This window comes from Neofelis nebulosa, chromosome 1 (assembly GCF_028018385.1).
Source record: "Neofelis nebulosa isolate mNeoNeb1 chromosome 1, mNeoNeb1.pri, whole genome shotgun sequence".
Classification (NCBI taxonomy): Eukaryota; Metazoa; Chordata; class Mammalia; order Carnivora; family Felidae; genus Neofelis; species Neofelis nebulosa.
In genome coordinates this window covers 4,706,341-4,762,695 of record NC_080782.1, presented here as the reverse complement: position 1 = coordinate 4,762,695, position 56,355 = coordinate 4,706,341, and the positions used below count along the sequence as shown (strand labels likewise).

The window sequence follows — 56,355 nt, the reverse complement described above, 5'->3', positions numbered from 1 at the left end:
CATGTGAGGCCCTGTGCTCAGCAGATCCCAGGGCATTCTTATTCCTCTGTCAGAACCAGCTGTAGGGACTGTAAGGCCATCTGTGTGCCCTGCCTCTCTCTCGGGTAGCATGCCAGTCAGGGCGTCTGGTTTCTTCATTCTTGCCATGTCTTTCTTGTTTGTGACTTGTTGATGTTCCTAGGCTCTGGTGCCAGGTTCTACCCCTGGACAGTGTGGCTCTTTGTGTCTATTTCATGGACAGTGGAGTAGATGTGGTATCATCACAGCCTTCTCCTACTCAGCGCCTGGAACCACTGTCACCTTCTAGCCTCTAGGATCTGAGCATGATAGGATCTGAGCATGATGCTCTTGGGGCCTTTGAAAATGATTTGCAGATTTCAACTCCTTTAATCCTCAGATTAAACTCATTCTGGAGTGAGTGTTTGCATCCTCCCGAAATTCGTAAGTTGGGACCCTATCCCCAGTGTGATGGTTTTTGGAAGTGAGGATTTGGGGAGGAAGTAACAATTAGATTGGGTCATGAGGGTGGAGCCCCCATGATGGGATTAGAGCCCCCGTAAGGAGCTGGAGGGATCAGAGCTTTCTTTCTCAGCCAGGATACAGCCAGAGGCAGCCTTCTGCAGGCCAGGAAGTAGGTGCTCAGCAGACACCATATCTATAGGCTTCTTGACCTTGGACTGAGCCTTCAGAAGTGTGACAAATAAAGCTTGCTGTTTAAGCCCCCCAGTCTATGGTAGTTTGTTCCACCAGACCAGACTGAGACGAGAATCTAACAAGGAAAGTCACTGTGATACCCATTTTTACAAACAGGAGATTGAGGCCCAGAGAGGCTAAGTAACTTACCCAAACTACCCAGCTGGTAAGTGATAGAGCCCAGTCCAACCTGGTTTCAAACCACCAGGCATCTGATGCCCTTCGATGGCTCCCTTTCTTCCCAGAGGACGCCCCAGCCCAGGTGGCATTTTCCATCTCTGGAGCTCTGCCCCTGTCATTCTCATGCCCTCTCTTCTCCCCGCCTCTCCCCCATGCAGCACTATGCCATGCCCCCAGCCCCTCTGGGCATGACGCCTTACCTCTTCTTGCGAGCTACCTTCTCCTAAGACCACGTATCGAACAGGTTGTGAGCTTAGAAAGGCAGGGCGCTTGGATGTGGTCATTTATAATTTGTGTTCACAATTCCTCAGTCTACCAATCACAGTGCTCTGTAGATGGGAATAGTACAGTATGCGTGGATTGTCTGGGGGAAAAGCTTGCTTCCTGCTGACTCTGCCAGAGGAGGGGTGAAGGCATAGTTACATGAGCAAAATGAAGTGGAAAATGAAGGCAATTATATAGATAATTCAAAAAGAAAAAAAAAGATATTTTGGGGGGAAGGAGGGGGGCTTAATTATGTGGATTTATCAGATGTGAGTTAAAAAATGTGTAATTACCCACACAATGGGCTGAGTGTTCCATTTCACTTTGAGTGGGTCAGAGGGAGGCTGAGTCTTTGTGTGTGGGACTCGGCTCGGAGGCGAACTCATCGTCAGGTCCTGGGAAGCCCAAGTAGCTTCTCTGGGCTCTGGTTTTCCTCTGTGACAGAGCTGGACCCAGCGATTAGCACAGCTGGTCTGAGTTACATCGTCTCCTCCTGTTAAATGTCCGTCTTAGTCCCTAATCCTCTGCGCCCGACACTTGGGCATTCGTCGTATACCCTGTTTACTCTAATGGATTCTTAGGAGTTTTGTCTCTGTGATGAGGTTACAAAGTCTATTAAGCCCATCTCCTTCTGCAGAGCCTCTGATATAGTGGATCTGAGTTTGGCCCCAGAAGCAGTATTTCATGGAGGGCCTCAGGTGATTCAGTGGGGGTCCTGAGCCTTTGCAGTGGTTACAAATACACCTCTGCCGTGGGCTGTGGACACCTGGCTTTTCATCTTACCAAGGCAGTGATAGCTCGTCATTGACGACGGTGAAGTTGACTCATCACAACATCTTCCTCCAGGCCCAGGGACCTTGGCCATGGCCACAAAGGAAGCAGTATGGTGATCAGGTCTTCCTGTACTTAATAAGACAGCTCTTTGAGTTGGTCCGTGCTCTAAAGGAGAGATTTATAATAAAGCTCCAGCATATACTGACTTTAAGTGTTATGGCCAAAAATAGAATATTGATTTTTTTGAATCAACCTTTAAAAAGATTCCTTTTTTTAAAGCAGCAGTTCACAAGATGAGCACAGTCCTGTGAGAGACTGGAAAGTTGGAAGAAAAGTACAGAGTGTCAGTGTACCCACATGGGCTATTTTAGGCGTGAACTGCTCTCAGAGATGCTATCAAAATATGGCATTGGCGCTCGTCCAATACTAGCACTTCCATTTGGCTATTAATCAGAAGCCCCAGGGGTGGGCAGGGCTTCAAACAGGCAAAAACTTGCAAGGTTGGAGATTCTGTTCGAACTTCCCCCGGCCAGCCAGCCTTGGAAACATCATGCGTCAGTCTGGCGAATCCCTGTTGGAAGATGGATCCAGGCTTGATTTGGAGATTTTGACACGGCCATCAGTGAAATTCAGCGGTTTCCCCTGAAGCTTTCAGTGACCTTTGGCTTCATTCAAGCTGAGACACCAAAGGCCAAGGGAGAGGGGGTGGATCTGCAAACTCCTGAGTGGAGATTCCACAACGGAGATTCTGAGATCAGTCCATCCACCGCAGAACTGAACGGCGTCTCCTTTGCCTCTGCATCTTTCTTTCTCATAACGGAGGGGTGACGGTGGAGGTGGGGAACAGAGGCCCACAGACAAGGGTCAGGGAGAAGCCAGGAGGCACAGGCAGACCCCGTCAAACCCACCCAGAGCTCCACAGAGCCCCGAAGGAGCCCCGAGCCCGTGTCTGCCGCCACGTTCCCGTAAATCTCCCGTTGAGATTTGGAGCTAGTGCTAAGCTGACACTAAGTGCTTTCTGCTCTGAGCACAATTATGTACTTTGAATAACACTTTTGAATGTGAAAATGGGTTAGATCAAAACGTCAGAGTGTACCTGCGTCCCCGATGATCCTTTTTAACGTATCTGTGGTTTCTGACATTAAGGGGAAATGTGAATTTTGCTGCGTGCTTTTCTGTCTCTAGTCCGCAGCTTGCTTCTTCAGGCTGTAGATACGCATCAACAGGGAAACAACAGAAGAGCATCAAATATTAATTCTGAATCTGTATTAAAGTATAATAAGCAGCAGTAAGCATGTGTTAAGCTGTCAGGAGGCATGCTGGATTGAACAGCGTAAGCTGGGGCCGGATTCTTCATTATCCCGTGGACCAGGAGCCTCGCTAAGGATGTAATTTATTCTCTTCAAGGCCTTTGCTTTGGCGTCAAGATGTTTTCCTCAGGCTTTCCCGTGTGAATGATTTCCTCTTCTGGTTCTTCTCGGTAAAATATCTTTATTGCTGTTGTTTTTCGTTACGAAAAGTCCGTGTGTTTATCTTTAAGGATTTAAGTGATACAGAAATGAGTTGTAGGCGTAGCACTAAAACTGGAACGATACAGGGTGGATGAGCATGGCCTCAACACAAAGACGCTGCGCCAACTCGTGACGCCTTCCGTATTCGAAAAGAAAAAAAAAAGAAATGAATAATAACAAATAGAAATTTCCAGAGGTTTACTTCTTGTTTGTAATTTAACAGTAATCTGTCCAGATATCTTAATGTATATAGTATACACACTATTTTTATACATGTATATACTATTTGTTATTGACTTTAATTTTAATTGTATCATACTGAAGATATTATAGCTCTGTCTTTTTTTACTTAATAGTACGTATTTAACAACTTTCTGTGAATGTATATTATTTTTTATAGAAAAATATTATTATAAAAGATTAGCTAAAAATACGTTGTGATATTTCTTGGGAAACCATTAAAATGTGAATTGTCCCACATAGACCAATGGAATAGAATAGAGAACCCAGAATTGGACCCACAAATGTACGGCCAACTAACCTTTGACAAAGCAGGAAAGAGGATCCAGTGGGAAAAAGACAGTCTCTTTAGCAAAGGGTGCTGGGATAGCTGGACAGCAACATGCAGAAGAATGAAACTAGACCACTTTCTCACACCAGACACAAAAATAAACTCAAAATGGATAAAAGACCTAAATGTGAGACAGGAAACCATCAAAACCCTAGAGGAGAAGACAGGCAACAACCTCTTTGACCTCAGCCGCAGCAATCTCTTGCTCCACATATCTCCGAAGGCAAAGGAAATAAAGGCAAAAATTAACTATTGGGACCCCATCAAGATAAAAAAGCTTTTGTACAGCAAAGGAAACAATCAATAAAAGGCAACTGACAGAATGGGAGAAGATATTTGCAAATGACATATCGGATAAAGGGTTAGTATCCGAAATGTATAAAGAACTTATCAGACTCAACACCCGAAAAACAAATAATCCAGTGAAGGAATGAGCAGAAGACATGAATAGACACTTTTCCAAAGAAGACATCCAGATGGCCAACAGACATGTGAAAAGATGCTCAACGTCACTCATCTTCAGGGAGATGAGAATCAAAACAATGAGATATCACCTCATGCCGTGAGAATGACTAAAATCAACAGAAGAACCACCAAGTATGAGAATGTGGAGAAAAAGGAACCCTCCTGCTCTGTTGGTGGGAATGCAAACTGGTGCAGCTACTCTGGAAAACAGTATGGAGGTTCCTCGAAAAATTAAAAATAGAATTAGCGTATGATCAAGTCATTTCACTGGTGGGTATTTACCCAAAGAATAGGAAAATAGTAATTTGAAAAGATACATGCACCCCTATGTTTATTGCAGCGTTATTTACAATACTCAAATTATGGAAGCAGTCCATGTGTCCATCAATAAATGGATAAAGAAGATATATTACACACACACACGCAATGGAATATTACTTAGACATAAAAAAGCATGGATTTTTGGCATTTGCAACAACATGGTTGGATGGAGCTAGAGGGTATTATGCTACATGAAATAAGTCAGTCAGAGAAAGACATATACCGTATGATTTCACTCAAATGTGGAATTTAGGAAGCAAAACAAATGAACAAAGGAAAAAAAGAAATAAGAAACCAGAATGTTCACTATAGAGAACACACTGATGGTTACCAGAGGGGATGTAGGTGGGGGATGGATGAAACAGGTGATGGGGATTAAGAGCACACTTACCTTAGTGAACACTGGGTAATGTATAGAATTATTGAATCACTATGTTGTACACCTGAAACTAATATAACACTGTATGTTAACTATGATGGAATTAAAAATTTTAAGCCTGAATTGGCAAGATTATATGATTACGTGGAGATACGATTGTCAATAAATGAAACACGAATACAATTATTCACAAACCAAATATCCAAACAAAATACGTTCCTTGTCTTGTTTAAGATGGATTTGTCTTGAAATTGCTTTGCTGGGAAAGATTCCCTTGGCTGTCTTCACAATGGGCTATCCATGTGGATTTTATTACTTACAATGACCCGGATGTGATTTTTTTTTTTTAATTTTTTTTTTTTTAACGTTTATTTATTTTTGAGACAGAGAGAGACAGAGCATGAACAGGGGAGGAGCAGAGAGAGAGGGAGACACAGAATCCGAAACAGGCTCCAGGCTCTGAGTTGTCAGCACAGAGCCCAACGCGGGGCTTGAACTCACGTGAGATCATGACCTGAGCCGAAGTCAGACGCTCAACCGACCAAGCCACCCAGGCGCCCCCCGGATGTGATTTTTAAGGGCAGTCCCTTCCCCACCTTGATCTCAGCAGGCTCGCTCCCTGGAAATGTCACCCAGCTGAATGACAGTGTGATGGGCAGTGGGTTTCCTCCTTTTGTGACCCTGTTTCTATCTTTCATCTCGTTAGAACCTCTTGGGGGAAACTAGATTTAACTCGAAATGCACTTTCTTTTTGGAAAGAAGTGAAATAAACAGTTCCGGGGAGTAAAATGTTTGACAGTGAACAGATCGCATATAAGGGGATCTAGAAATTTATTTGGGATGTTAAATTCCAAACGGAAACAATGTGATCCTCCTACAGATGCAAGGAGTGTGTCTTCCCTAAAATAGCTGGTATTCCTGTTTGTTAAATGTGTCCTAAAATGAAATCTCAATTCCCACCTTCTATCCCACTTGTCAACCCCCAAATTGGTAAACAGAACCACTATGTACACTGTGGGTTAAGCCAAAGATCTAGGTGATAGTCTTGTAGAGAAGTTACTATGTACTTCTGTCATAGTAACAAATAACCTTGGAATCTCTGTAGCTCACAGTGATCAACATTTACTCCTCACTCATGGGTCTGTTGGTGTTAGATGGCCTCACCTGGGCCTGGGTGGGGTCTACAGGTCTTCCCATTCAGGACCCAGGCTGGCAGAGCAGTTACTCCCTGGGATGTGCCCGGTTTACAGTGTAGAGGACAAACTCAGGAAGGACGGCAGAAGTAAGTGGTTCCTTCTACACCCTCTGCTATGTCTGATACACTGGCTCTCCCGTGTGGCTCTTATTGGCCAAAGGAAGTCATGTAGCCAAGTCCAAAATAAATGAGGAGAGATTGTACTCTGCCTGCAGGGCCGCCATGCTCTGCGGGGATAGATTCCCTGTAGACAAATGGTTCACTTGACCACAGCCATGGTTCGGTTCAAGTCCTGTTGCCTGTCTGTCCAGAGCATAGCCCCCACCTCTCTCTTCTCTCCCCTTCCACCACCACCCTCCAGAGAAGCCACCATACTCTCTCTCTCTCTCTCTCTCTCTGCTTCCACTGTTCACCGGACCTCCCACAGTCCATTCTGCATACGGCAGCTGGAGTGCTCTAAAAACAACCCAACAAAATGCAAAACAGGCTATGATACTCCCTTGCTCGATGCCACCCTTGGCTTCTCACAAAAACTCACGTTCCTGCTCCTTGACCATAAAGCCCGATGAGCTCTGGTTCTGCCCCTCTCCCGACATCGTCTTGGGCGGCTCTCCTCTCTTACGCTCCCCAGTAAGCATACTCAGTCTTGCCTTAGGGGCCTCACACCAGCTGTTTCCTCTACCGGGAGCATATTCCTGTTGGTCCCACCTGTATAGAGAAGGTTTTTGGTTTTTGTTTTTTGGTTTTTTTTTTTTAACGTTTATTTTTGAGACAGAGAGAGACAGAGCATGAACAGGGGAGGGGCAGAGAGAGAGGGAGACACAGAATCCGAAACAGGCTCCAGGCTCCGAGCTGCCAGCACAGAGCCCGACGCGGGGCTCGAACTCACAGACCGTGAGATCGTGACCTGAGCCGAAGTCGGACGCTTAACCGACCGAGCCACTCAGGCGCCCCGAGAAGGTTTTATTGGACATTGGTCTAGGGCATTCTCTGGGTGGCGCTCACCCACAGCTTGATAGCCCCTCTTTTTCCCTTCTTGGTTGCTCATTGTCTATTTCCTGTGCTCTCCACTCTTAGGCGGGGAATTGAGAACGCCGAGCCTTTGGCATCCCAGGTTCCCAAGAGTTCCCGCAAACTACCAGGACTTGGTGAATATTCTCAATGAATTTTAAAGTTTCCTAATGGGATCCATGACACAATATTTTCTCTAACCGTTAATGTACTTTTGTTTTTTTTTTAAAGTGCGCTATTGTAGGTGAATGTGGGAGTGGGGAGTTTGCCACACTGTGAAATCAAAAGCCAGGTCCAATGGTAGGATGAGGAATAAACTCACAGGGAGGAAAGACCTAGCACCTTCCATAAGGAGGGGCCATGCAATGTGGTAGGGCCAACAAAGTGCATGGGGTGACAACCAGGGAGAGTGGGGGTGACTCCAGTCCTATTTCTTCCCAGATGTGTGTCCCTGGCTACGTTATTCTATTTAGCTTAATCCTTGATATCCTTCAGAAGTAGATATTTTATATATGTGTATATATTTACAATGATATAAATAATTATATATTATATTAATAATATAATTAATATATACAATTAATATATAATATGTAGTGTATTTATATAATTTTATATTTGTACAATTATTAATATAAGGTTCTATAAATATAAAGTTATATATATGTAACTTTATACATAGATAAATAAGCTTTATATATATAGATAAATAAGCTTTATATGTATATAAATATATACATCTATTAATGTATATATACAAATATTTCATAAGGGAAGGAGTTGAGTGTGAGGGATTATACGGAACTGGTGTGGTGTTTAGCCTAACAGAGATGTTCAGTAAATGCTGGCTCCCTACGTAAACAATTCCGGGTTCTGCTGTGTGGTGCCTGTATAAACACGTGATGCATTACAATTCTAAGACGCGACTACGGTAAGTGAAAGCCAGGTGATTTATGGAATTATAAAAATGCTTCTCCATAGAGGAATTCACCCCCGGAAATCTAACGGTAACACCACCTATCCCATTATAATGTGACCCCAATAACAGAAAGCTCGAAAGCAGCTTTCAGTTGCTGCGTGGCAGGTGAGTGCAGAGCATATGTTTCCCACCCTGTCACTTACCGGGTGGCCCTGTGTTCCGTGTGAGCTGGGCCGGTGGGGCAGTTCCTGTCCTGTGATCTGTGTTCCAGTCCTGGAGCACGGATGAGTCGGGGTCCTGACGTGGTGCTGCCTCACGCTGGGGTTCTTCCTGGCTTGCAGAAGTCCTTCCCAAGGGCGCTCATTATATTGATTTAAAGCCATATACGTGATTATTGAAAAGCAAAGTAAATGTTTACAGATATTCAAGCAATTTCTGTGGGTAACAATTAGCGACTTCTGTCTCGGGTTCAAAAAAATGTTAATTCCCCGCCCGCCTCGGGCCCCTGGCAAATCGATGAAAGCACCCCTACTTTTCTTGTTGACAGTTAATTAGCCTGACTTCTCTGGCAGCACTAACAGCAATCCTGGAGGCCTGATTGCACATTTTAGAAATGGGAAACCAGACCCAGAGAGGTTGACATAGCTGCTCAGGGGACACAGCTTCCAAGGGGCTGTAAGTGCAGGTCCCCGGACCTCAGACCGCAGTGTTTCTGACCCCCACGATGACTTGCCAGCCACGTGTTCGTGTCCTGTGGCCGCTGTCACCAACTGCCACAGTTCGATTATCTCACCGCCCTCGAGGCCAGCAGGGCCATACCCTTCTGCAGGCTCCAGGGCAGAATCGGTCTCTTGCCTTTTCCCCGTCTGTAGTCCGTCTAGAGCTCCTGGGTTCTTCCTCCGGCTTCGCTGCCAGCTCCGTGGTCCGCTGTGCCTTTTTCCACGGTCACTCCCCCGCCCCCCGGCTCGGCTTCTGCCTGCCGCACCTTGGGGGACCCTGGTGTTACACTGAGGCCTCCCAGGTGGTCCAAGATGTCCTCGCTAACTCAAGGCCAGCTTATCAGCAGCATTAATTCCATCCGTGACCTCAGTTCCCCTTTGCTGGACAGCCTGCCATACTCACAGCCTCCAGAGATTAGGACGCGAGTCAGCATTTGGGGGGTACCTTCTGCCCACGACTCTGTCTGGGGCATTGTTGGTGGGTGCTGAGTCGGAGAGGTGGGACGAGGACACCTGGGTTGCCCAGCAGCACTCACCCACCAGCGCGGGAAGGCTGTTTCCAGTGCGCTAGAGGAGGAGCAGAGGGGCACCTGGAGTCCAGGAGCCAGCTGGCTGGGCCCCCCATCCTGGGGCCACTTCTCCTGAGCTCTGTGCGTGTGCGCGTGAGGGGCCCTCTCTGGGCCTCCCTCCCCCGTCTGTGAAATGGGGTCAGCAGTCCTGCCTTCTTGCCTCAGCGAGGCTGCTGTGCCCGTGAGGACCTGGGCGGGGGTGGGGGTCGGTATGGAATTGCCACATACACCTGGCTGTCCTCTCCTTCTGGTATCAGGGTCCTGGACCCTTTGTCCTTTGCTGGGGCCACAGGATTTATTCTAGAAGGTGACATCTCAGGGCAGAACGTTAATTGTTTTCCCCTGCTTGAGCCCTGCTCTACAGATAGGGGCATCTCCCAAGGAGCTCCGGGCAGATGGCTCCATCAGACCGACTTCATCTTTCCTGGCCTAGATGCATAAGGCTCTCCTTGGGGGCGGAGGAAGGAGAAGGCTTGGCTGGCAGAGGTGGGGGCTGGGAAGGTGGTAAGGGGCTGGGTGAGGGGTGGGCTTCCCCACTGGGAACGACATGTGTCTTTTCTCCTCTCTGTCTCCACTCCTAGCACCCCCTCTCCTGAGGTGGTTCCCTGCCCCCCTGGGCTTTGTTCTAAACCTTCATAGGACTTCTGACACAGGCGGGGTCACCGCTGAACTTGGCTTCACACACAGCCCCATGCGGAGGCCCAGAGCGCCAGCTAACACAGCAGATTTGGTCCTTGTCCGCTTACTTGATGTTTCTGTGAACATGGGAAGTCCTCAACAACCCAGTGCAAAACACCACGCACGCGGGCCTGAGCCTTCGCATATCGCTGTTGAGAAACAGAGACCCGGAGTGCTTATGCTGTGTAGCCAGAATTCTAGGGCTGATGGCTGGCCCAGCCATGATTTGAACTCGGGATTTTTGCCTCCATGTGGAAGGTGTGTGCATTCACCAGGATTTTGGTATAAAGAAGAGAATGTTTCTTCCTGACTAGTTTTAGCCAGAATGGGTCTTCAGTCATTAGCAGAATCCACGAACGGGGTTGCAGGGCCCCAAACAGGAGCATTGTCCCCTGGCCTCCTGCAGAAGTGGTCTGAGGGACCAGCCGAAGCCGGGTCCCGGTTCCTGACAGCCCCAGCTCCTGGGCCCCTGGGAACTGAGCGTGGGGGCACCACCACGCTGGCTGGATTGCCTCCTGCCAAGCCTGCTTCCCAGTGACAGACACAAGGTTTCAACGCAGAGCCCAACATGACTCTGCCTCCTGCTGGGGCCGGAGCCTGGGATCTGGCTTCTCACGAGGGGCTGAGTGTGCTTCCATTCTAACTCCTGAAATGGGGGTGCTCAAGGTTGCCACCCCCCCCCCCCATCCAACCTCACCCCACGAAACAGGAGTCACCTGGTGCATTTAGTCCTGGCCTATGCGGGCTGAATCCCAGGCAGGGTGCCTCCTGACGGACTCCTGGTCTCCCCTCCTACCTCTGCGAACAAAAGGTTTGAAGAAAACTTCCATTTGCTGCGCGTGGGGGACAAGCACTCAGTGCCTGTCGCTCACATCGTATTTGAATTTCACAAAAACAGGGAAAGTACATGTGTGAGACATTTTCTATTCAGTTTCCAAGTACTTTCTTAAGAGTGACTTCTGACAACTGTCATTAAAAGGAAATAGACACAGTATGAAAAAACCCCTGAAATCTCATAATATAAAAATTACTCGATTTCCTCTGCTTTGCAGCTGGTTTAGAAGGAAAAAAAAAAAAAAACAAAACCACAGGCTCTTTTTCCTATTTCCAGGTAGTGTGGTCCTTGAATTCATATTACTTAGGTTGCGGGTGGTTTTAATGCTCAGTATGTCTAAGTGCCTAATGGAGACAATGATGAAGCAAAGAAAAAACCTCCAGAGTCCACAGATTTCATTTGAAAACATTGTTGCTGCAGTAGGAACAATTATTTACCAGCTATAATTAAGGGCAGCTATTTCTTGTGCTGTGTCCATGAGAACAGTTCCCTCTCTCTTTCTCTCTCCCCCTCTCTCTCCATGTGCACCCAAGCTCTGCAAACCATAAATCATGATTCAGATCTTTCTGTATGAACAGCAGCCGCAGCCTCTCAGGAATCCCTGGTGAGCGTGCCTTTTGTTTCAGACTCCCTTGTCCTACATTTTCTCCCTCCCTCGTGGCACCCCCTCTGCATCCCATCACCTCGAGGGTGCTTCCCACGGGGGGGGGGGCAGGGGAAGAGGTATGGGGGGGATGGACTCCAGGGCAGAGCCCGTGGACGCATGGTGCTGGGGTGAGGCTCCCCTGCTCAAGTGCACGCAGCCATCTGATTTTCAGTATCACTGGGTCCTTTGTAATCTGAGTGTTTTGTTTTATGCCTTTTAGAACAACGTTCTGCACAGGGTTAATAGCTTCACCAGGCTGCTGGAGGGAGCACTGTTGGACAGAAGGGTGGGAAGCCTTGATGGAGAGGAGGCAGGGCTGCCCTCTGCCCATGCCAGGACCCTGCGGTGGCAGCACTGGGGCTCAGTGGGCAGCTGGGCTTGCCCTCTTCTCTGGTCCAGGCGCTCCTTACCCTTCCCAGTTCGGTAGACTTTGAGCACATCCCTACTGCAGTGCTTTCTGCTGGGGACCTGAGAGAGAGAGCCAAGCTGTAAAATGCACTGTGGCTTCTCCCCAGGGACCGGACGCTATGGAGGGCAGCTGCACAGAGAGCAGGAGAGAGAGAGAGCGAGAGCGAGAGAGCACGCACAACTTCTGTGCGGAAGACAGAGATGAACATCACAGTAGCGATCCAAATTGTTCTGTAAAAGGGGACCTAGGAGTAAGAGAGGAGGAAGGGTTGCATCCCAATGTGGGAGGAGGCCGTCCCGAGGGAGGTGGGGGTCTCGCCTTTGTGGAGGTCGATCTGTTTCATGGTAGGAGGGGAGGGCATTTCATATACAGGGGGATATGTAGGTTTAAAGGAGGAGCTGGTGTGTGCATGCACGTGTGTGTGTGGCAAAAAAGCCAATTGGTGGGAGATAAAGTGTGAAGACAGGTTAGGGGAAAGGCTGGGAGGGCAGGTTTCTGCTGCAGGAGGGGAAGACTGGAAGGTTGGAGGGCGGGGGTGCTCTAGGACACGGATGGGGCTGACAAAAGAGGGGGCTGCCTGCCCTGCAGAGCTGAGCTAACATGTCAAGTGCCCCCGGAGACGAGGGCTGAGACAGAGGAGGGTCTGAATGGCGCGGCCCTGTCCCTGGAGATGGCTCGGTGGCTGCCCGTTTTTTCACTCAGCGAACACCTGTCAAGTCCCTGCTAGGTGTCCGAAGTGCTCAGCGTGGGAGGTACTGAACCCCTTGCGGCCATGGTGCCCAGATGCCGTGGCATGAGGCATCCAGAAAGCTTTAAGATCAGCGCCCTCCAGAGACACTCATGAGCACGTGCACGTGGACGCAGTGCCGGACTGTGCTCACAGGCTGTGCTGCGCATGTGCGGCCAAGCAGAAAGGCCTGGTGTCAGGAGGCATTAAGGAGGGAGTTTCCAGATGCCTCCTTAGCTTCTCAGCTCTGTCCTCTTGAGTTGTCCCTACAGCTCCCAGCCTCCCTGCATTTCGCAGAGTCCCAACCTGACAAGAGGGTAAGGACAGGGGCACCCGTGGCCCCCAGTTGCTGTGTCCCCAGGCGATGGGACCCTAGTGCGCGTGGGCACACATGTGCACAGACTCCTCCATGACGGGGCTGCAGCAGCACTGGAACACTTGAGGCTCCGACTGGGAGACTGTGAAGACCTCCCTTGGGGCGGGGGTGGGGAAGCGCTATGGAAAATGCTCAGGACTGACTCCAAGGTTCAGCCTAGAGGGTTCCCTGGGCTCCCTCTAGCCCACATGTGCATAATTACCCTGTGTTCCTGTGATAATCACACCTGCTTGTTTGTAAATGTTATCGTTGCAAAGTGACAGCTGGATGGAAAGGCCTGTAATTCTCAACAATAGTATTGAATGTTTGCCCATTCAGGGCAGTTAGCCTTTTGAGTGGATGGGTGTGGGAGGGGGGTTCTACTGCCCCTCTCAGGGGGTGCCTGCTCTTCCCGCACGCAGCTCACAGAATTCCAGCTCACTTAGTATGTGTTAATAGATACCTATTTTAAGAAGAGGTAGAAAGGCCAAGCTGGTGTCAGTGACAAGGAAACAGGGAAGGACTGTTAATGAAACATCAGATGGGAGGTTGAGTACACCGGGAGGCTGAAACTCCCCTGAGCCTGAAGAGGATAGAGAAAGCGGAGAAAACAGCACAGAGAGTGACGACATGGAGGTTCGGGCTGCAACCAATCAGTTGAGTGGAAACGAGGAGGAGCCTGTTGTGAGGAATGTGTCTCAGCTGTGAGCTCCACCACCACCACCACTGACACAGACACCACACAGGGCATTCTCTCCTCAGTTTTCAGAAAGAGAAGCTACTTTCTCCAGCTTTGGTCTCCTCTTTGTCACCACCACCAAGCCACGGGGACAGGCTTTTGGGAGGATTTGCATCTGTCTCCCGATACAAACTCGGGGCTGCTCTGGTTAACATTTGATCATGGTTTAATGAAATGGGGTACCTGAGCTGAATGACAGTTTTAATTATGTTCAAAGTAGCTTTTAAAGAATAAATAAATGAACGCATAAAAGATACAACAAATAAACAATTGTGGAGGCTTGGAAACATTTTTCCAAAATTCCTTGACATGCTTTCAACAGAGGGATGGAGTTGCTGTCCCCACCTCTTGAATCTGGGTCTGTTCTGCTTGGCCAAGCAGTGGGGATGATGGCTGTCTCATTTCTCAGGCTTCAAGAAACTGGTAACTTCTGCTTTCCACCTCTTGGGACACAGAGTGTGGGACCCCAGCTGCCTTTCTGTGAGGCAGCTCAAGCCACCTTGTGTAGACACCCACCGGGAGAGTATCCAGCAGCCAGCCCCGACTTGCCAGTTCTGTGATGCACCACCTTAGAAGCAGGTACAGATGAATTGTTCCAACTGATGCCATGTGGAGCACAGCCAAGCTTCCCGGCTAAGCCCCTGCTCAGCAAAAGAGTGAACAAAAGAAATAGGTGTTAAGACACTAAGCCTCGGCGTAATTCGTTCTGCATCAAGAAATCACTAAATCTGATTTATGAATAGATTTTATGCTATGGAATGGACTGTATGTAATAGTCTAGAACTGTGGCTTGACTGTTTATTCACAGACACTATTCCTGAAGCACTGGCTGCATGGCCTTGGTGGACAGATGCAATCAGAGCTTAGAACGTCAGGCTCCTTACCTGTAGAGGGAACAGGTTCCATCTGCTGCTTATATCGGGAGCATGGGTTTCCATATGCAGAGTGGCAGTGCCCTTGACAGAGAGCACTCCTCGACAAAGGGTGGCTCCTTGTTTTCCTCCAACCCCATTCCCCACCCCTAGGGGATCGGTGGTTAATTTTTTGGCTTGTTTTCAGAACTGACCTAGACAGGTAACTTGGTGAGAGTCATTGTCTCAGAGAGGAAGGGAGTGCTCAGATTCAGGGGTGGCAGAGAACTACAGTCTTTTGTAGTTTGGACTTTTTTCTTTAAACAATTTGCACAAACCACCTTTCAACAAGAAGATACAAGAATAAAAATATTTTTGGAGAAGTGGTCCAAAGGTCAAATAAAAAATGCATTTTCTGAAGCTAAGTGAATTTCCAAGAAGGGCAGGTCCCATGGCCAAACGTAGGTCTCAGGTTGTTTTTTTTTCCCCACATTTGCTTGTTGAAGGGAGGGGCTTTCATAAACAGGAACACTGGCTCTGAGGTGGGAAATGCGCAGTGTTCCCCTCCTCCCCCCACCTCCCAGGGCCTCTGTGGAGCTCATTCCGTGCTTGGCTGTGCATGGTCTGAACTGGGAGCATGCTTGTCCCTGTCAGCCTGTGGCCCAAACCTCACCTGTGGTGGGTGGGGCAGACACACCAGGAGTCAGACGCCTGTGGAAGCTTCTTGGAGCCAGCCTCCTGACCGGAGGGGCCACTTAGCTCCTTCTTCTGCAGAAAGCAGATAAAGACCTTAGTGACCATCCACTCTCAGCTCGCTCTCTCCTTCTGTGTCAGTCAATGCCAAGGTTCACACTGGGTCAGTGTTTTAGAACTGGATGGGGTCCTAGGTGGCAGGAGTAGCTTTCTGCCATTATCGTAGCTTGGATGGTTAATATTTCCTAAACCTTCTGGTTCACCGTCTTCTAGAGAGGACATTTTGAGCACCAAGTGCACTGCAGTCCTTTCTTCTGTGGGAGGGACTCATCATTGTGCATCAGTGCTGGCTTCTAACTCTCCCCCATCCCACTGATGGGCATCTGCTGGTCCATGAATGGCTTTGTGGTGTGAACACTGGGGGTCATACAAGGTGTGGAGGGAGTTGTCTGATCTGTAAAGGTTGGAGCTGGGCTGGAATACATCGTTCCCCAAAGGATAATCTCAGGAATACCAGTGCCAGAGTATAGACAGAAGTTCTCAGGTGGACAGGCCCTGTCCTTTTGCTGCGGGACTTTTTAGAGCCTTTAAAGTACAGTGGCCTGTGATGTTCATGTTGTCCCGAACATCCATGATCTGTGCCTGAGTCTGATGTGAAAGACTGGGGGCCTCATGGGTATCAGTTGGAAAGCCCTAATCTCCAGGGTCTGAGGATGTTATTAAATTAAAAAAATTACAGAGAAGGACAGGTTTATATTTATCTTCTGTGTCCCTCCTCGTGGCTCTCCTATAAATGGTCTCTGGAGGTTCCTGCTCCTCACTTTCCATGCTACCCAGGCCTGGACTCTGCTTCCTACTGGCTTAGGGTTTCTTCTCTGCTAGAAGGACCCTAATCCTACTGACCTGTCCCTCCACCAGCCTCTTCATCGAACATTTTCCCCTAGTGTCTCATTGTCTCAGAGCCTGGCTCTGCCTGCTGATTTCTCCCTAAGACTTCAAAGATGTCCGTCACCATTGTGCTGGAGGGACTTTGATATCTCTGTGCCTGCTCTGGTGTTCATGGGGCCTACCCATGTGGACCCACTGAAGATCTGCAACTAGAGGCTTCAGCTTTTCTCTCCTTGGACCCAAGCATTTGGGAATTTAGGAGTCTTCTTCGGTAAAGGGCCAGATAGTCAATATTTTCATCTTTGCTGGCCATCTGGTTTCTGTTGTAACTAGTCAGCTGCTACCACACTGTGGAGTGACAACAGGCAGTAGGTAAATGAGAGGGTGTGGCCACATGTGGCCTGAGTGCCATAGTTTGCCAATCCTTGCTCTAGAATATATCATGGGTGCCCTTGGAGCGCTCCACTGTTCACCAAATTATTATCTTTCCTCTCAGCCACAGCCTGGATAACAAGCTATAGAACTTGATTTCCATTTTATTTCACCCAAGGATTGGAGCCTATGCCCGAACTCGAACCCCAAGGCCTAGGGCCTTGATTCCTGGCTGGCTGTTGAGGGCCCGTGAGTGGAATTAGACAGGGAGGAGATTTGAGTGCGGTATTCTGACTGTTAGGACTGTCCGTCAGTGGAAGCTCATTTGAGAGACCGTGAGTTGAGGGGTCAGTACCCTGACATGGAGGGTGGGAACACCCAGCAATGCTTTCAGGTTACTTTGTTCTGGAAATCAGAGGTGGGTTTTGATGACCTCGAAGGCAATTCCAGCGCCTGACCTTCTGACGCGGAGTCAGAGCCTGGCTTCTCTCCTCCCCACCCCTACGTCCTCCTGAGTGGATCCCTCCCTAGGCTGCAGCTGGGTGTGTGGCCGCTGTGGCTTCCCTTGCCCAGTGCTAACTTGCCTTACTTAATTCCCCCTGCCCAGATCAAATAGAAACAGATGCCTGTTAGAAAAATGAATTGAAGCTGGGAATATAATATTGAGTTATTGAGTTATTTTGATGGACTCCAAAGCCTGATGCAGTCACACCTGGCAGCCACAGCCTCCGCTTTGTCTGGCTGCTTATTAGCTTTGGAGTGAGCTATAGCAGAATCCCTTCTTGCTCCAGGGACTGCTTCTTGGCTCTGAGAGCTTGTCACCCTCTGCATCCCTAGCAAATGTTACATGTGAAGCAGGGTGGAGGCATACTGGGCACAAAGCTCTTTTGTTGCCCCTGCTGACACTTCATGGACGCTGTTTGTTCTGAAGTTGCTCTTCTGGTGCATCTAAGCATCCCAGCTGGTGGACATCAACAGATTGGATCTGAAGCACAACCGTTGTCCCTGGAAGGGTGTCAGGACTGTGAAGGGTCTGAGTTTTTATCCTACTGGCAAGAGCACAAGTTAGCCTGGCACAGTTTTCTGGAGGCTGGAATAAGATACAACACTCCTGGCCTAGAGACAAAGGAGTTTATTAAACATGGCGGAGAAGTTGCCCTTGACTGCAAGCGCCATGGGCACGAGGCAAGTAAGTCTGGATGGATGATGGATGCCTGTTCACACAGTAGGTGTTTTATACCTGAAGAACTTGAGCTTAGGGGGCCAGAATCTTTTAGTAATGGCAGTAAGCGTGCCTGCTCTTTGGTACGGAGGGAGAGACTACTTCTGTAGAGAGTTTCTCAACCTAGGCTTCATGAACATTGTGGGCTGGGTGATTCTCTGTTGGTGAGGACTTTCTTGTGCACTGTAAGACGTCTGCTTGGCGGCATTTCTGGCATCTACATGCCACATGCCATTAACATCCTTATCCCAATTGTGACAAGCAAACATACGTCCAGACATGGCCAAGTGTCCGCTGAGGGGCAACATTGCCCCTGATTGGGAATCACTGCTCTGTGGCATGTAAACCATGTTCTCACTATTTAAATATCCTTGAGAAGAATGGGCATTCTTAGAACAAAGGGAAGTCGGTGTCTCTGATCACAAAGCAAGTAGAAACATGAGAGACCCATAAAGCACTGTCTCTCAACGACAGGCAGGTGCATGTCATGTTACCTGGATGGGACTGGATGGCAGTGATCGTCAGCATCCGGTCTGTGGCCCAGAGGTGGACTGTAAGACACAGTTATGAGCTGTATACCCATCCTGAATGCAAGACATTTCTTTGCTCTTATGGATGAACGGAAAGGAATTCGGTAGACTTTCATTTTTACGTGTGATTAAGGCCTACTTATTAGTACCCTACTAAGTTATCAAGGGCCAATAAAATGTGGTGTTTCAATCAGAGAGGCATCGAATGACAACACTCCGAGTGTTGAAACCCAGCCATCTGCTGAGTATTACTATCACAGAGGAAATGTCTAGGATATAAGAATAAGTCTGAATTTTGTTCACAGTATGATCATTGTTGTTTTTTGGTGGTCGGGTTTTAAGCTTGATAGATTGCTTTTGTGGTCATCCTACTGTGCACGTTCGTGATGTGAAGTGTTCAATTGCTTTCTGCTGACAATGGTATAGTGTAAGTGTGATCAGTGTGAGGTGTTGCTGACCATAGCCACTGCCATGAAGGTGGTTTGGTGGCCCTGATGCTGAGGGTAGTGCCGCCTGCACTGTGTTTTATGATTCGAAATATAAATTTACACTTCAATTGAGTGACAGACTTTTAACATGAGGAAACCATTGGGGGATTTTAACTCCCAGCTTTATCTGTTATACTTGATTTTGAAAGTTGATCTTCAGATACTGACAATACATCTAAATAATGTGATTTGTCCACATTGCTGGCATTTTTGTGCTGACTGGATGTGATGGTAACCTGTGACTCATGTGACTGTCAAGCTGTCACGAGTGTAGGGATCTAACAATGATACTGTAATAGGCATTTGGCTAATTTCCTTCTAGAGGCCAAACATGAGCTGAATAGTAGATTCTGGCCAAATGCTGAGGCTTCTACCTAGTCTAATGAGGACTAAGACAGCTTCTCCTGAGAAACCTGGCTGGTCCACCAACTGGGCACCATGACCAATCTCCCTCTGCAGGTGAGGTGGTCAAGATGGATGGTGCGTTGAGTTGCTTGATGTCTCTTGAGTTGCTTGATGTCTCTCGAGTTGCTTGATGTTTTTACTGGCTGCTCTTCTTGACTTTGATAATAAAATACTATTTATTCAGATTTGTCTTTATTAATATAGGTTTTATTCCATACTTTTTTTTTTTTGTTAACCTGTCAGCATGTGGTGTTGCCATTTAATTGAGTTCTATATTTTCTTTTCTTAAAACCCAATATGGAAACTTAAGGACACACACACTACAGTTTAAATAGTATTCCCTACTCTTCCCTTGATCATGGGGTGCCAAGACATTTGGTCAAACATTTTTCTGAATATGTCTGTGAGGGTGTTTTTGGATACGATGAACATTTGAATAGGTAGACTAAGTAAAACAGGTTGCCATCTCTAATGTGGGTGGCCCTTATCCAATCAACTGAGGGTCTGAATGGCACAAAACGACTGCATAAGAAGGAATTTCTTTCACCTTTCTGACTGAGCTAGACATTGGTTTTCTCCTGCTCGGGTATTGAAATTTACACCATTGGCTCTCCTTGTTCTCAGGCCTTCAGACTGAAGACTAGAACTAGAACTACAACACTTGGTCTCCTGTGGCTCCAGCTCGTTGACTACAGATGATGGGACTTCTCAGCTTCCATAATTGTATGAGCCATTTCTTTATCATAAATCAGTCTCTTTCTCTCTCTTGCTCATTTCCTCTATCTCTGTCTCATATTACTCTATTACAAGCAAATATCTGTATCAATATCATCTATGTCTATATCTCCTTTTGTTGGCTCAGTTCCTTTGGAGAACCCTGACTAATAAGAGGGACCATCTAGGGAAATAGAAGAGAGAGTGAGAATGTACTTCAGGGAAAGGAGAAACATCAACAAAGGTTTTCTTACTGTATGGATTACCACTGAGAAAGGCTGAATGTCAACCCACTGGAGGCTTGAGGAACCATGATTCACATTTCTTTCAGTGGAGGACAAGTGGCATGAGGACATTTTCCCATGGATTTGCATCTCCCGAGGATTGCCCTGGGACACGGATTTTCCAAACTTCCAAACTATGTCTGTCTGCATGTAACTTACCCAGCACATCTTGCAGCTTTGGGATGCAGAGAAACCGAATGCTGAGATACTAGTGCTCTTAGACTGGGAGCACTAGTAATGAGATGTAGAGCTGTCCAGAACCGTGGTGCTGAAGTTTCCTGGGCCAGAGGATCAATACCACACAGGTATAATAAAACTACCTGGTTACTTTTAAGATTATAGGGCATAGTTTTATAATATAATGGAAAGCTCCGTGAGGACATAGGGTTTTATTTATTTATTTTTTTTAATTTTTTTTTCAACGTTTTTTAAATTTATTTTTGGGACAGAGAGAGACAGAGCATGAACGGGGGAGGGGCAGAGAGAGAGGGAGACACAGAATCCGAAACAGGCTCCAGGCTCCAAGCCATCAGCCCAGAGCCTGACGCGGGGCTCGAACTCACGGACCGCGAGATCGTGACCTGGCTGAAGTCGGACGCTTAACCGACTGCGCCACCCAGGCGCCCCGAGGACATAGGGTTTTAAAAAAAAGTTTTGTTTATATATGTATCTCCTGTGCCTGATACATAAAGAAAACAATACATTTTTATTGAATGAATAAACATAAAATCAGATGTGTGAGCTCACATTATCCTCTTATAAAGCAAATAATAAGGCTTTTCTGTGTGTTGCCAAGAAGTCTACTTCAGCAGTTTGTTTGTCTCTAGTTCTTCATCACTTGATTTTTTTTCTTTCTGAAGAGGAAAAGGGGTGGGAAAGATGGGCCACAGGTTCTTGTGCTCACCCAGAGCAACTACTCTAAGTCATTCCCACCAGCAGGACTACTGCTGAACTCCAACCAGACAGTCTTCGCCTGTAGGTGGTGATCTTGGAACCGGAGGCAATGAGATACAAGGACACGGGGGGGGGGTCATTGGAAAGTCCTAACCAAGGGCAATGGGGAACCACTTTATATATTAGGGTGACAAATGTTTGGATGCTCACCTTGCTATTTAATTTTTACAACCCAAATTTGTGATAATCAGCATCTGTAAGGTTTAATCAGAATATGAATTGGAGTGGCTTTGCCTTGTTTTCTATCTTCATTACTCTTTCTCCCTTGGGTCATCGATGGAAATCTTTCAGTGCACAGGCCAGTGGGATATGAATGCATCCTTTCCCAAGAAACGACTCTGTGTAAGCTTAAAAGAGCTTATTAAATTAGTATGTGAGATATGATTTCATCCACATAATAAAAGCTGCAGCTGCTTTTAAAGAAATGAAATTGTATTGCACATGGTGTTCAATCTTCAGCCCTACCCACACAGGTGCTCTGTTGGAGAGATGCATGGCTCCCAGAGGGCTTCTTCAGGGAGGGACATCAGCAAGGAGACAAATGAGCCTTCCTGCTTTTCATACTATACATGTTTGCTCTTCATTCGTGGAGGTTGGAAGTCATGGATTTCATTACTGCAGTGCATTGAGGGCCAGGGAAAAAAAAATCCAATTTGCTACTGCCTCAATGACTTTGTGTTTTAATCAAATGGATAAGAAAGAGTCATTAACTGATGCTCAGACTGATTAAAATTCCAGTGAGAAGGAAAAGAAATGAGATTGTGACACAGCCTTAGAAGGTCACTTGCTCCCTGGTAGTTCTGCGCCTATAAAGTCTCCCTTGTTCGTTGTTACCATTACTGAGCACCCTTAGCAGATGTGGACAGTCGGGGTGGCATCCTGACCTTTGTCCCTTGGACAGTGGGGGTGGCAGTCCTGACCTCTGTCCCTGTGTCCAGGGTCTCTGGCTGTGAAGGAAGGTGCCTACCCTTCCTGGGATGATCCAGTGAGTGGACTATATAAATCCCCTTCAATATGGTGATAAAAAAAGTTTCCTTTTCCCTGCACTCATGAATCTTGATTTTAAATCACAGGAACTTTTTAAAGATGTGGCCACGGTACTGATTACCTGTATCCTGCAGGGTCAGTGGAGGTGCGGAAGGCAGCAGCAAATGCATCTGAAAGCACTCTGAAAGCTCTCAAGTGCTACTCAAATTTAGATGCCTGTGATTATTGTTATTATTATTTTTATCTCTCTCATTACTATTGTTACTGCCACTGCTACTATGAAGTTTTAAGATTGCACAGATTTTCCACATGGCTTGTTTGCTTGACAGGCAGAGATCAGAGGGGCAGTTGGTGAACGGGAAGCTTTCCTATGGAAGAATTTCTCGCAGCTGTCTCTGGGTGTAGCCTCGGGGCCCAGGAGAATTCATCCATAGAAGGGAATGGATTCCTGAGCAATTTCACTGTTGCCTCCATGAGGAGGTGAAACAGACACTTGTGCCTCAGAGCAAGCTGGTAGCCTGCTTTCTTTGTTCATTCCCTCATGCCCTCCTTCCTTATCCCATTAATAGTGAGTGGCTCCTATGTGTCAGGCACTGTTCTTCCTGAGAGTCACATTTCTCGTGATCCAAGAGGGACAAGGAGGAGCACTCATTTCTCAGTGTGTAGCAAGAGCCTCCAAGGGCTGGTAAGATTGGCCACACTCACAGGGCAGTGCACTGAGGCACCTGAGCAGGCTGGGAAGTGGGCCAGACCCGTGGAGACGTGGGGGGGGGGGGGCAGACAATCTTTAGGGAGTAAGCAGGAAATGCATGACTAGAATCAATATCAGAGACAGTTTGCAGAGAGCATGGACAGTTTTTAAAAAGTAAAATAGAAACAGAGGGTATATATAATGGTCAAGCAAAATGCACATTAGACTCAGAGGCCACGGTCAGTGGGAAAACCAAAATAGAGACCTATAGAGTGTAGTGTCCACAGACTTGCTGCCACTGAATAGTGAGCTGGGCTTAACTATGGAGAGCCCTCAAAAAACGAAAAATAGAAATACTAAGGGACCCAGCAACCCCACTTTTGGAAATACATTCAAAGGAAACAAAACCATTATCTTGAAGAGGTCTCTGCACCGCCGTAGCAGCATTATTCACAATAACTAAGACATGGAAACAGCCTAAGTGCCCGCCGATGGTTGAATCGATAAAATGTGCCATGTGCACGCGCGCACACACACACACACACACACGATGGAATACTATTCAGCCATTAAAAAAATTGAGATCCAGAGCACCTGGGTGGCTCAGTCGGTTAAGCGTCCGACTTCGGCTCAGGTCATGATCTCACGATTTGTGAGTTTGAACCCCATGTTGGGCTCTGTGCTGACAGCTCAGAGCCTGGAGCCTGCTTCAGATTCTGTGTCTCCCTTTCTCTCTGCCCCTCCCCCACTCATGATCTGTCTCTCAAAAATGAATAAACGTTAAACAACAACAACAACAACAACAAAAATCAAGATCCTGCCATTTGTGACAATGTGGATGGACCTTGAGGGTATTATGCTAAGTGAGGTAAGTGAGACAGAGAAAGACAAATACTGTATGATCTTACTTATAGGTGGATTAAAAAAAAAAAAAGCGAAGTTCACAGCAAAAGAGATGAGTTTCGTGGTTACCAAAGGCGAGAGATGGGGAGGATTGGAGGCAGATGGCGAAAAGTGCTACCTTCCAGTTATAAGATAAGTAAGTTCTGGGGAGGCAGTGTGCGTCTTGATGACACATAGAGCTAACACTGCTGGATGGTGTATTTGAAAGCTGCTAAGAGAGGAGATGGTGAGTTCTCAAGGGAAAAAAAAAACACATTTTTCCATTTTCTTTTCCTCTTTTGTATCTATGTGAGATAATGGGTGCTGGCTAAACAGTGTGGTGATCATTTCACAATATATGCAACTCACTATACTACCCATCTTAAACTTATACAGCACTGTATGTTGATTATATCTTAATAAAACTAAAAAAAAAAAAAAAGAAAAGCCCTGGGCTCAGAGCTCTGCAGGGGCCAGTGTGGAAAGGGACGAGCAGGTGGATATCTGGTCTCCATTTCCCGGGTCAGAGAAACAGCCTGTCCAACTCAGTAGTGTGGTTTAGACAAAAGCAACAGGGGCTTTTTCCCTTACCTGTTTGGATACCGTCTTGGAAGTCTGTGAACTGACACTTCCACTGTCCCTACCGCTTCTGAGTCTGGAATCGTTCTTGGCTTGCAGTCTTCAGCTTAAACCCAAGTCAGGGGTTGTAATGTCCTGCAGCAGGTAGAGGGACACTTCCTTTTGGAGGCTCCGAATTGCTTGTCTTCCTCAGGGAGGTTCTCATATTTCAGGATGATTTAAATAACCAAGGCTCATATCATAACTTTGCTAATTAAAGCAAAATCGATCCCTAACTAGAATCTTATTTTTACTTAATTTTTAAATGTTTATCTTTTTGAGAGAGAGGGAGAGACAGCATGTGAGCAGGGGAGGGGCAGAGAGAGAGAGGGAGACACAGAATCCAAAGCGGGCCCCAGGCTCCGAGCTGTCAGCACAGAGCCCGACGCGGGGCTTGAACTCAAAAACCACAAGATCATGCCCTGAACCGAAGTCAGATGCTTAACCGACTGAGCCACTCAGGCACCCCTAGAATCTTATTTTTATTTTTATTTCTATTTATTTATTTATTTTATTTATTTTTGAGACAGGGAGAGACAGAGCATGAACAGGGGAGGGTCAGAGAGAGGGAGACACAGAATCCAAAACAGGCTCCAGGCTCCGAGCTGTCAGCACAGAGCCCGACGCGGGGCTTGAACTCACAAACCACAAGATCATGACCTGAACCGAAGTCAGATGCTTAACCGACTGAGCCACTCAGGCACCCCTAGAATCTTATTTTTATTTTTATTTCTATTTATTTATTTATTTATTTATTTATTTATTTATTTATTTATTTAATTTTTGAGACAGGGAGAGACAGAGCATGAACAGGGGAGGGTCAGAGAGAGGGAGACACAGAATCCGAAACAGGCTCCAGGCTCCGAGCTGTCAGCACAGAGCCCGACGCGGGGCTTGAACTCACAAACCACAAGATCATGCCCTGAACCGACGTCAGATGCTTAACCGACTGAGCCACTCAGGCACCCCTAGAATCTTATTTTTATTTTTATTTTTTATTTCTATTTATTTATTTATTTAATTTATTTTTGAGACAGGGAGAGACAGAACATGAACAGGGGAGGGTCAGAGAGAGGGAGACACAGAATCCAAAACAGGCTCCAGGCTCCGAGCTGTCAGCACAGAGCCTGACGCGGGGCTTGAACTCACAAACCACAAGATCATGACCTGAACCGAAGTCAGATGCTTAACCGACTGAGCCACTCAGGCACCCCTAGAATCTTATTTTTATTTTTATTTCTATTTCTATTTTTATTTATTTATTTATTTATTTATTTTATTTATTTTTGAGACAGGGAGAGACAGAGCATGAACAGGGGAGGGGCAGAGAGAGGGAGACACAGAATCCGAAACAGGCCCCAGGCTCTGAGCTGTCAGCACAGAGCCCGACGCGGGGCTTGAACTCACGGACTGCGAGATCACGACCTGAGCCCAAGTCGGCCGCCCAACCGACTGAGCCACCCAGGCGCCCCTAGAATCTTATTTTTATTTTTTTTTTAATTTTTTTTTTCAACGTTTTTTTAAATTTATTTTTGGGACAGAGAGAGACAGAGCATGAACGGGGGAGGGGCAGAGAGAGAGGGAGACACAGAATCGGAAACAGGCTCCAGGCTCCGAGCCATCAGCCCAGAGCCTGATGCGGGGCTCGAACTCACGGACCGCGAGATCGTGACCTGGCTGAAGTCGGACGCTTAACCGACTGCGCCACCCAGGCGCCCCTAGAATCTTATTTTTAAAAAACAACATAAGAACACTAAAATGATTGTGATGGTAACAACCATCAGGTGGGGAATCGGGCAGGGCCAGAATTCACTGAGCATGCTGAGTTAGCCCTTCTTGCCTCCGTCTCCTCTCTACCAGCCACCTGCCAGGGGTGCCCTGGGACCAGTCCTTCTGGACCCAAAGCGGGGAGTTCGGTTCTCATGAGGAGGAGGCAAAGAGCACATGGGAGAGAGAGTGCTGTTCCAGCCAGAGGGGTGTTCTGCTGTATTCTTGTCCCAGTGACAGAGTGTCTGTGGCCACCATGTTGCACAAGTGTTGCGTGGAGGGGAACAGCAGCTTCAGGCAGAGACACACTGTGTCAGAAGGGTGCCAAACCTCGGGACTGATAAAGTGTGGTTGTTATAGGGGCCCCCAGCTGGCTCAGTCCATTGAGCCTCTGGCTCTTGATTTCGGCCCAGGTTGTGATCTCGTGGTTCATGAGTTCGAGTCCCACATCAGCCTTTGCACTGACGGCATGGAGCCTGCTTGGGATGCTCTCTCCCTCTCTGTGTGTGCCCTTCCCCCACCACTTGTGCTTGCTCTCTCTCTCAAAATAAATAAATAAACATTTAAAAAATGTGGTTGTTCTTCTGTTAATTTGTTCTAACAGTAATAATGGAACATAGCAAGCTCTCACATCACACCTACTCTGTGCCAGGCATTGTTTTATATCCTCATGTGATCGTTGATACAGCTTGCAAAACGCTGAGACTGCCACCTGTTTGCTTAATTCTCCATTCTCTGGGTGACGCATGGTGTGTTTTATAAAATGAGAATATTGTAGCTTTATTTTTATCCATTTTTCTCACGATTCGGGCTTCTCTACCAACCTTAACACTGAAGCGTCTAATTCACCCAGGTGGAGAAAATTCGGGGCCTGTAGCTTCTGAGGAACCAATGACCCATATGTGTGATCCTTTCAGATCTGTCTCTTCTCTGGTTACCTGCAAGGCTGTGGATTTGGCCGTGAAGTAGAAGCCCGTTCCTGCAAGGATGAGTTGGAGTTTTGTTCTGTCTTTGAGACACCTCCAGTTTCTTTGAAAACTCCTCCAGAGCATCTTCAGAGCCTTGGGTTTTCTAGTGAAGTTATGGTGGGGGACATCTCAGGGGGTGGATCAGATGGAGCTGAGTAGGGAGAAGTGTCCTCGGCCCATTCACCATCCGGAGGATGGCGGGCCTGTTCATTATGTACCTTCTCTTCTTTCTTCTTCCGAAGTCTGAGATCAGAACTGTGGTAGCCATGTCAAGAGGAAACCACCCTGCTCTTGTCCCTGCAGCCACGTGGGGATGTAGCTGACTATTCTCCCTCCTGGTCTGTCATGGTACGCAGTGTTCCAAGGAACCTTCTAGGATCTCGCAGGTGGCTTTGGTCAGCCGTGCAGAGAGTGGCTCCGTCTTTCAGGGGTAGACTCACAGGAGCCAAGCTAGCAAGACTGATGCGTAGAACTGGCAGCCTGATTTGTTTAATTGACAGTGAAAATTCTGGCACAGCAGGTGCACAGCGTGGGTGGTTTGAAGTGGGTGTTTGCACACTGTATATCCACAGGCGGTGGAATCCAAAGCTGGTTGGCTGAGTGGTTCCAAGGTGCCAGGCTTGGCATCCATTTCACAGTGGGTACCCTCTCACCACTGGGAGGGAGGCCAAACAACCTTCTAGTGGCCAGCTTCTCTCTGGGTCTCTTCCCTACCTGCCTTCTGGTTGGCATCCCGTGTTTCTTCTCACATCTGCTCCCTTCTGCTGAGTTGGCTCCAGGAGGCCCGTGGCCCAAGAGCTTCTGCTCTTCAAGGTGATTCCCATCTCTCTGCTCTATTCGTTGCAGACATTACAGACTTCAGGGTAAGACCTCTTGGGCCTTCCAATATCTCAGTTACTGGGGGATGTGTGAACCAGTCCTGGGGGTGAGGAGGTAAGGAAATGTGAACAGTGAAACGGTACGCTCCATTGGAATGCCATGGTGCGTATGTTGGTTCTTCACTGACAAATTTCCTTTCCCTGGTGATTTCCAGGCCTCCCTTGTGGTGCTATCTGAAAATAATCATGCTCATCGCCAGCACACATGGATGCCCTCATGTGTCAGAGGGCTGGAGGGCACAGAGGCTGCTGAGGAAAAGAACGCCAGTGTTCACAGTGAAGAGGTGGAGGCCTCGCAGGAGGCAGCTCCAGGTTCTTGTCCCTGCCCCGTCCTGGCTGAGGCTGGTGATGAATGAGGGAGGGTCCCGGGGGTGGCAAGCAGGTGAACCAGTGTGACAGGATTAGCCTGGAGAAAGCTGACTATGTGTTAGAACTTCTCAGATGTGCTCAGGTGTTTGCTTGCCGTGATTAAAAACCCATTTTAATTGTTTTCTTTGATATGCTGCCATTCAGTCGCTGAGGTCATCTGACTTTAAGGGGATATATTTCTACCCTCATTGGATGCCTTCATAGAACTCATTTCATTTTCAGTTTAAAAGAGTGGTTCACACATGTTTTTCCCCCCTTCTGAATTGTCTGTTGTGCAAAGGAAATTGGTTTACTTACCCTGCTGTAAGGGAGGTGTGACTTTCAGTACCACCAGGGATATTTCTAGAGGGTGGCCCCAACTGACACCCTTGGTCCTCATTACTGTTAATTACAACATATCTGATGGGTTATTTCACATCTGTAGCACCTGTCATCCATAGCAGAGGTGATACGGTGTGTGTTTCACTTCTCCAGGGATGTGGGCACCTCTGTGCTTCTTTTTATTTCTTTTTATTATTTTTTTAAGTTTATTTTTTTTTTATTTTGAGAGAGAGAAAGAGGTCACAAGCTGGGGAGGGTTAGATAGAAGGAGAGACAGAATCCCAAGCCATATATCCATATCTGTATCTACTTGTCTATTTATCTATCTTATTTATGTACCTGTCTATCTACCTATGTATTGTATGTATGTAGTATAGTATATGAATAGAGTAAATTCTCAGTTTTTGAGCTCAAATCTTTGGACGTTACTTTACATAGAGTGGTTATATGCTATGGGCTGAATTGTGTCCTCCCCAAATTCATACGTTGGAACATCAACCACCATTGTCACTGTATTTGGAGATAGAGCTTTTAGGAGGTAATTAAGTTTAAATAGGTCATCAAGGTGGGTGTCCTAATCCAATAAAATTGATGGCCTTATAAGAAGAGGAGGAGAAAGAGATCTCTGTTTCTCTCCCCCCACCCATGCTCCAAGGAAGGACCATGGGAGGACACACGAGGAGGTGGCCATCTATGAGCCAAGAAGAGAGCCCTGGTCACACCAGCAAGCTGATGTCAGACTCCCCACCTTCAGAACTGTGAGCAGTAAATTTCTGTTGTTGCAGTCTGTGGTGTTTGTTACGGCTGCCTGAGCTGACTGATACACCACGGCTGGTAAATCATTCAACGTTCATTCAACAAGTGAGGACGCCATGCATGTGGGTGGAGGCCATTTATTCCCACCATTAGATTTTGGGAGTAACACTAGTGTTGAAACATAGTTTCTGAATTTCCTATTTATGTTTCTCTCCTGCCTTCGCGTCTGACCTTTGGCCATCACAGGCTCACAAATTGCTCAGAATCACAAGGTCTGCGATGAAGCTGTGGCAATAATTCAAAGGATTTGTTTTCCTACTCGGGCTCTATCCATCTGATTACATTGTAACCAATATTTGCTGCTGTCCCTGTGGACAGAATTTGTTCATAAACTACAAAGAAATTGCACAGCCATGGAAGAAATCAACTTGTTAAATGGGCTGTGGTTTTTCTCCCTAAGCAACAGAGAACCTGTAAAACACTGTTGTGCTAAAAACAAACAAACAAACAAACAAGAAAAAAGGAAAAAAAGAAAAGTAAAAGAAGCAAGGGAAGAGACCCCCAGACGCAGAAGAAACATTCTTGGAAACTAAGTTCTCAGAGCATTCACGCGCCTCCCCTGCTTATTCTAATAGGGGCTATGGTGGTGTAACTCTCTTTCTTCCACTTGGGACATTTTTCAAGGACGTGTTGGTGAGGAAAAACAGCTCCATCAGCAGAGGCACGTGTGTGTCTGCTGGAATTGATCCATTCCGAAGGCAGCTAACTTGGTCAGCAAATCCCAGGAACCGGGGTGGGTGTCAGGCTCCGGTCTGCTCACCCTCGTGTGTGAGCTGCTCTCTACCTTGAAGAGACAGACGTGGGTGCTTGCTTAGGTCGTCTCTCTGTGTCACGAAGTGACGGGGGGCACACATTTCCCCACAATGCTTTAGAAGAAATGAGTGGCCGTGTGACCGGGATCCTCTAGCCAGGACTCGGCCTCCCATGGGGTCCCCACCAGGAGGGCACCAGGTGTCCAGGCCAGCACAAACCGTCCCTGTCACCCGAGTGCACTTCCGTCTCTTGCACGAATGGAGTGACAACAGTACAGTAAGCTTCCCGACCTCTCTGCCATCAGTGCCCTGTGGCTCCTCGTAAACCTGTCTCTCCTACCGCCCTCACTCATCCCGGTAAATGCCACCCTGGACCGGTGCCACTGTCTGCCACTTGGGTTCTGGGTAACTAAAGGATAATACATACTGGCTTTAGAATATTTTCTTTTTGTCTCCTGGGACTCCATAGGAGCTGGGAAAGTCGTCGTCTCTGGTTTGGCTCAAAAAACAACATTCTGAAATTGTGAATAAAGACAGAGAATGCTCCCTTCCACCCCTGCAACAAGCCACCGTCTCTTCCCCACTTCTGTTCCTTGCCAATGTCTCTTCCCCACTTCTGTTCCTTCCCAATGCCTCTTCCCACTTCTGTTCCTTCCCAATGTCTCTTCCCCACTTCTGTTCCTTCCCAATGCCTCTTCCCCACTTCTCTTCCTTCCTAATGCCTCTTCCCCAGTTCTCTTCTTCCCAGTGCCACAGCTGCTGTCTACACGTGATGCCACTGGGCCCAGGAAACACAAGGAGAGGGGGAAGACTCAGCTTGCTCCTGGGACCTTCCCTCCTGATGGTGCGATGTTTGCTCTGGTACGCCTTGGCCTTTGTCATTCTCTGCCCATGCGCATGGCACGTTCGTGGCATGACCCAGCATTTCAGCACAGACACAATTGCTCAACACCCATTTCACGACTGGCGTCCACTGGCTGCACAAATATCATTTTAGATGCTAAATAATGTTTAGGGGCAAAGGGAAGTGAGGATATTCTTGGACAAAAGGGAATGCTCGTTATCCGTTATCTGCTGAATAGAAAAGGAACTAGAGAAGCCTGGAAAGAAACAGCTTTAATCCAATCACACACACACACACACACACACACACACACACACACGCACACACGCACGCGGAGTCTCACTAGAGTCTGGGCCGGCCATGCAATTTCACCTGAAACACGGTTACCAAGACCTGCCTCCTCCTTCCTGCATCTGAGCGACTGGGTGCTGCTGGCCGTGCTGAGGCAGGGAGGGTGACGTGTGAAGGTGCCATACAAAGTGCCCCTCACACGTCCCTCTTGCTCAGAACCCCTCCTTGGCCTGCGTGCGGAGAGATCCAGAGATGAGAGGTTCACTTTTCCATGCTCCACTGGGCCTTGTCTCTCTTGTGTCCGCTCTCTCCCAGAGCTCCCAAAAGTACCTTGACAGGCACTGCCCTCTCGTTAGGAGGAGTTATGAAATCCAGCGTGAAATCCTGAGCTTGGCCAGGAAACAAGAGACACAGGTGCTCGGCAGACTACCGCCCCCCACCCCTGCTCAGGACGTTGGAATTAAGAACTGCTCACAGTCCCTCACACCAGCGAAATACAACTCTGAGAGCTTTCTGGTAAAATGCAACATAATTCAGATGACTTGAATGTACGCAAGTACATTTCTTTTTCTCTGAAGTTATTTCTTTCGGGCAGAAAATTATTTTGTTAGCGTCTTGGGAGAAAGCAGGTGGAAGCGGCTAGGTTAGAGCCCCTCTGTGCAAGCAAAATAATGTGCAGCAACACTGAAATTGCTTTATTCTTTCTCTGAAAACGGGAGGAATAAATCAGGGGGTCGTAAATTTGGAACAGTAATAGTGCAGCCACGACCTCGCCACAGCCAACACCGTCATTTTCGGGGCTCCCAGAGACGTGGCTGACGATGGGGGAGGCGAGGTTGCAGGTGGCAGGCTCTCTGGTCAGGGGCACGGGGCTGTCTGCTCAGGGGACAGGATGTTTTCTTCAAGCTCCCAGGGAAGAGCCACGTGTAAGTGTCAAAAGTGCGAGCCTGGCGTTTCCTCAAGTTCCACCCTGAGTTCCTGTATTTGGGTCACGGTCAGAAGGGAACAGAATCCAAGAGAGACAGGCTTGAGTTCAACAGACTTGCCAAGTGCCTCTCCACAGAGCGGTCACCTTTTAATTGAAGACAGTGGCTGCCCAGTGGCAGAGGCTGGGTGAGCCCCTAAGGTGACTGCTGAGAGCCCCAGCATGCGGTGGTGACGTTAAGCCACCTCCATGCCATGTGATCAAGCGTCACCCTTCCTGGGCGTTCAGGTCCTATTAGTTCTGATCGGCCAAAGTGCTCTGGGTGGCTCATCACTTCACATTGAACTGTCCCCTGTGTCTTCATAAGATTTTCGTTTTCTTTTTAACTGCACAGCGGGTCCGTTTGTTTCTGTTTTGTTTTGCTTTGTGTTTGAAACGGCACGCAAAGCAGTGGGCAGTGGGAGGGAGAGGCAGGTAATGAGCTGTCTGTCAGGGAAGCACCCTGGTTGGGAATCCGGGTTTAAAGCACGGGGTGTGAGGATCTGGGTCCCCCTTCTTGCTGCTGCTGGAGTGGATGGCAAATCCTGGGATGTGGAACAATCGAGGGCAAGTGTGGGCTGAGGGGTTGTCGGCTGTGTCCCCTGAAGCCGGGGTCTATTTCTGGGTGGAGGGAGGCATGACAGCCAGCCTTCCCAGGGCCCTCTCTTCAGAGTCTCCGCCTTGCCCATCTTGGGGGCGGAGCAAAGAGGAAGAGGACGGGGACGACGCCAGCTGCCGTAGCTGCAGTCTGGCTCAGGCTCAGAGCTCTGGGTGTCCCCGCACCCCTGCCCGGTGGAATAAAACCCACACCCCACTGGCCCGTGTTCCTCATTCTGTCTCAACACGAACATTCACGCCCAGGCCCCGGCAGGTGACAGGAGCAGGACACTACTTGGAAATCATACCTGACACGTGTTTGTCCTTGTGATTCCCTTTCACTCTAATTCTTCTGCCATTGACCTGGACAGTGAGTGAGGCCAAGGCTCGTGGCCTCAGGAAGGGAGGACACGCAGATTTACAATCGTGGCTTTGCGTTCAAGAGTTGTCTTGGGGGAACTCTAGCTGTACAGTGCAAGAGGTTTTGAGGACAAGGATGGATTTTACGTGATTATTTATTGGGTTTTGGGTTTCGAATGCCAAAGCTTGGCCTTCAGTATTAGGAGTGACGTCCAGAAGCCTCAGAGTATCAAGGCTCTGCTGTCTGCCACACAGACAGTGCGAGTGGGGGTGCTTGCGCAATTCCCCTGCATGGAGGGGGCACAGACCCTCAGGCCACAGGTGCTGTGGGCACCTGACCCTCCCTCCTGAAGAGGAAGTTCCCGTTGGAGAGGGGCATCCGTGCGGCACAACCACCACTGTATGAGGCAGATCTAAGCAGAGATGAATGACGTCACAAGCCCTATCCTTGACCCCACTCTTAAGCCCTCACACTGGGCACAGAGCAGGGTCTGAAGGTTCCCCACAAACATCCGTCGCCCCAGGAGAGACAGGTGCTGATGGAGAATGGCCAGTATCAGGCATGTGGGCTCAGGACCAGAGGCCATGGGAGCACCCACTATGGGAGCATCCGCTAATGTAGGAGTACTGGAGAGGGAGCAGAGCAGAGGCCATGGGAGCACCACTGTGTGCTCCCACCATGGTGTAGAAGGCACTCTGCCGTGGATGCCAGCCAGGACACGAAATAGCCACAGATCAAGTTGTCCCTCTTCTTGACATCACGACATCATTACAGAAGTTCACCGGAGCCCAGGTGTCACGCACATAGGGAGGAAGGAGGTGTGGGTGGGGCCGGCTCCGCAGGTGCTCAGGACAAAGTGTCAAGGCCGCGGGGTCCATGATGGAGCTAGAACCACCCAGTTTTGAGCTTCCAAGTTTGTGACCACAAATTTCGACCTTGCCACTTTACTAGTTGGCACACAACTACCTTACCTGCCATTGGACGAGACTTTCAGTCAATCCTACAGTCTTCTGGGTCTGGCAGGAGAATTCTCAGTTAGGTTGATACATGATATATTTTGCATCAAGCACACCCACCGTGAACATCAGTGGTGCTCGGCTTATGGAAAAGCAAACGTAGGCCGAGGGAAGTATCTGAAGCTGGTTCTCGGTGGCTGTACAGCACGAACCGAACTGTAAGAAACTCACTGTGTGCAGTGTTAGAGCCAGAGGTCTCGGGTACCGTAGGGATGAGGGGCTTTGGCTGTGGAGAGTGGGGACGTCCACGAGTCTTCTGGAAGCAGGGCTGTAGGGCTTGACAGACACCCGCTTTGCCTTCTGGGTCCCACCAAGCACAGGTGCCATACTTCTTGATTGGAGACAGTGGCCTTGCCTCCCGTCAGCCTCCCCCTCCCAGGGCTGTTCCAGTTGCTTCTTCTGACCACACAGGTCCTGTTCACGTGCCCAGGAAGGTCAGCCAAGCCTCCCCATGGCTGCCAGCTGGGCTGCTGGCCCTCTGTGACCTCGGGGGTAGCCTGGGCTCCCCTGCTCTTCATACTTGACTCCGTTCTTCCTTCTTCCCCTTCTCTGGCTGCCCCGTCCGCTGTCAGAGTGTGGGCTTCCCATCCTCTCTGTTCCTTTGCAGCCTGAACGCTGGTTCTGAGAATAGTCCTGGCTCAGGGCCTGGAAAAAATCACCGAGTCAGAACCTCAACAGAACAACTCACACGGCTGCTTAGCGAGCGTAAGAGCCGGATATTCTTACGGGATGTCTCTGATGTGCTGTGGTAGCAAGATACAGTGCCCTTTCCAACTCTGGGGCTATTTGCAGAAGACGAACTGGGAGGGGGCTTCTAAAATTGGGGCATCCGCCCTCCCTGATGGGGCCAGGAGAGCGTGAACACACACCTCCTTCCCCTGCCTCCTTATACAATATTCCGCCGCTCACCCCAGGCTGCGGCAGTCACAGCGCGTGCATTACGGGTTCAGGATCGCACTTCATCCATCCCCTTGGCATGACATCTTGAGGAGCCTTCATTGTATCAATGATGCATTCACAGATCTTGTCATCCAACGGATTGCTTTTGGAAGATTTTTCCTGATGAGTGAATCTGACCTCCAGTGTCAGGTCCCGGATTTCCCGATGGGAAGTGAGACCCTGCTGACCCACATTCCCAACCTGGATGGGGACAGGTGGTCTGTTCGCCTTGGGTTCACGGACACCACCACTGCCCCTCTGCCCATCAGCTCCCAGTGCAAGTGTGACTTCCTCAGAGAGGTGGTCCCTGAGTCTTCTGACCAGGAAAGACCCTCTGATATTGACCCACACAGCACTGTCCCCCCCCACCATAGTGCCCAGCCACCACAATTTTACCCACACTTTGGGTTTTTTTGGTTAATGTGTGTATTAATGTCCTAGGGCAGTTGTAACAAAGTACCACAAACTGGGTGACTTGGTACAACAGAAATTTATTGTCTCACGGTCACGGAGGCCAGAAGTCTGAAATCAAGGTATCAGCGAGGCTGTGCTCCCCCTGGAGGCATGAGGGAGGCGTCTGTTCCAGGCATTTCTTCTGGCTCCCTGTGGCCTCAGGTGTCCCTGGCTTGGAGACGCATCATCCCACCCTCTGTCGACACACATGCTTCACACGGCACTTCTCTGTGTCCAAATCCCTTTTATAAGGTCACCAGTCGTAGTGACTTTGGGCCCAAACCTAATGGACTTATTTTAAGTTGTTGATCTCGTAGAGATCCTATTTCCAGGTAAGATCACATGCTGAGGTACTGGTGGTTAGGATGTCAACATACAAACTTTTAGGGGACATGAGCCAGCCGATAGCAGTATGTTGCCTCCATGAAGGCAGGGAACTTGTTTGTTGTTATTTTCAGGGGAGCCCCCAAACCTAGCATGCTTTCTGGCCTAGAGGGAGTGCCTAACAGCTATAGCCGAATGTATGAATAAAAGAAAGAATGAATGAATGAAAGCTGATTACCTGAGATCACCCCCACTGCCCTCATGCACCTGCGGCAACCTTGAAAAACAACTACTCACAGGTGTCTTGAGACAGCTCCAACCACACAAGAATCAGGCCTCATCCTATCTATCCTGCCTTTCGTTGTTAGAGAATCTGAGTTTGAGGGAAACCACAGTGAATTAGCTCTGCTGTCCTCCCCCCTGGATTAGTGAATAGTGGAGAGATGTAGAACAATAAATAGAAAGAGTTTGGCCTTCAACAGGCACATGAAAAGATGCTCAACGTCGCTCCTCATCAGGGAAATACAAATCAAAACCACACTCAGATACCACCTCACGCCAGTCAGAGTGGCCAAAATGAAGAAATCAGGAGACTATAGAGGCTGGAGAGGATGTGGAAAAACAGGAACCCTCTTGCACTGTTGGTGGGAATGCAAATTGGTGCAGCCGCTCTGGAAAGCAGTGTGGAGGTTCCTCAGAAAATTAAAAATAGACCTACCCTCTGACCCAACAATAGCACTGCTAGGAATTTATCCAAGGGATACAGGAGTACTGATGCATAGGGGCACTTGTACCCCAATGTTTATAGCAGCACTCTCAACAATAGCCAAATTATGGAAAGAGCCTAAATGTCCATCAATTGATGAATGGATAAAGAAATTGTGGTTTATATACACAATGGAATACTACGTGGCAATGAGAAAAAATGAAATATGGCCTTTTGTAGCAACGTGGATGGAACTGGAGAGTGTGATGCTAAGTGAAATAAGCCATACAGAGAAAGACAGATACCATATGGTTTCACTCTTATGTGGATCCTGAGAAACTTAACAGGAACCCATGGGGGAGGGGAAGGAAAAAAAAAAAAAAGAGGTTAGAGTGGGAGAGAGCCAAAGCATAAGAGACTGTTAAAAACTGAGAACAAACTGAGGGTGGATGGGGGGTGGGAGGGAGGGCAGGGTGGGTGATGGGTATTGAGGAGGGCACCTTTTGGGATGAGCACTGGGTGTTGTATGGAAACCAATTTGACAGTAAATTTCATATATTAAAAATAAAAAATAAAAAAAAAAGAGTTTGGCCTTGGTCAAGTATAGGTTTGGCAGATTTGGCAGATAAAAATGTAGGATGTGCAGTTAAATGTGAATTTCCCAAATATTGCATAGGACACAGTTACACCAAAAAGATGCCTTATTTATCTGAAATCCAAGCTTAACTGGGCACCTTGTGGTTAGTCTGGCAACCCTGGCTGTGGTTGGCATCTTGGCGGTGCACTAGATTTTTGAAAATTATAAGAGATTCCTCTGGAGATCAGAGTAAGAGGTAGGAGAATGGGGACTCTGAGTGAGGAGAGGTGAGAAGGGCAGAGCTCCAGATGGATCTGCTGGGGCCAATTTCTTCTGTGTCCGGCTTCTCCTATTTAGGTATAAACAGCTCTAGAGAAGCTTCTCACTCACCACCTCCCCCTCTCCTTCATCCTGTTTCCTCTCTTTCTGCCTCTTCCTTGTTTCCTCTAAGGTAATAGTCCTCCTTGAGAGAGTTAAGTAGTGTGTACCTACACAGTGCTTACACTAAGTACTGCCTGAACAGTCGTAGGGGTTTCTGCTCCATTCTCTCTGCAGGTAACTGGCCCCATGTCAGAGGCTCAGGGCTCACCTGTGATTCCAGGGCATGTGCCCACATGAACAGACCTCTCATTGTTCATGGGATACTGCAAATTCTCCAGACTCAAGGCTAATCTGGGTTTAAATATCCTCTCTGTCTCTTCCTAGCTAGGTAACTAGGCCTATTGTAGTTCTCATCTACAAAATGGCAATAGCAATAAATCAACCTTGTATATTGCAAGGATTAAATCCAATAACCATATTAGGGTGCCGTGGATCTAACACATAATACACATTTAAAGATATTAACTATCATCAGCATCATCATCACTTTACCCATATTACCCTTACGTCTCCCCCGCCCCTAAAAAGCTGATCTAGTTGTTTAAATCCTTATTTCACTGCTGTGGCAGGTACAGTGCTTTCACCAACATTTTGATAAGTTCTCTGGAGGTATACCTCCTCAGGGCTGCCTTTGGTCCAGCAGGAACCTGCTTCTACTGACTTAGTCGCGTGTAGCAATTATCTTAATCGGTTAGCATATGTGATCCTCCATCTGGGTAGCTTTGATCTTGACATGAAATTCATCACTCACCCAAGCATTTCGATATGTAGATGACTTTATAGAAACTTTGGGGAGCATGAGAGTTATTATTGTACTAACACAAACTGAATTTTCCATAGTTGTATTCACAGATTTCTGTACTTTTTCAACTCAGCCCCCACTGTTCTGCCACATTGTCTCCAACCTTCACCTTTCCTGCTCTCTTTCTTTCACCCTGCGCCCCAAATTCCTCTTCATTTCTGCTGAATCTCTTCAAGACTTTGGCCCTCAAAGTCTTACGTTTCTTCCAAGCAGCTTATCAAAATTTTTTCCTGAACACACTTTCCTTCCTAAGAGAGTCTGGTGCAGGCTACTCAAATGATAAGTTTTACTCAACTACAATTACTTTGAAACAGTCAGGGAAGAGCTTGAGCTGCCTTCTTCTAAAGCACATTCTCCCTTTTTTGTCTGCAAGAACTATGCTATTTCACTTTCGCTTTCAACATATGGCCCAGAGTCCCTTGCATCTCAGAAACTCAGTGGCCTCTTTAAAGAAGATTCCAGAAACATCTTTCCCTATCTGGGTAGTTCAGTTATCCACACTGCATCATCTCTCATCTCTAATTACCGTCACACATTTTGAATTGCACTTCATGAATGAAAAGCAAGGGTAGAAAAGAATCCCATCCAAAAAAAAAAAAAAAAAAAAAAAAGCCTTCTCAAGACAAACTTGGGAAAATGGAAAGGTTTAAATGCATGCTGGCTGAGAAGCCAGCCTGAAGCAGCCATGGAGGATGGACTTCCCTCCATGAAGTGGCAGCTGGACGGGCTGCCTGGAAAGTTTCCTGTGATTTAGTTCTGAGGCTCACATGTCAGAGTTATTGTTGGAGATTGGATTTGCTTCTTCAGAAACAGTGAGGATTCAGGGCACTGGCGCTGAGCCCTATCGATCTGTTTGGGTGATGTTAGCTCCTGAAGCCAAGGGATGTTCTTGAGGCTCCAGCATGAAAATCGCTCATTTTGACACCTTGGAACCATCCCCCACCTTGCAGAAGTGTGTCCAAGAAAAATAATGACTCTTATGACTCTGAGGGAATATACCTTTGGGTCAACTGAGGTTTCCAAACTTCATTATTACTCTAATATTTTGACATTGAAGAATTGGATTCTAACGTTGGGCTTGGGATCAATGCCAGAGGACTCTAGAAAAGTTATAAATAAGGCTTTTATGGGGTTCATTTCTTTAATTAGGGAGGCTGTGTAATTCCCAGCTCGGCAGCACAGTAGATAGAGTTATGGTGAATTTTCACTTGGTGTGAAATCGACTGTGGCATTGTATTCCCACTAAATGCAGCTTGACGATTCAAGCATAAGCTGGAGGCAAACGTATTCAGCCTGTGTGGCAGAGGAAGGAGAGACGAAGGGAGAACACACAGTGTTGTGTGGGAGACCAGGTATTTCCTGTCTCCATTCTTTCTCTTCTTACCTGACTGGCTTCCACTCTCTTCCTTGTCCCTGATTCGCAGAGTCTGGGGCGAATTTAGGGCCCAGAGAATGCCCTGGGTGAACAAACTATATATAAGAGGCTTCCAGAAGGCTGGATCCAAAAGGGAAGGGATTGGCGGAATGTTCTCACGGAACCACTGAGCCCGGGAGAAGAGGGAAGCTGTCTAGGATGGGGCTGAGGTCAGGGCTGGGCAGCTGGCGTGCGTGATGCTTCTCTGCTTCCCCTTGAAGCATTGATGCTTCTCAGGTGTAGTGGGTTGAATGGTGTCCCTTCATCCCCCTCCACCCCCCCCAAAAATGCATGGCCAACTAGAACCCCAGAATGTGATCTTATGTGGAATAAAAGTCTTTGCAGATGTAGCTAAGATCTCAAGATGAAATCACCCTGGATTAGAGTGGACCCTGAATCCAATGGAGGTGTCCTGAGAGTAAAGAGCAAGAGACATAGACAGGGAGGGGGAAGCCATGTGAAGACAGAGGCAGAAACTGGAGGGACACGTCTGGAAGCCAAGGGGCCCCAAGGGCTCCCAGTGACACCGGAAGCTACAGGACCGCATGGAGCAGAGTCCCCCTCAGACCCTCCAAAAGGAACCCACCTTGTCAGCGCCTTGGTTTCAGACGCCTGGTTTCCAGAACTGTTAGAAAATAGATTTCTGTTGATTAAGCCACTCAGAGAGGGGAGCCTGGGGGCAGGAGAAACACCACTCACCAGCCACAGGACACCCTTGACGCCCCTGAAAAGCTCAGAGCCCAGTGTGGGTCTGGCTTGGGGCAAACTGAGTTTGGGTTTGTCCCTCTCATCTCCCCCCTTCTCTCTCCTTTCCATGAAGGGCCCAAGCCCCAGAACTTGGCTCTCCTACTCCTCTTCACACCTTCAGGAAACCTAAATGGTCCTGGTCAAGTCCAGTGAGACATGTCTAGGATTATTGCTTTGATTCCATTGTCAAGCTCTTGCTGAAAACATGACTTACTCATCTTTGTTAGAATAATTCAGTCCCATTCAGAGAATAGCTGAGTGACCACCCTCTCCCTAATACTTTTGTGGACATTATCGTGTGCCCTCCTCAGAACTCTGTGACATGGAATGACTTTTGTCCTTGCTTTGCAGTCGGCAGCGCACGGGGCAAGCCGGTGGTCAGGACACTCATGGTGAGGGTGGGGCCGGGATTTGAACCCAGGGCCACAGAGACTGGATCCAAGGTAGCTGCTTTCTCCTTCCACACAGAGCATTTCATTAATCCACAGGGCCTCTTAGAAATCACATTTCCTCAGAGACAAAATTATAAATGCTCGTTACTGAAAATTTGGAAAACACGGAAGGGTACAAAAAGACTATAAACACCAACTCTTCTCCCAACAGAGAAAAATCATTATTACACTTGAAATACTTAATTTTCTTCCAAACATCATATTATACCTTTGCAAAGTAGACACGGAATCATTTCATGTAAGTTTATTTTTCACCCTCTCTCCTCCTTAACAATGTGTCGTGAGCGCACTGTGTCCTTCAGCACCATTTGGAAATACCACGGCTGCGTGGGATTCATCTTGAGGATAAATTGCGATGCTTCCAACCCAGGGTCATGCATTCAAACTTTGTCTAATTTTCCCTTTCAGAAGCAATCCCATTGTGATCATCTTTGTACATAAATGTGTGTCTGTGTTTTTGACTGTTTTCTTGGGGAAGGATCCCCCCCAAAAGGGTCATTTCAAAGTGTTTCCAAAGGCAGCTTTGGCTCCTGGCTACCACGTCGGTGCTTCTGGGGGTTCTTTATTTTTCAAAACAGAACATAAGGAGGTATTACGTCTTGAGATGCGGAGAGAAGCTCTGGTTAGAAGAAGGCTTAGTTGAAGGACACCTCTGTCGATGTGTCTGTTTACTGTCCTCTGGCATCAGATCTGGGTGACTTGGAGTCTCATTTCCTCATGCTTTTTGGAAGCTGGCAGAGAGGTGCTCTCACGGGTCTGGCAAGATGAACAAGCTACCATGTCCTGAGAGCTCCAGAGGCCCACCTTTCCCCGACCAGGTTGCTTCCCACACTAGAGTGGCATAGATGTCCCCTGGTGAGGGCCACATGGAGCTTCCTGGGTGGGTGGGTGGGGGGGTGTCCCTGCCTACTGCATGGGAAGGGCACACCCTCTGCGGGTACTGAGCTCAAAGGATCACATGTGCTCTATCACTTCCTTGGTTGTCGATTTTCCAATAAACTGTGACATCAAATCCTGCCAATGGCATGACTTGGAGCCTCTTTTGAGTGACAGGGATGGTAACTTGGGTGGAGCTTTCTCAACTTATAAAGTACCAGGTGACCACCTCATATGGGGTGAGTGCTCGTGATTCCTCCCTGGCCCTCTGGGGACCACCTTTTGCTTTGTGACCTCCAGTGCTGGTGGAACAGCTGTTGGCTCTGGAACACTGAGAATGTCACTGGGCTCGTGGGGATGGTACCAGCGACTGGTCTGTGAGAATGGGACTGGCCACATGCACGTGCCGCTCACCGGGGAGTCATTAGTTAACATCAGTGAGTGCTGTTCTTATTCAAGGTCATGTCGCCGCATGAGAGATTTTATACACAGACCAGATACACGATTGCATCTGAATTTCAATAGCAATGATACTAGAAGCAGTCATCATCTTGAGAATTTTCAAATTACAAAGATTGGAAAATAGGAAAATAAAAATTTCCTTCCAGATAATGTAATTGTGTACATAAATAGATGGTTAGAATTTGTAATAAGGATAGCCAGGTTGATAATGTATAAAAAGTTTTTTGTTTTTTTTTAATTGCTGTATATGAGCCACAGAGACAGGCTGGCTGCCCATGAAGCAGTCTGTTTTCTGGGATTGGGCTTTTGGAACTCTACTGCAAATGGGCAGGGGTGAAATGAGGGCTTCCCCTCTCTCCTCCCCACTCCTCACTCCTTCTGCTCCCTTTTCTGCTTCTTCTCCCCTCCTGCCCACCTTCCCACCGCTACCCCTCTCCCTTCTGTCCCGTCCTCCTGACCACAGTCTGGACCCCAGTGAGCAGAGCTGGTCTAACATGTGGCTTTGGGAGGTGATGCGCGGGCTTCTGAGAGACAAGACCTCTGTGCAAGGGTGTATGCACCCTCACCACCTGTTGCTGTGAATTTGCCCCTGGAGGTAAATCATGCTTGCTGATGAACTGCAATCGTGTGACCTAGGAGCACTAACCCAGTGGCTGGAAAGCACCCAGGAACACATTATGACACATTCACCTTGCTCAGGTCCTTATCTTCATGTGGGGCTCCTGTCGTGGATACACATTCCTACATACAATGTAGCAGAAGGCCCACTTCAGTTATACTTCAGTGGGGATTGTGGAGATTAGTCTTAATTAATCTTATTTACCTTGAGGTCCTCTAAGGAGTGGTTTTAACTTCTACAAAAGAACAAGGACAGTACTTCTAATTGGGATAATCTTAGTGAAACAGTGTAAAAGAAATCCAAGATTACGTGAGTAATAATTCCATTAAAAGAGGCTTTCTATACATACAGGAAAGCATTATGCTGAAATTAGAACTTTCTTCCTAATTCTCTTGACTTTTAAATCTTTGAATTGTGCCTAAACATTACTTTATTGATGGTGGCATGCCTTAACGTAATAATGTTCTGTTGTAAGATAACCCTTTATAGGTGCAGAGTTTTAAACAGAGAAAGCATTCTTCAGATAATAGGCTTTTATAGGTATTTGAGCCTGTATCTTTGTAATAAAATGTACTTCATCCCCTAGACTGCACAATCTTTTTATGACGTCCATGGGGGTGTTCACAGGTATTCAATTAGCTGTCTCCCTCTCTGAGGGAGAAAGACATTGAGAATTACAGGAAAACAATAATAGCAGATAAGCTACGAAGATTCAAGTGTGGTTCACGTATATGAAGTTTGCTTGTTTGGACTTTTCTGAGCACAAGTAGCACGCATAATGTTTCCCTGCTAGTGTCCCTAGGTGGCCATGTACAATGGAGCTAGTTCATGGAAGTTACCCCTTCGTGGTGTTTTAGAGGGTTTGAATTCATGTTGTCTGCTGCTCTGGCAGAGGCCGAGCTGATCACCTCCACTGGCTGTGGTCTATGAATTTCAGCTACCCTCACTCTACCCTCTTTTTGTATTTCCTGAATGTAATAGGATTATGGGGATTATGACATACACATTCATTGGAGCCTGACTTTTGGTGTCCATTTGGAATTATCAAGAAGCTTGGTCCATTAGAAAATATGCTGTCCATCGTATTGATTTAAGAAGAGTAATTGATGTGTGGCATTTTGTCCCACTGGAAATAGGAGAAATGATTTCTTATGTTGTATTTAAAATTTTTTCACCATGATCACCTGCTGAAATAATAAATTCAAAATTAAGTTGGTAGAAACCCTGCCTAAAATTGACAGATTTAAAAAAAAATAATGTTTATTTTTGAGAGAGAGAGAGAGAGAGAGAGAGATAGCACGTGTTGGGGAGGGGCAGACACACACACACACACACACACACACACACACAGAATCTGAAGCAGGCTCCAGGCTCCGAGATGTCAGCACAGAGTCCGACATGGGGCTCAAACTCACAAATTGTGAGATCGTGACCTGAGCCGAAGTTGGACGCTTAACTGACTGGGCCACCCAGGCACCCCAAAACTGACAGATTTTTTTAAGAACAAGGGAGATTTGAGAAACCTGGTGTTCCTTGTTCTGGAAGGTTCTGTACCAGGCCAGTTTGGAAGGGTGGCTGTGCCTTCCTCCCGTCCCCTGCCCCTGTGGGGAATGGAGGGCATGGGGCCGCAGGTTATTTAAGGAAGGATGCTGACAGTTTGACTGTGACACACGCCTGTATCTTCTGTTCAGGGTACGATTAGAAAGAGCCCTGATTCTGGCAGGCTCCAGGCTGCAAGGTGCAGACTTGTGTGTCCTGTCCTTTGCAGTATTTCTGGACACAGCTGAGAGGAGTGAGGGACTGTTCAGGGATATCTGCTTATAGCACAGAGCAGAGCCTCAGATGTTGAATTTGCTTCTGAACGTTTTACAAGGAGCCTGGCATACAGTGTCGACAAATATTTGCTGAATGAATAAATAAATTGTCTAGAGTGTCTCTCCTTTTTTTAACCCTTCATTCACTTAAAAAAAAAATCTTTTTTTCTCCTGAAGTAGAATGCACACACAGAGAAGTGCACAGCCATAAATGTGGCATTTAGGAGATGACACATCCCCATGTCACCTTGTCACCAGCCACCTAATTCAGAGAGAAGACTGTGTTGGTCCACTCAGGCTGCTATAAAAAAGTACCCGCCAGGTGGCTTATAAGCAACAGAAATGTATTTTTCCATGTTCTGGAGGGTGGAAGTCTGATTTCCCGGTACGAGTGTGGTACCAGGCGTTCCAGATCGCAGACTTAATCGCTCTGTCCTCACCTGGAAGAAGTGGGGAGGCTCTCTGGGCCTCTTTTGTGAGCACACTAATCTCATTGGTCAGGGCTCCACCTTAGGAACCTCATCACCTCCCCAAAGCCCCACCCCCTAATTACATCACCTTGCTCATTTTCAACATACGGGTTTTGGAGGGACGCAAACATGCAGATCATAGCAAGAATGTTTGCAGCCCTCCGGAAGCCCCTCTCCTCCTCCAGATCACTGCCCTTCCCCTCCCCTTAAAGACCATCAACATGCGCGACGCCTGGGTGGTTCAGTTGGGTCCCCCTCATGCTCTGTCTCTCTCTCTTTCTCTCTCTCTGTCAAAAATAAAATAAAAATTTTCAAAAAAAGACTATCAACATGCTGACTTTTGTCAGCTCCTCTTTGCGGGTACACCTGGCAGGCAGCACCCTGAGCCCACAGGCCGTTCTCGGTAAATGGAATCAGTATGTTTCCCTCTGCGTCTGGCTTCTTCTGTTCCCTGCACGTGGGCGATGGTCACTTGCATTGTTGTGTGTGGTTCTTTAGCTTTCGTGGCTGTTTGGTATTCTGTTGTGTGACTGCACAACAAATTATTCAGCTATCGTGCTGTTAATGGACATCTGGGCTGTGGACATCACGGCTTTGGCTCTTACAAAGATCCCTCCCTAAGCGTCACTCTGTGTGGCCCCTCGTCACCTGTGCGTGTGGCTCTGTAGAGGGTACACCCAGGCAGTGCTGCCCCTGGATCAGGGCAAGAGGGCCCCGTGCTGGGCTGTGCATAGAATAACCACAGCAAACCACACATTTATTTAGGGACACACGGCATCTTTCCCATTCAGCACCTGTCCCTCTGTGCAGCGTGACCCTTAATCCCAGACCTCTTATCTGGTGACTGACACCATCAGGCCCCCACATAAACTTTCTCACATTGGATCTGTGTTTTAAGAGCAGAGAAAAGGCTCTGAGTGCCAGGAAGGGGGTGTGAGTTGCCCCAGGCTTTGTAGTGAGGGAGCTGCTAGAGGGGCTTGGCGGAGTGCAGGTGTAGTGAGCCATGATGGGAAGCATGATGGCAAATCTACTCATTGGCTTATGGAAGGATTTCAATGCAAGAATTCTGATAGCTTTATATGTATAAAACATTTAATAGGATTAAATTATAGTTTAGAAATTTATATAATTACAGCTTTATTTGTATAACTTGGATATAAAATTCTTGACTTTATTAATTATAATGTGTGTTTGACCTTTAATTTAAAAAATTAATTTAGGGGCACCTGGGTGGCTCAGTCGGTTACGTGTCTAACTCTTGGTTTTGGCTCAGGCCATGATCCCAGGATCGTGGGATAGAGCCCTGTGTCCGGCTCTGTGCTAACAGTGTGGAGCCTGCTTGGGATTCTCTGTCTCCCTCTCTCTCTCTCTCTCTCTCTCTCTCTCAAAGTAAATAAATAAAAGTAAAAAATATTTTCAAAAATTAGTTTAAGTATTTTAGGAAAAGAACTCTTTGGGAAAATACAAGTATTTTAAAATTATAAATTCTTGGGGCGCCTGGGTGGCTCTGTCAGTTAAGCGTCTGACGTCGACTCTCGTCATGGTCTCATGGTGTGTGAGTTCGAGCACTGCGTTGGGCTCTGTGCTGACAGCTCAGAGCCTGGAGCCTGTTTCAGATTCTGTGTCTCCCCCTCTCTCTGCCCCTCTCTCTCTCCCTCTCTCTCTCTCAAAAATAAACAAACACTAAAAACATGTTTTTTAATTATAAATTCTTTAAGAAAAAAATTTTTAATGTTTATTTGTTTTTGCGAATAGGGGAGGGCAGAGAGAGAGAGAAACATAGAATCTGAAACAGGCTCCAGGCTCTGAGCTGTCAGCACAGAGCCCGATGTGGGGCTGGAATCCACGAACTGCAAGATCATGACCTGAGCCGAAGTCAGACGCTTAACAGACTGATCCACCCAGGTGCCCCCAAATTATAAATTCTTAACATTATTTCAAAACATTTACAGACTTCCATATTTCATGATTTAATTTATATTTTGGTGGCAGTTTATTCAAATGTATACATTCAAGTAACATTTTATTGTATATTTTAATCTGAAATACATATTATAAGGTAAAAAGTTACTTTAGATCATGGAGAATAAAATGTAAATTAATTTTTGTGTATTTGTGGAAACAGAATATGGAAACAGGGCTCAGAAATGAAAAGCTAAAAAAAGAAGTAAGTTTTTCAGAGGGTGCCTGCTAAGATTGAAAATGTAATCTGGAAACAAGGAAATTAAGCAGACTTTTGTCAAGTGTGACTCACATGAAACTTACAAACAGGATATTATAAATTTTATAATTAGATTTAATTAATGAAACAATAATGAAAATGAGCATAAAGTTATTCTCACCAAATAGAAAAAGAGGTCAGATAAAAATCTCTTTTATTTGTTAGTAAGGGAAGATTGAAGTTTGTTTTGGATCAAACAATGGAAATGGAAAAGAGTAATTCTTATCAAATCTGCAACCAGAAGACGCAGACAGAGCCCCGCCTGCTGCCGTGATGAGGTGACATTCACGACATTGGTAAATTGGGCAAGAATGTGGAGACCTCCACACATCGTCTTGATAGTGTGTGAATGTTTCTAGCAAACAGTCTGATTCAAATTGACGAATCAGATTTTCCCTTCGGTAGGTCTGACAGAACACTTAGTATTTTACATCAAAATTAAATTATTTCTAGCGGAAAAAGAAAGTACAGAGACCAACTTTTATAGTTTAGGTTTAAAGGCAAAGTATTTTATTTTTGTGTGTGGTGTCAGAAAGTGGTCCAGTCTTTCCCGGTTATTGTGGAGCCAGTCACTGTGAGCAGAAGAGTCCCTCCAGGGCACCCTGTACCAGGTGACGTGGTGAGTCCCTCACGCCAACCAGCACAAGTGCAGGAAGTTTTTGGAGATGGTGGAGCTGTAGGTCAGCTTGAAGAACTCTGACCCTCAGAAGAACAAACGCTTCTCAGGCATCATCAGGCTTAAGTCCACTCCCTGCCCTATGTTCTCTGTCTGTGTTTTGGGGGACCAGCAGCACTGCAATGAAGCCAAGGCTGTGGATATTCCCCACATGGACATCGGGGCACCAATGAAACTCAGCAGAAATAAAAACTTAGTCAAGAAGCTGGATTAGAAGTATGATGCCGTTTTGGCTTCAGAATCTGTGCTCAAGCAGATCCCACGAATCCTGGTCCAGGACTGAATAAGGCTGGCAAATTCCCCTCTTTGCTGACCTCCCATGAGAACATCATGGCCAAAGGAGATGAAGTGAAGTCCACGATCAAATCCCAGATGAAGAGGGTGCTGTGTCTGGCCTTGGCCATTAGCCATGTGAAAATGACAGATGATGGGCTTGTGAACGACATCCAGTTAGCTGTGAATTGGTGAACGTCCGGGGTTTATACATCGAGAGCACCATGGGCAAGCCCCAACGCCTACACTAAGGCACAGCTTGATAATCCCTAGTGCTGTCAAACAAACAAACAAACAAACAAACAAGTAAGTAAAGGAATAAATAACGTGGCCCAACTCTTTCGCATGTCGCTGTCCAGTTTTCCCAATATCATTTGTTGAAGAGATTGTCTTCTTCCCATTGGGTATTCATTCATGCTTTGTGGAAGATGAGTTGACCATATAGTTCTGGGTCCATTTCTGGGGTTTCTATTCTGTTTGATTGATCTATGTGTCTGTTTTTGTGCCAGTACCATACTGTCTTGATGACTATAGCTTTGTAATATAGCTTAGGTCTGGAATTGTCATGCCTTCAGCTTTGGTTTTCTTTTTCAAGACTTCTTTGTCTATCGGGGGTCGTTTTTGGTTCCATACACATTTTAGGATCGTTTGTTCTAGCTCTGTGAAAAATGTTGGTGGTATTTTGATAGAGACTGCGTTGAATGTGTAGTTTATTTTGGGTAGTGTCAAGGTTTTAACAATATAGGATCTTCCAATCCATGAGCATAGAAAGTTTTTCCATTTTTTGTGTGTCTTCAGTTTCTCTCATAAGTGTTCTATAGTTTTCAGAGTACAGATCTTTTGCTTCTTTGACTGCATTTATTCCTAGGTATCTTACGGTTTTTGGTGCAATTGTAAATGGTATCAGTTCCTTGATTTCTCTTTCTGCTTCTTCACTATTGGTGTATAGAAATGCAACCGATTTTTGTACATTGATTTTGTATCCTGCAACTTTACTGAATTTGTATATCAGTTCTAGCAATTTTTTAGTGGAGTCTTTCGGGTTTTCTATATAGAATATCATGTTGTCTGTTAATAGGGAAATTTTTACTGCTTCCTTGCCATTTTGGAGGCCTTTTATTTCTTTTTGTTGTCTGATTTCTGTGGCTAGGACTTCAGTACTATGTTAAAAAACAGTGTTGAATCACTAAATTGTACACCAGAAATTAATATTATACTGTATGTTAACAAAATTGAATTTAATAAAAAGTAAAAAAAAAAAAAAAAAAAGAAAGGCAAAGTATTTTGTAACTTTCTACTTTTTATGACTTAGCTTTCGCCACCATGTTATTTGTGGCTGGAAACATCCGAGTTCTTAATTATAAGAACACAAAACATCCCAGGGCTCCTGGGTGGCTCAGTTGGTTAAGTGACTCACTGCAGCTCAGGTCCTGATCTTGCGGTCCGTGAGTTTGAGCCCCGCGTCAGGCTCGGTGCTAACAGCCTGGGGCCTGCTCCGGATTCTGTGTCTCCCTTGCTCTCTGCCCCTCCCCCACTTATGCTCTGTCTCTCTCTCAAAAATAAACATTAAAAAATTTTTAAAGAAGAACACAAAACATCCCTTGCACATAAAAATCACACAAGTGTAATTACTACCATGAAAAGAAATCTGTACAGCAAACAACCAAGAATCTTCAAGAAAGACACGTGAACATTGAAATACATGGAGGTGGTGTTTCTTAAAGAATATTCTGTCCAATATTTAGCAAAAATGATAATGTTTTCTCTGTGTGATGCCACTAGTACAATATTTATAGAAAATGATAGACATTTCTTAGTTTTGTACATATGATTTCAAAATTAGATGATAGAATGGTTGAATGTGGAATATAGAAAAAAAATGAATGCATATGAACATGATCAAGGATGGAAAATTCAAGTGAGATCCATATTTTAATGGATAAAACAGTGAGAGAAAAAAATCATACATAAATGTTTAAAAAAGTAAACACTACTCACTTAAACTAGATTGTACCAAGGACAAATGTCCTGTCGAACAACTAACGTTTTTGGTATGTGATGTTAACTATCATACAAAAGAAAACAGGGACTTCAAAAGGAGTGGTTATGTCATTGGTTTTATATCTGTTGTAAAATGTATAGGTTTTGACTTAGGTAAGAGACAAGATAAATACTTTGAGTTTTAGGCATTGATTTAAAAGATAGTTGAGGGACTATGGTAAAGGCACTAAGACTATATTAGTCAAGAGGAGAGCTTACAAACCAGAATTTTAGCTGAAAATCCATTTGTTACTGGGAGTCATGACTCAATTATATCCATAGTGACATATTTGTAGCAATGAATGCAGTAATTATATATGCTATTTTCTTTATCTTCCCAAAGGTGGAATATCTTATCAAATTTGACCTTTCAATCATTCTCAAACACCTGAAGGGAATACCAAATAGATGCCGGTAGAGAAATCAGATTTTATTTTGACGAGATATAATATTTATTAGAAGAGTTAAGTAAAACAACAAATGGCTCTCAACTAAAAATTAATATGGTCCTTAGCACACAAATCAAATAAATGTTGAATCCGCATCCTACACAGTCATGGGGTATGAACTCATGCTTGCTAATGATATGTAGCAAAAAGCATACACAAAATCCAAATCCGTATTTAGGTATAAATAGTTTTGAAATGTTTTTGTTTAAAAAAGTGGACTTTGCTCATGTGATGCATGCATGGAAGGTGCCAGTCCAACAAAACTTGAAAACTTAGAACGAAGAAATGAAAATGTTTGCATGCGTATGAAAAAGAGTGTGCATTTTTATGTGTATTTATTTTTGAGAGTGAGAGAGAGAGAGCACGAGAGGGCAGAGAGAGAGGGAGACACAGAATCCAAAGCAAGTTCTAGGCTCTGAGCAGTCAGCACCGAGCCCGACGTGGGGCTCGAACTCACAAACCGTGAGATCATGACCTAAGCTGAAGTCAGATGCTTAACCAGCTTAGCCACCCAGGCGCCCTGAAGCAGAGTGTGTATTAATGATTCTAAAACTAATTATGCCCATTGTGACTTAGGACACAGTCTCAAATGAAGAGAGATTTGAGTAAATTAAGCTGTGTTCTGTCAATTTGGTTTTCTTTATAATGTTCCAGAATTGAACAATTTAAAAGAGCTTACACAATTGAGTTAAGTAAGAATTAAGTAGATAAAATAAATGAAAGATTAAGGAATTTCTCGACTGTATATTGTTATAGCTGATTTAAACAAACCAATACTGGGGCGCCTGGGTGGCGTAGTCGGTTAAGCGTCCGACTTCAGCCAGGTCACGATCTCGCGGTCCGTGAGTTCGAGCCCCGCATCAGGCTCTGGGCTGATGGCTCGGAGCCTGGAGCCTGCTTCCGATTCTGTGTCTCCCTCTCTCTGCCCCTCCCCTGTTCATGCTCTGTCTCTCTCTGTCCCAAAAATAAATAAAAAAAAAACGTTGAAAAAAAAATTAAAAAAAAAATAAACAAACCAATACTGATGTTATCATTAACGCAAGCTCACGCTTTTTTCAGAATTTCTTAGTTTTTACCAAATGTTCCTTTTCTGTTCCAGGATCCCATTCAGGATACCACATTTCGTTTAGCTATCTTGCCTCCTTGGGCTCTGCTTTTTTTTCGGGCTTTCCTTGTTTTTGATGACCTTGACAGTTTTAAGGAATGCTGGTCAGGTATTTTGTAGAATGTCTTTGAACTGGGATTCGTTTAATATTTTTCTCACGATTAGACTGGGGTTATAGGTTTGGGGGAGAAAGACCACAGATGTCAAGTACCATTTGTACCCCATCATATCAAGGGAACACACTGTCAACATGACTTGTGACTGCTGATGTTAAGTTTGAGCACTTGGGGAGGTCATAATTTTGTTTCTTTAAAGTTACCCCTATCCCCGCGTACTCTACTCTATGTGAGGGAAGCCCATGCTTGAGTGGAGAGTTATGCTCTACCCCTTAGAAAACAGAGTTATCTATTTAAGTTGTTTGGAATTCTTGTGCATGGGACACTTTTCTATTCTCCTCCATTATTTATGTATTTGATCTTTTTTTTTTTTATATCAGTGTGGACTCATGGATATTTATTCTATACTTTGGGTCATTATCTAATACTACTTTACTCACTTTGTTGCTCAAATTGGTCCAGCTTTGACCATTGAGAGCTATTTTAATTGGCTCCAGTGACTTTTTGCTATATCCCCTGGACATAGGTTTTTTATATTTTTTTATTTTATTTTTTTAACATTTATGTATTTTTGAGAGACAAAGCATGAGCAGGGGAGGGTCAGAGAAGGAAGGAGACACAGAATCCCAGGCAGGCTCCAGGCTCTGAGCTGTCAGCCTAAACTCCTGGACTGTGAGATCATGACCTGAGCTGAAGTCGGATGCTTAGCCAACTGAGCCAGCCAGGTGCCCCACCCCGAGTCATAGTTTTAATTAATTATATTATTATTTAACACTTCCTTGCCTCTTGTACTACAAGATGCTCAAGGATCCTCTTGTGTATTTCTTGCCCCAGTCCTAGAATCAACCATTTCTCCAAGGATCCCTGGGTCGTCTCATTACAGAACGGTATTGGAAATCAGGATGTGGTGCTGGATGTGTTTCTTCTTACAGGGTGGTGGTGTTCCTGGGTTCTGTCATCTGGCAGAGAAAGGAAACATATGTGAGAATATCAACTTGTGCATAAACACAGATCTGTAAATATTTCTTGGTGAAGCCATTTGCATCTATATAAAGCTAACCATGAGTGTATGTCTCAACTCTCAGCTGTTATGACCTGGGTCATTCTAACATCCTAGATGAAGTTGGAAGCTTAATTGACTGAGCCACCCAGGTGCCCCATCTTTTATCCATTTTAAAAATTGGGTTATTTTCTAATTTTTGACTTTTAAGCTTCTTTGTGTATTTTCAGTAGAAGTCCTTTATCAGATAGTGTTTTGAAAATATTTCCTCCCAGCCTATGGTTTATATTTCTATGCACTTAATGTGTGTTTTTACACAGCAGAAGTTTTTAATTTTCATAAAGTCCAAGTTAAGAATTCAGTTTTTTCTTTCATGGATCATACTTTTTCTGTTGAATCTAAAACCTCATCATCAAATTCAAGTTTTCATGGTTTTTCGCCTAGAATCTCTTAGAAAAGTTTTATGATTTTGCATTTTTCATTTAGAGCTAATATGAGTTAATTATTGTTAAAGTTGTACGATCTCTGTTAGATTTTTTTCAATATTGACATCCAGTCGTTCTAGCATCATTTTTGAGCAAAACTATCTTTTTAATACTGAATTTCCCTTTTTTTTTTGTCAAAAATCAGGTAACTATATTTTTGTAGCTCTATTTATTGTCTTTCTGTTCTGTTCCATTGACTTATTTGTCTATTTTTTTATTAATACTATGCTGTCTTAACTTATGTGGTTTTATAGTAAATCTTGAAATCAAATAGTGTGAGTCCTCTAACCTCATTCTTCTTTTTTTTAGTATTGTATTGCCTATTCTAGTTTTTTTTGTCTTTTTCTATATACTTTGCAATTAGTTTGTTGATATTCCCAAAATAGTCTAGTGGGATTTTGATTGAAAGTAACTTGGATCTATGGATTGGGTTGGAAAGAATTGTCATCTTGATGATACTGAGACCTCCCATCAGGAACATGGGGTATCTCTCCATTTATTTTGATATTTTTTGATTTCCTTCATCAGTATTTTATAACTTTTTGCATGTAGGCCCTATATGTATTTTTGTTAATTTATACATAATTATTTAAGTTTTTGTTGGTATTGTATTAGTTGGTGTTTATATTCATCAGGGTTTGTAGAACCAACAGGATGTGTGTGTCTATATCTATCTTCCTATCTCTCTCTCTCTCTTTCTCTATCATCTCTCTATCAGTCTTCATCATTACCACCTATCTATATCTATTATCTATGTTTCTATGTATCTATCCGTCATCATCATCATCTACCTATTTTCCTATCATCTATTGAGAGAGGTTTATTTTGCGGAGTTGGCCCACGTGATTGTAGAGGCTTATTAAGTCCAGAATCTGAAGGGTAGGCTGGCAGGCTGGGAGCCCAGGGAAGAGTTGCAGTTTGAGTCCAAAGGCAGTCCGCAGCTAGAGTTCCTTCTTCCTCAGAGAAGCCCAAACCATGTTCTATTAAAGCCTCAGCTAATTGGATGAGGCCCGCCCATCTTATGGAGGGTAATCTGCTTTGACTCAAAGTGCAATGACTTAAGTCTTAATGTCACCCCCAAAACACCTTCACAGAAACATCCAGCATAATGTTTGATCAAATATATAGACACTGTGGCTCAGCCAAGTGGACACGGAGTTAACCATCAGAGTGCTTTTAGATTTGAAACTCTAGTTGTTTATTGCCGGCTTATAAGAAAGCAATCGACTTCTGTGTTTTAAGCATGTACTGTGAGACCTTGCTTAACTTGTGTATTTTTTTTTTTAACATTTATTTATTTTTGAGACAGAGAGAGACAGAGCACGAACAGGGGAGGGGCAGAGAGAGAGGGAGACACAGAATCTGAAACAGGCTCCAGGCTCTGAGCTGTCAGCACAGAGCCCGACGCGGGGCTTGAACTCACAGACCACGAGATCATGACCTGAGCCGAAGTCGGACGCCCAACCGACTGAGCCACCCAGGAGCCCCTAAATTGTGTATTAATTCTAGGCCTGTTTTTGTTGTGCTTTTCTACATACACAGTTATGTCTGTAAATAAAGACAGTTTTACTTATTTGTTTCCAATCTGCATATGCATATTTCTTTGTCTTTCATCGTTGCACCAGCTAAAACTTCCAGCGCCATGCCGAACACGAATGGTGAGAGAGGACATCATTGCCTTGTTCCTGGTCCTAGGGGGACAGTGTCTGGTCTCTCATCCTTAAGTAGGATGTTAGCTTTAGTTTCTTAATAGAGGTTCTTGATCAATTGGAGGATGTTCTTCTCTCTTCTTAGTTTGTTGATAGTTTTACCACGAATAGGCATTGGATTTTGTTAAATTATGATCAAATGATTTTTCTTCTTTAGCATGTTCATATGAGAATTGTATTGATTCACTGATAGATTTTTGAATGTTGAACCAGACTCATATTGCCTACAATCAATCTCACTTGGTTTTGGTATATAGTTCTTTTTATACATTGATGGGTTTGATTAGCTAACATTTTGTTGAGCATTTTTGCATCTATATTCATAAGAAATATTTTTCTTAACTTTCTTTTTTAAAATGTTTTTGTCTGGTTTGAGTATTAAAGTAATGTTGATCTCATAGACAAGTTATGAAGTGTTCCTTCTGATTTTATTTTCTAGAAGATATTATGGAGAATTAGTATTATTTCTACCATAAATGTTTGGTAGAATTTACCAATGAAACCATCTGGAACCAGTGCTTTCTTTTTTGAAAGATTATTAGTTATTGATTCAATTTCTTTGGTAGATATAAGGATAATTATGTTGACTATTTCCCTTTGTGTGAGTTTTGTTATTTTGTGCCTCTCAAAAAATTCATTCATTTCATCTAAGTTATCAAATTTTGGGGCAAAGAGTTAATAGTATTCCTTTATTATCCTTTTAATGCCCAAGGAATCAGTCTTATATTGGTGACTTGAATTCTCTCTTTTCTCCCTCTCTTC

The 56,355-nt window shown here is 45.8% G+C and overlaps 1 pseudogene; it reads left to right on the top strand.

The window, feature by feature from the left end:
• The first annotated feature begins 17,905 nt into the window (after positions 1-17,905).
• LOC131483401 (large ribosomal subunit protein uL1-like) lies at positions 17,906-51,911 on the top strand (annotated as a pseudogene).
• Positions 51,912-56,355: the final 4,444 nt, after the last annotated feature.